The following is a 72,089-nucleotide window of genomic DNA, read 5'->3' on the forward strand; positions in this document are numbered from 1 at the left end:
GAGGATACAGAGATCCAAGACTAAAAGTCAGCTGCCACAGTGCCCGTAAATAAACATGCAGGGGTTATGAGCAATCGCCATACCAACGTCGGAGACTGCAGAGAACGAAGCCAAGCTGACACAAACCGTTTTCTTTGTTCTTTCTCAGTGAAAAGCCACCAGTGTACGTGTTTGCATGATCGAGTACCGAGTGTGTGCAGGCAAATGTTCGTCAAACCAGCGAAATAAAACAAAATGATCAACAAATCGATCATAATAAAGTAAATTTGTGAAAATATGTCTTCTTCTTCTCCTCCTCTTTCTTAAGTATGGCGTCCTACCTGGTGTGGAACGACTTGACGGTGTCGGTCCCCGCTGGTTCCAAGAGGAAACTGCTAAACCAGCTCAGTGGGTACGCTCAGATGGGTCGGATCTTGGCCGTCATGGGTCCTTCCGGCTCCGGAAAATCCACCTTCCTCGACTCATTGGCAGATTTCTCCGCTTCTCTCTGCCAACCTCCTCATTTCAGAACATTTTCTGGCAACAATATATCCATTTACTTGGCCTTGTTGTATTGCATTTTTATTTGAGTTATTAAACAGTCCGCCGGTGAAATCCGAATTCCACCTTCGAAGCTCTACGTACGAAACTCCTAGTGATACCGATACTGTTACCGAAAGATCAAGACAACAAGCATTGCCCATATATGGAAAATATAGCAACTTAATATAGTCACCAAATTCATTAAAAGCATCGAAAAAATTGCAAGAGGCTGCGATGATTACCCCTTTCCATAGCCAGATCTAGTAGTGTAGAAACGAAAGTGCAGCAAATAGTCACCAAATTCATTAAAAGCATCGAAAAAATTGCAAGAGGCTGCGATGATTACCCCTTTCCATAGCCAGATCTAGTAGTGTAGAAACGAAAGTGCAGCAAACTGTTTATTCTCATATGAATTGGGTCTCCCATGTATATGTATAGTTAAACTCACTTTATTTAAAGATTAGAAATAGAAATACATAAATAAAAGAAAAAAGATGCGGCTTATAGAAGTAAAATAGTGATGATATAATTATTTTTGTAACTAATAAATTCACTTGATATAAATTCTAATGGCATAATAAAATTCTTACAAAAAAAAGTGAATAGTATTTAAGTGTAACTCTTCATAGTTATATCATTCCATTTGGCTTGATATCAATCCTTTGACATTGAGGCACAAACATGCTCTACAACAATTTTATCTCTCATTTATATTGATGTTATTCTTTTTTCTTTCTTGAATTATAATATATAATTGAAATCATGTCATTAGAAGAAGAGAATAAAATTAGCTAACGAAAAAAATTAAGAAGATACAACTCTTAAATTTCCAGTAACTACATCAATATCACTTGGGAGTTTCCATATATGGTGCACTGAAAGTGGGATTCGGATTCCACTGGAGGAGGACCATAGAATAACTCTATCTTGTTCACCATGGTTTTAAAAGAAAAAGGAAACTCTTGATTTGATCAGTGAGACCACATTAATGATATCATGTGATGATAACGTAGCGTATTTTTGTTACACCCATGTAAGCTTGAGGGTTTTGGCAACAAAAAAGGCTTTTTGAGTATTAATTCAATAGTGGTCATAATTCAGGATTTTAATTAGTTGTATGCCCTTTCTAAGGGACATGTTCTGTTAATTTGTAAGATGTTCGTGATTTATGTTTTTTTTTTTTTTTGGTTGAAGGGTAATAATTATGTTGAGGACAGGCAAATGTATAGAAAATCCCGGCACCGAAACTTACACTTAAGAAGAGAAACAACCTGAGTGGAAGGATACCGGGACTTAAAAGGACCAACCGCAGCAAAAGAAAACAGAGCCGCACAACCAACAAAACAAGCACGGCAAACAGAAAGCCGGAACATAGCTAGGGCGACAGAAAGCTACACCAGGAAAACAAGCAAAAAACAACCCCTAGCAAGGAAGGAAGGTCGAGGAAAACTAACACGAAACGTGACGGAGCAGCGCCTGCAACCACCACGCCCAAAAATCAACTAGCCAGAAGGAGGTCCCCAGAAGAGAAAACAATGGGGTCGATATCCCAAGAATGTTGTAGCCTTCTATTTCTAATGGAATCCTCCACACCCCTGAAGGAAAGGGCCTTATCTTTCACGGCTCTAAGTAGTTGCTTCTTCATGGCAAAACAAAAATCGACTCTCCCCTGAATAGGATATCGTTCCTATTCTTCCAAATGATGTGGCAAACCGCATCGAAGGAGAAACGGCCAATACACTTATAAAAATCTTTCCCCAAGAGTAAGGAAATGGCCCAACTCAGGTTCTTCTCCCAACATCCATTACGCCAAGGAAGATTACATCTAGTCGCCCAAAAGAAAGCAAGCGTAGAAGTAATACGACATCCAAAAAAGAGATGATTAACTGAGTCAGGCACATCATTGCAAAAAGGGCAGGAAGCAGCGTCAATTTTACCATAAGATAAAAGGAGAGCTTGGGTAGGGAGTTTACGCCTAGTGATGAGCCAAAGGTTAAATTGATATCGAGGCACGATAGCATTGTTCCAGATGAAGGCATGCCAACTAACGCGGGGTTTCCTCCACCAAATAGCCTCTCATGTCGAAGCAACCGAGAACAAGCCCGACGACTCCCCTTTCCAATAAAAACGGTCATGGCACCGAGATAGGGAGGGAAGAGGTGACCCCCATGACTCAATCTTCGTCCTGATTGCATGGCCATCGTCGGAAAAAAGGTCAGCCACCGTAGCCATTCTGGAGAGCCCGGAACTATAAATGAGCACGTCTAAGAAAAATAAGTTTAAAGGCCCCCAAGGGTGCTAGTTGTCAAACCATAGTGACACAGATGAACCATCTCTTATCTTCCATGCAAAGCTTAGCCTGACTTCCTCCCTCATTTGCAAGATCTTCTTCCAAGCCCAAGAGCAAGAGGTCAACTGCTTTACCACCCATAAGTTTTTGTTCTTTAAGAACGTCGAATGAATCCATTTGCATCACATTGACTCCTTATTTATCTAAGAACAAATTCCAGATGTGTTTGAGCATAGCTACCTTGTTGTACTCACGGAGTCTACGAATACCTAGACCTTCTTCGGCTTTTGGGAGGCACACTTCATCCCAGGAAACCTTAGCTCCTCCTCTCCCCAACTTGGGACCTCTCCAAAGGAATTGTCTCAAAACACACGCTCAATCCGGTCAAGCACCGAGGCAGGCAATATAAACACACTAGCCTAATAGGCTTGAATGGCATGAAGAACTAACCTGATCAATTGGAGACACCTAGCAAAGGAGAGAAACCGGTGAGTCTAGGATTGCACCCTTGCCATAATGTGTCTCACAAGTTCAACACAATCGGCCTTACCCAGCCTATTCGTGATAATCGAAACTCCCAGGTACCGGATCGGCAAAATCCCTTCTTGAAAGCCAAGCTCCAGGAGTATTTGACTTTTAAGGGAGGGCGATCCACCCAAGAGGAAAACCTCACTTTTCCTCAAATTTAGAAGCAAGCCACTCCAGGATGAGAAAGTTTGAAGGCCTTCCTTGAGGAGCAAGACAGAAGGCAAGTGGCCTTCACAAAAGAGGAACACATCATCTGCAAAAAAGAGGTGCGAAAGGGAAGTAGGCTTACACCTCCAAAAGAATCTAAACCCCGATTGTTGTGAGCTTCTATAAAGAATACCCGAAAGCACCTCCATCACCAATGTGAATAAATAAGGAGACATGGGATCACCCTGCTATAGGCCATGTCCACTAGGAAAAAACCCATGAAGCTCCCCATTCAACACAATTGAGAACTAAGGCGTGCGAACACAAGTCATAGGAAAGCGAAACATAAGGAGTACACTCTCAAGGAACTGCCAATCCATGGTATCATAGGCCTTCATGAAATCCACTTTAATTGCACACTTAGGAGTATACGACTAAAGATGGAAACCGGAAAAGAGATCTTGGGCCAAAAAGATATTATCCCTAATACGCCGTCCTTTAACAAAAGCACTCTAAGGTAGGCTAATAAGGTCCTTCAACACTGCAACAATCCTATTCGCCAGCACCTTAGTAATAAATTTGTAAATAGTATTGCAACAAGCAATAAGTTTGTAGTCATCTACGGAAGATGCAATTGGAACCTTGGGCACCAATACCAAAACGGTGTTGTTTACCTCATTCAAAAGTCTTCCGGAGGCAAAGAAGTCCCCTATGGCTGTTGTAACCAGCTGCCCTACCAAGTCTCAGTTTTCCATGAAGAATTCTGCTGTGAAACCATCCGGGCCCGGAGCTTTACCCCGAGCTAGAGAAAATAATGTATCTCTAATCTCAAGGTCAGAGACAGGCCGGTCAAAGGAGGAGATTTGATCATCATTTAGTTGACAACGAATTACGCTCTGAATCTAGCTAACCTCAGGAATCTCTCCACCCACCCGAGGTGAGAGGAGGTCCTGGAAGTACTCCATAAAGTGTCGCTGGACAAGCTGTGGATCATTGATTTGGTTACCCGTTGAATCCATGACAGAAAGAATCTTGTTTCTCATCGGTCTCTTCTTGACATAATGGTGGAAGAACTTCGTATTACGGTCTCCCTCCTTAAAGAATCTGATTCTCACTTTCTATTTAAAGAATGACTCCTCTTGGGTGCGAAGCTCCAAGAAGGTACATCGTTGAAACTTCTCTAACACCGCAAGCTCATCATTGGCAGGATCTTGAAGTAGGCCATGCTGAGTCTAATTCAAAGCATTCCTCACCTCAGAAGTCCTAATAAAAATATTCCCAAAAGAATCCCTGTTTAAGCGCTTGAGACGACTTTTCAAGCTTTTCAACTTACAAACCAATCTAAACATAGGAACCCTAATAGTCGGAGCCTCCCAGACATCCTTTACAATTGTCCCAAAATCCGAGTGCTTCATCCAGAAATCAAAAAATTTGAAAGGCCTCATTTGGAGAACCGGGTTCTCCACTTTGACCACCATAGGAGAGTGGTACCAGGAGCAAGAAACGAAGCCTCCGAGAAGGAAAAGGAAAGCGTCCAAGCAGGGTTGACCAAAACCCTATCAATCTTCCTCGCCTTCTGAGAAGCCCCCGAAGAAGTAGACCAAGTGTAACGAAAGCCCACATACCCGAGGTCCTCTAGGTCCGCCTGATCCATACATTGACTAAACTCATCAAAGCATGGCAACCAAAGGTTCGAGCCTCCTGACCTATCAGAAGGGTCCTTGATAGCATTGAAGTCACCTATCACTAACCAAGGAACATTATGAACGGTAGAACTCTTACTCACAAGGTCCTCCCAAAGAGGTTTTCGAAAAGTGAAAGAGTGTTTAGCATAAACTATAGTAATGCAGCAAAAAGCTCCAAATTCTAAGGACGTAAGGTTCCCATGGATTGCCTAATCCGAAACCGACAACACATCAAAGGAAACAACAGAGGGATTCCACCCAATCCAGATCCTTCCCTGGTGCAAATAATCATAATTAGCCATCTAGGTCCAGCTCGGCATTAAATTCCCCAAAATAGAAGAAAACACATCTTGAGGAACTTTCGTCTCAATTATCCAAAGCAAAGCTAACCGATTGGATAAAATGAGGTTCCGAACCTCCGCTTGTCTTAGAGGGCCAATGAGGCCTCTAATATTCCAGCAGCATATATACATATTTACAAAGAGTAAGGAAAAGGAGGTTACCTCTTTTTGGAAGAGCTATGCCTGGTGGAAGGCGGAGCCGCACAAACCGTTGGAGGTGGGGGATCAGGAGCCAAGGCTAGCACCTTGTCCTACATATTCTCGGGTCTCCTACTATCGGGAGGAACCTTCGGAGGGGAACATAGTGATAGAAGATCATCATCAAAGGAGAAATCCAGGTTATCCACGCCTTCATGGTCCTCAACTAGGCTGGACAAACCAAGATCATTTGCCACCAAAGGCCTACCAACGTCATTCGAAGAGACAGGGGGTTCAACCGATTGCCTAAGGGAATTTCTAAGACCTTTAGTAGCTTTTCAGGTATATGTTGAGGCAAGAGGCAATCCCTCATCAACAGCTGCAACCTTGAACTTCAACTAATGCCCTTCATCATTAGAGTTGACCTGGATGGTCAAGTTTAGGTCTACCAGAGCAGGGGTCTTCTTTTTCTTGCCAATCACCAGCTTCCAAGGTTGTTCCTGAGTAGCAGCACCATCCGCAATAGAATCTGAGGGATGGCCAAGATCTGTAGAAACGTGGGCAGCTAGGTTTTGCCCCTTCACCCCCCGAGAAAAGGTGAGGTTGTCCCGACACTTATGTCCAAAGACTCCACACTTTGTGCACTCAACCAACCTCCATTCATAAACCACCGCAATATTTCGTGTGATCACATCCACATTAACATCAACCGAGGAGACTCTTGACTGATTTACATGGATCTCCACACAGACCCTAGCAAATGAAATCATTCTCATATTCTTCGTATGTTGGTCCACATAAAGAGGTTTACCAACATAGCTGGCAATGGCACTAATAGCCGGAGCCGACCACAAGTCAAGAGGGAGGTTCTTAAGTCTTATCCAAACCGGGACAGAGACTTGGTTGTTCTTCTTCAATTCCATGAGTGGCTTCCACTACTGTAAAACAAGGGGCACTCGAGCCACGGTGAGTGGTCCCTAGCTTCCTACGGAATGTAGGATCTGGGATATGAAAAAAGAAAAATCCTTGGTCGTCGGCCAGCATGTCAAGAAGCTTAGCCCCCCAAGTATTCTTCAGAGCTTGCTCAACAAGCTAAAATGGAAGTCGCTTTCCTACAAAATAACCCACCAAGTATTCACTCCATTTTGGATATGCATCTTGCAGCACTTCTCCGGGCAAGTTTACAACCGGTCTTTCCTCCACAAAAGAAGGAGGGATGAACGTAAGGTCATAGCCCTTAGCAACCAATTGCGCCACATTGGCCCACGAACGAGCTTGAGGAGGCCTAGATGAACTAGCCAGCTTATTCATGGGCCTCTTATCAGGGGCCCGCGCACGGCTTCGGCCCTAAACCTTCCTTCACAAGCTGGCTTGAGTTGTTTAATGAGCATAATATCAGTCCCAAGTAGAGCAGATCCCTCACCGGGCTGATGGGGCAATCCAATATTCCCAGCAGGTCGGGAAACTTCAACTCGAGGTGGAGGACTACGTCCCTTCCCACCAAAAGCATTAACGGTGGCCTTAGCCGAGGAGGAAGCCATCAAACAAGCTACCTCACTAGCAGCCCAACAACACCCGCTAAAATGCAAGCCAGCAAATCCATACCGGGCCAATCGAAGGGAGAGGGAGGTACTCACGAGCCTCCAACCACCACAAGGCCCTACGAACCGCCCTCCAATCCAACACGAGCAGAGCGAAGCAGATCTCGTGAGATTGGAGAAGCAGTGAATTGGGTCTGGAATAGGGCAGCTTCGAACTCCACTTCGAGGCCAAGACAGGGCAAAGTGATCGGTGGAAAAATGGAGGGTAGACCAACGAAGAACCCCTCCAAAAATTGGAGCAAACGGTCAGCTGTAGCACTTGGAGCAAGCACCGAACCATACAAGGTGAAAAGGACTAGTTTCGCCCCTTTTAGAGAGAAGGATGAACAGTATATCAATCACTAGTTACCTGTTGCTTCATGATTTATGTTAATATTCAAATTATTGAAAAACCTGCAACCAAGTCAAAGACAAATGCAACCACTAACCACTCTTCCCACATGGGAAGGGGGAGGTGGGGGATTCGAATCCCCACCTTTTCAGGAGGGTTGGGGTGAAGATGATTTTCGACTCTCACACCCTGCAATGATGTAAGGCAAAAGTCTGAGAATGAAAGTTAGAGTAGGAGTAGAGTAATACCAATAAAATAAAATAAAAAATCAAAGACAAACATGGGGCACATGTATGAAGCATCAGCTACTTTATTTACTATTTGAGTCGTATGTTCATGAAAGGAGTGCCACTTCATCAAATCGAGAGATTCTTGAAGGCCGAGACAAGCGAGGTGGCTGTAATGATGAATAAGAAGGTTGGGATTTTTTTCATGATCTAATTCTCTTAAAAATCACAGCTCCCCTAAAAAATCTCCAACTTTAGATTTGCATCCTAATTTTGCCTCGAACTTAAAAAATTTATAACTTTCACTTTAGTCTCAAATCAGTTTCACATCCCAAAATCGCCACTAGTTTTTTCTCTATGTCATCAATATTGGAAAGTTCTTGTCATTCCATATGAAAGTGAGGGTGTTTAAGAAGATGTGAGTTTTGATTGTAAACCTCTAACTAGCTCTGGTATTGAAAATTTCAAAGAAAATAATTACTTTTTTTGAACGCAGGAGCAAATTTGGAACTATAGTGAAATTTTATGATTTTTTTTTTCATAAAAAGAAGTTTGGGCCATAATAATTGGGGTTTTTCTAGAGAACTAACCTCGATCTTTTGTCATGTTCTTATTATGGCCCAATTTTTTTATTTCATAAGAAAACCACAAATCAATGTTACGCAAATCCAGTAGTTTTCATCCAATGATGTTGTCCAAGATTCAACCCGCCAATTCATGTGTACTTGGCAAAATCTTAATGAGGGTCAGATGTGGGTGCCAAATGAAATTGGTATTTTATTATGGGATGGAAAAATTTGGACTAAAATTAGGCCACAATTTGAAGTTAATGTCTTTTTATGAGATAAAATTTATGGATCACGGCTTTAATCCAAAGTCAATATTTTTCTATGAGAGAAATAATTGAGTCAACATTGAGATTCAAGGTAAAGTTGATGCATTTTGAAAAGAATCGCGCTTTATGAAAGCACCTTTACGGATTATGGCCCGGAGACTTTCCTGAATTTGGGGTCGACCCGTCCACTTCGTCCCGAGGCTTGACAAGACAACTTCAATTTAAAGGGATTATTTGGTTGCTTCTAGTTGATATGGGACAAGAATAGTGTAGGTAGAGAGAGGTAATTATGATTTACGCATTCCATATTTTAGGTGCATAATTACATTTACTACATAAGTACGTATACAATAAGAAATACATGTTTAAACCACTTAGTAGCCACTTTAGTTGACTACTTACTATGTTTTGCTTTTGAGCAGGTCGGATTTCTTCTGACGTCAAAGAAGAGGGAAATATTTCCCTAAGTGGAAGGAAGAAGGGGTTCTTAAACCACAATGATCTGGTAAGCATATCAAGTCCTTAGGCATAAAGTTATCTTTTGTTGTAAATTATTTGTTGGGGCAAATTTAATATGACAAAGTAAAATAGATTATGAGACGAGTATCTTGACTCTTGTGGAAGATAATTCTCTTTATTTTCAGGATTACTATCATTAAAAATTTCAAACTAGTATTCCATGACATATCTATCCCAAAAGAGTTTTTGTTTCCCACAAAATCCCAACTATTCATTCGATTAACTACAAGAAAACTTTAGTCCAGTAATTCTTAGATCATCATTGGAAAAGCAAGATTGCTTCCATCAGCTCAATCCTGGCAATAGTTTCCGTTTGGCACACTGATACTGTGACCAGTGACCTCTAAAATGGCGCATTACTAGGCCATTATTCTGTCAATTTTGTTTCATGAAGCATTCTTTTAGCCTTCAAAATATTAAATCATATTTTCAACTTCCTCTAATTCAATTTGGCGGTTTATGTGTATGACTGGACGGTATTCTTATAATCAAAATTTGGCCAAAAAAAGAGAGTCAAAGTTTGGCTGGTTTGGCCATGTTTCTCCTTTCTGAAATTTGAGCTTGCAAACTGACAAATAAATTTCTATCTGATGATTGATGTTTCAACCAGGGTCCCATGCTTGCATTTAGATGTGAGCATAATTCTAGGATTGAATTGGGAGTTAGAGAACTGGACCAATCACCAATTCGGTTCTAGGTTCCAATGCGCCCTAGTCCGGTTCCATTTTTTTAGGAACCGATGGTTCTCGAAGGAACTGGGAACTGAGAATCAAATTGATAACCAAGGAATGGAGAAAATCCTAAAGAGAGGCTTTTTACTTTTTCCTAATAAGAACTTAGATGTGCTTATAGAGGGGTCTATACTAATTTTTCTTGCAATCAATAACGATCAATGTGCGTGAGGTCGTTAGTAGTTTTAATAAGGGTTAGACCTAGGAATAGTTATAATTCTCTACTAATAGTCACTTATAAATTTCTAATAAAGGAATTAGACCAAGACTTAACATAAAAGGTTTTCAAATATTAGTAGCCGAATAAAGCTGCAATAATGTCAAATATCGCACTAATTTTCCAAGACCATTAGATCTATTCTAGTTTCATTTCCTAAAAAAAAACATATAACATTTGCGTCTTGTTGTAATTCATATCATTTTATGTTGTTCATAGACTAAATAAATTACCCTACATAGCATTATCTAGTGGGAATATGCAATGGCGAGTATCATACTATCACAAAATTTCACATGGCATTCAATATATTCAAGGTACTTTTGTTGTACCCATTAAAACAAAATTGGAATCCATGGACCTTTTGCTCTATAAGACCGTAAATATGGTGATTAGTTTGGTCATGATCTTCACTGGATATTGGCCAAAGCTTATGTTATCACATGTTAACATGTATGCCGATAATCTAGATTTTAATTTCTTGCTTGGTTTAATTATAACACCTTTTACTTATATTCTATTATTGATGTGTCTGTGTGAAATTGACATATATAACATGTCAATGGAGGTGGAAGAATGAGAGGCAATGACTTTCATTATATGTGAGGGATGTGGATGATTGATGACTAAAATTCAATAACTTAGGTTTCATGTTATGTGTTTTGAACTTTTTATTATTTATTTTATTTTATAAGTTCATCTTTTATAGATTATTTCAATTGACAAATGAAAAACTTTCATTTTGCTTTTGCATTCACTATCATTTTGCTTCACTAAAACTGCCCCCAAAAAAAAAAAAAAAGAAAAAGAACATGTTAGACCATAAAACCGACCTTAGAACCTATGACAAGACAGGTATAGGTTCCAGGGTATACATGATAAGTTTTATGTTTTAAAAAATGGGGAACATATTTTAATGGATAGGTTTCAGATTTCAAGTGGAATCGGAACTGCTCACCCCTACTTCAATCTTCTCATTTTGGGCATTTTTTCAGTCCTATGTGACCCAAGAAAATCTTTTCTTGGGTACTCTCACTATCAAAGAGACAATAGCTTACACAGCTCATCTGAGGCTTTCTTCCGAAATGACGAAAGCTGAGATCGACGAGGTGGTAGAAGCAAACATAAAAAAGATGGGACTTGGAGACTGCGCAGAGAACAAGATTGGTAACTGGCACTTGAGGGGCATAAGCAGTGGAGAAAAGAAAAGACTCGGCATCAGTCTTGAAATGGTGACAGACCCACTGATCTTGCTCCTTGATGAGCCTACCACAGGCTTAGACAGTGCCTCGGCTTTTTTCATGGCAAGAGCTTTAAGAAATATTGCAGATGAAGAAAGAATAGTTATTTGCTCAATCCACCAGGCTAGCAGTGAAGTTTTCGATCTTTTTGATGATTTACTCCTTTTGTTGAGTGGAGAAACTGTGTTTCTAGGAGAAGCCAAAATGGCCATTGAGGTAATAAAAAGTCAACACTTCATTCTTACTCAGACATTTCGGCTGTGCAGAAGCAAGATAATGTAATTCTAAGTCCTGGTGCAGTTCTTTGCAGATGCTGGATTTGCTTGTCAGAGGAGGAGAAATCCCGCTGATCACTTTCTGCGGTGCATTAGCTTGGACTTCAATTCTGTAACTGCTACTATTGCTTTCTCATAGAAATTATGTTGAGTTTTAAATCGAGCACTTCTATACTCTGCATCAGTTCTTGTGATATTTAAATTGACTTCCGAATATAATTATCAGGGCTTGCTATTTTATCTTGCAGCAAACTCCAGCGTCATCTGGTTTTTCAATGAACATGTAAACAGCAGAGATTAAAGCTACACATCCAAAGTTACAAATCCCAATTGTGTGGCATCCCAAAATTCAAGACAACCTCTAGATGTATTAAAAGCCCATGATTAGGTAATGAAATTTCCTATGGTTTATGCTTTACAAAGACCATGAGTTATTAAAATTAGTATTATAGGATAAATTAATCAAAGTATTCATAGCTATAGATTAAATGTTAAAATTATGGGAAAAAATGAAATCTATAAAAAGAAATTAAAGATGAATAATTGAAAGTGAAATTGTGGGTTCAATTAGGCTTGGGTCTTAGGCCCAAGAGTATGGAGCATGAAGCCCAACTCAGAATAAAAATCAAGATAATGTCTTGCCAAGTGGCAAAAAGGAGACTCCATGCATTGGCCATTGTGGGTGGCTTCTAATCATGACTAATGATGGGGTTTAGGGGAAATAAAAGGGAGAGAGTGGCTGGTTGAGGGGGCTGTCGCCCAAGCCAAGAGAGAGAGAGAGAGAGAGAGTTGCGAGAGAGAGAGAGACAGAGGAACCGAGAGAGAGGAGGAAGGAGCCGCTCGCCCGCTTGTCGCCCGTCCTTCGCCCGTCCATCACCGTCCGCGTGTCGTTGTTCGCTTGATTTTGGAGGCAAGTTGGGATCCATATTCTGCTCTTGCATGTGTGCCTTGCATGTATGTTTGAAATGGTGATGAATCTCGGACGTTTAGGGTGTTAGAAACCGAAGCTTGAGTGTGTTGTTCTTGAAGATGTATTCTGTTTTCGTGTATACCGCCTGACCCAGAATGTTGTAGAGGCTTGCATGCGGGTTTTGAATTGGATTTTGGCTTCGACTTCTCCACAAAAGTTGTAGAAAACATCTCAAAGTATAACATAATAAAATTTGAGACAAAATGGTTGAGTTTTAAGGGGTGAAACCCTTCCTCTACGAAAACGCTAGATCTGAAACTGTTTCATTGACCTCTTGGTGGTTTTGTGCGCTGCATGTCACTTTTTATTAAGAATTTCACTTTGACTTCTTCACGAAAGTTGTAGAGAACATCCTGGTGATTAACATACTCAATTTTAGGTAAAAATAACAAGTGTGGCCTAGTGAAACGATTTTCTTTTGAAGACGACAGATCTGGAAGTAACGAACTGGACTCCAGCGACTTCGTGAACTATAAGGTGACTATCCGTTGAGAATTTCACCTAGATCCCTTAATGAAAGTTGTAGTGGACCTTTTGAGGAAAAACATATCAAAAATTCAGAGGAAATGAAGGAATATAAGTAGGCAAAACCTCGATTTTTCGGAGACAGCTAAACTGGACTGTTCGGTACTAGGAACAGAGGCTTCAACCGTCCATTTTTAATAATATAGAACGAATATGGCATTAATGTCTTCATGAAAAATCTACTTTAGGGTCTTGACTACAATATACTCAAATTTAATAATTTTTGAAGGTCATTAGAGTATTTAATCTGAATTATTTTAAAAACCGAGTAATCTGTCGCGCTTGAGTCTAGTCAGTTTCAAAGCATGGGTCATATCATTTTGTATGAAGATTTTTCGGCAAAGTTTCCTTCACAAAGTATCTTTATTTATGTCTTCCCTGAAACATATTAAAATTCCATAAATTTTGAAGTTCATTTACCTATTTAACCAAAAATATTTCATAATCTGTGCAAGCTGTGTTGATAGAATAGAAATGCTGTGATGCGTGATCTATATCAAATTGTATGAGGATCTTTTGGTGCAGTGTCCTTTATGAAATATCTGACATTATTTCTTGACTAATACAAGTTTGAATTTTATAATTTTTAAAGACCATTTGGGTATTTAATGGAGATATTTTCAAAAACTGCGCAAGCTGGATTGTGTGAATTTCAATGCTGGAAATTGTGATTATTCTGTTTTGGATAAGCCCTATATTATATTGATTGAGGTGATTGAATCTTGCTGAGCATGTGATGATATTTGGCATTGCATATGGAATTGAACGCTGAATTTGACGTTGTTGCCATTACATCATGTGCCATGTTGATTGTGAGACATAAATTGGTAATTATGAATTATGATGAATGAGGAAATGGTTGGAGGCGGCCTATAATGCCCTGGGAGTGTCAGGATGCCTGGGATGGGGGGCGCCGGATGCCCGGATTGTATTGAGATATTCCGGAAGTTTTGAGATGCATGGTTTTTTTGTGCCCGGGGAATGCCTCGTGAACTGATGCCTTTCAAAACTGAATATCTTCTGCACATTGAATGCTAAAGACATGATGAAGATATGTGTGTGACAGATGTGGCTGACGATGATCACCTATGGCATGATGATATGTGTGTGACATGATGATGATCACCTATGGCATGATGATATATGTTGAATGATCACATGGTTTGATGGTAAGAATACTTAGAATTCCAACGTATTGTATGATGCAGTGGAAGCAGCTCGGGGACCAACATTTTAGATTAGAGAGAGTTAATGAACAATATGTGATTTTTGAAACGTGATAGTGATGTATGATGTGGAGCTACATCTATATTGAAGTAGCATTTTTTCCAGAACTGAGTCTTGCTTTCATGAAAATATGTAAATAAAACTTGAATATCTTCTAGGTTGAATGCTAAAGGATTATCAGGTCTGCCGGTTGAATAAGAATACTAATTCCAACAAGTGGAAGCAGCTCAGTTAATGAACAATATGTGATTTTTGAAACGAGTGGAGCTACATCTATATTGAAGTAGCATTTTCCAGAACTGATGCTTTCAAAACTGAATATCTTCTGTTGAATGCTAAAGGATTATCAGGTCTGCCGGTTGAATAAGAATACTAATTCCAACAAGTGGAAGCAGCTCAGGGTTTTGACTCATCGGTCCTTCATCAACATATATAGGGACATTGGATACTCCTGGTTGAGGATCATGCTCTACATTTTATCATCAATAAGTGCTGGAACTCTATATTTTGACATCGGATATGACAATGGGGCAATTATCAACAGAGGAAAGTTTGTTTCATTCCTCTTCGGCCTCATGGTATGTTTGTCTTGTGGTGGTGTCCCTTTCTTCAATGAAGAACTGAAGGTATAGCAAAGCATCAAGGCTAATCGATTTTCAGCTATTATATATCAGCAGTATCTTCATACTTGAGGTGATATTAGAATGATTTGTCGCTAGGACTAGAACTAAGTTTCCTCTGCAGGACAGAAAAGCTCCACCATGATAGGTGTGAAGTAGGGGTGAGCGCAGTTCCCAAGTAGAACCAAGAACCGAAGAACCGAACTGGAGGTTCTGGTCTGGTTCCCGGTTCTAGGGAGGCTGGTTCCTGTTCTCGGTTCCCTTTTTCTGCAAACCAGCGGTTCTCGTTTCCGGTTCCGGTTCTTCATGGAACCAGAAACAAGAACCAGAACCGGAACCAGTTAGGGTTCCTGCCCTAAACCTAAAAAGTAAAAGCCCTCCAATCTTCACGCTTCAATTGTTTTACCCTTCTCCTGTTCTCTGCCTCAACCCTAGTAGTCTCTCTTCCCTCCGCCGGATGCCGCTGGTCGCCGATTGTCTCTCTTCCCTCCGTTGGATGTCGCTCGCCCCCAGAAGCTCACCCTCGACGCCGCTACTCGCCTCGTCTCGCCGTTGGTGGGCAGTTGCCGCTCGTCCTCTGCTGGACACCGCTCGCCCCCAGACGCTCACCCTCGACGCTGCTCGCTTCGTCCCGCCGCTAGTTGCCGGTCACCGCTCATCCTCCGCTGGACGCTGCTCACCCCCAGAAGCTCGCCCACGGCGCCGCTCGCCTTGTCCCGCCACTTGCCGCTTGCCCCTAGACGCTTGCCCTCGACGACGCTTGCCTTGTCCCACTGCTGGTAGCTACTCGTCCCATCGCCAGACACCGCTCGCCCCTAGACGCTCGCCCTCGACGCCGCTGGTCGCCACTCGTCCCGTCTCGCCGCTGGATGGCACTTGTATACCCCTGCTGGATGGTGCTCGCCCCTCGGTGATGCCCTTGATGACGACGCCCCCTTGCTTCCCTCGATGCTGCTCACACCCCGCTCGCACCATCGCTGGACGATGCTTGCCCCTTTTGGACCCGCCCTTACAACTTGGGTAATCCATTCCTTCTTGTTCTCTTCTTTTATTGGAATGGGTTGTCAGTTGTTTCTATGCTTCTACTTCTACTAGTGCGAGTTTCTTTAAGAAATGAGTCACAACGGATAAGACTCAAGAGGCCACTTTAGCAGCCCATTTTGTTACACGATCGTGATAACTTATTTTTGTCAACTTAAGGTTGATTTTCTTTAATTTTGTGTTAACATAAAACATGGGAGATGCTAGTAGGGCCAGCCGACATATTTGAAGATTTGTTCCTAGAATTTTAAAGAGGACAGTAAGCGTTTGCAAAGAGAGTAGTTTCCCGAGGAGGATATGGTGAAAAGCTTAATATTGTAAGTCTGAAGCTTTCCCTGACATGCTCGGGTATTGTTTTTTCACCTTTTCTGAATGATAACTCTTAATATGACATTTTCATAGGTGTCTTTTCTTTCATCAACTATTGCCATGCTTTATATCAAGGCTCATGTCTAATGAATTTTTCTTCAATGTCTTGTTCTCATTGTCAAATAACGTTAATAATTGCTTCCTTCATCTATTGTTGTGGCACCCCGAACCCTTCGTAGGTCGCCACAAGCACCAACGTTACACCTTATTACATTTCTTCTTAGAAGAGGCGTCGTAATTAGTAGACACACATTTTTTTTTATTTCATAAAACGGTCCCAGCGCGACTCATTAGCGGAAGCAAAATAAAACATCACCATCTTTCCCTCTAGCAACCATGATACAAATACACACCACTAATCATCATGATTAAAAGACGAGCCACGACACTTTATTTACATATATTTTCAAGATGGGATTTCCTAGGTCGATACATCAAAAGGAAAAGCCAGGACTCAGCCATGTCCGGCCTAAAACCCCAAAAAGAACCCTCGACCCGCTACAACACACGTGCAACAATCCCCATCATCAGTGTCGGCTAAACTATCCCCAAAAAGATCCAGCTCCTACTCGTCACGCACGGGCCCTCACACCCAACCCGGTCCATCAGGCGGTGGCGGCGGCAACATCCCTCTCATCACACCGTCGCGACGAACGTGGACGGAGATGAACTCTTGGACAACCGGGCCCCCAGCCAGGCCTACGTCGTACATGACTAAACAACGCACTCGAATATATGTCAATCCAGGAACAGAAGGACAGCCGAACTCCTCGCACTCGACCTCTACATCGGATGGTAGACTGTAAAACACACCCCGCGTAACGGCAGGAAGCGGCATGCTGCTAATCTGAAATGTTGGTCCCCAAACGAGGTGAGTACAACCACTCAGCAGGTAAATGAATCCAATAACCACTCAATGCATCATACAAGTCATACATGCATTCCAGGCATTACTTACCTTGAAACCATGCGTATACTATCATGCATCATCATCACAGTCATAACACATACATGCATATCATCATGTCATACTCATATCATCGTCATCATGACATCATCATATCATATCATGTATCATCATCATCATCATTATCATCATCATATATGCATATCATCATCATACACATGTCATCATGCCATGGGTGATCGTCATCATATCACATCATACATCATCATCATCATCATTATCATGCCATAGGTGATCATCATCATATCACATCATACATCATCATCATCATCATCATCATCATCATCATATATGCATATCATCATCATACACATGTCATCATGCCATGGGTGATCGTCATCATATCATAACATATATGCATGTCATCATGCCATAGGTGATCGTATTATATCATATCATGCATGTCTCAATTTCCACTTTTAACTTTCAATTTGATCACCACATCACCCTTCCTCGGATCACCACTTTCATCTCATATTTTACACTCGCACCCCATCGCGAGAAAAACCTCCGGCATTCAGCCATTCAAGGCCACCGGGAATCCGGCCCCCCACATTCTGGGTATCTCGCATCCCAACTAGCATCACGAGGCATCCTCTCGGGCAAAGACCTCCGACGAGGCTTCCGGCATTTACACTCCCTGGCTGGGCATCCCGCACCCCTACTGGCACCGCGAGGCATCCCCCTGGGCACAAACCTCCAGGGCTTCCGACACCCCCCAACTTTTCGGGCATCCTGAAACTCCCAGGGCCATCCGGCAATGTATCTCTATACATCCCGGGCATTATCATCCGCCATAACAATCTCCTCATTTAACATTATCCATGTTCACCAATTTCGGTCTTAATTTAACATGGCATATGATGCGATGGCAAACAAGTCATATTCAGCATTGAATTCACACATGCATCTCAATGCATACATCAGACCACATTATACATGCAACATGGTACAATTATTCATAGAATAAAATTTATGGAATTTATGCCAATTAAAATAATCCATTTATCATGCCCTTTTTACATTTATTTAAATTCCAGCTTGTGCCATTTTCAAAAATATTAAATTTAATATCTATAAAATTCTCAAAAATCATAAAAATTAAGGCAAGTGATAATCACGACAATAGGATAATGATTTCATGCAAAATACATGGCCAAATAGAATTCCACACAAATCCATAATTCACCCCATAACAGCATATAATTTTCGGATGAAATCAGAATGCACAGTCTTCGAAGAAATTCGATTAAAACATTCATAAGACCTTCAAAAATTACAAAATTTTTCCAAGTTATGGAAAAGACATTAAAGTACATTTTCATGAAGACTTCCAAGTCAGATTATTTTTAGATTATTTTCTACAGTCACACGAAGCTTCTGGATCTAACACCGAATCGTCCAGTGCATGCTTCTCCGAAATACTGAGTTTTCACCTACCTATTCTTCTTCATTTCCTCTGAAATTTGGATATGTTTTACATCAAGATTTTCTCTACAAGTTTCATGTAGATATCTAACTCGAATAGCCAGAGTATAGTCGTCATTTAGGTCCATGAAGTCTCGGGTGTCCTGTACCACGTCTCCAGAATTATTGTCTTCAAGTTCTAGTCAATTTACTAGGTTATACTTGTTCATTTCACTTCAAATTTGAGTAGGTTGTATTTTAAGATGTCCCCTACAACTTTAATGAAGAAATTGAAGAGATATTCTTAGCACAAATCAACATGCAACCACAAATCCATCAAAAGCTCACTGAAATCGTTCCAGATCTGAGGTCTCCGTAGGATGAGAGTTTAACCCATTAAATCTCCATCATTTTCCACCAAATTTTAGTATGTTGTAGTTTAAGATATTAGATACAACTTTAATGAAGAGATAGAAGCCAAAACCGAACTCTAAACATGCATGCAAGCTCTCACAACATTCTGACTCGAGCGGATTCAAACGAAAACAGCAACCTTACTAAAAAGCAAGTCATCCAAGCTTCGGTTTTCCTCTCCTAATCACTCAAAATTCGACATACATGTAACACACACACATGCAAGAGCAGTAAGAGGACTCCAACTTGCCTCTAGACCAGACGGACGACGGCACACGGCGGTGATCACAGCGGCACACGGCAGACGGATGGCGACTCCTCCTCTCGGCTTCTCCTCCCTCTCATCTCTCGAAATCTCTCTCTCTCTCTCTTGGCCGAACAAGCAACCGGCCACTCTCTCTCCTTCCCTTCTCTTTTATCCCCCATTTCCTAATCATTAGTAATCATTGTTTGCCACTCCAATTGACCAATGCATGCCATCCCTCTCTAAGCCAATGCATGAAGATCTCTTGCCACTTGTCTTAATGGGCTTTTGGGCTTGGGCTGGCCACTCTTGGGCCTCCTCTTGGGCTGGTCAACAGCCCCCTTTCGTGGGCCTAATTGGGCCGACTAGCTTGGCCCATCAAGGCTTCGGCCAATGGGCCTAAGGCCCATCCTAATAAAAATTTAAATTTTCCTTTTTATAATTTCTTCTATAAATTTTAAATTTTAAATTCCACATGGCCAAAGTCTTGTGACATTTTATTTATAGAAATTTAATTTATAAAGTGTATGGCCAAGCATAAATTATTATCATTAATCTATCTAATTTAAAATCTCATAAACACAAGCACAAATCACCTAATCTTAAAAGAGACTAATGGCGAAAGCATTAAACCATAGGAAATTTCATTACCTAATTAGAGGCTTTAACACACCTTATAACTTGACTTTTAATTTTGGGATGCCACAATTGCCCAATAATGGAACAAGTCTTTGGGTCTTGCAATTGATTCTAACTTTGATGGCTTGCATTAATTTAAGATTTGTTTCAAGAGTCGCAGTGGAATTTAACAATCGTTCTCCTTTTCTCTTCATCTTTTCTAGTGGAGAATATCTTATCATGTATGATGTCTTCCTTTGAAGATTTGTCGCATTTTCAGATATAATTCTTGCATTTTTGCAGTTGTTAGAAAAGCAATTTCCTTCTTGCTTAATATGAGTAAAGAAAAGACTTCTCTCTTTCCATGATTTATGATCAATTTCCCCTTTACTTTTAGTTTTGTTTTATTATCTTATGATGTATGTATTTCATGAAAGGGCATTTCTTTCCAATGAATGGAGACACAAGTTCACGACAGCCAAAAACAAGGGCAATTATGAAATGGTTGAGAGAGATTCGTTTCACAGCATTTGCTTCCTTGCATGGGTACTAAATTTAGCTTTTCTATTTTTGTGCTAGATCATGTCATGCTGGTAGGGCCTTTGATGACAACGCATGATTATATACTTGTTTATTGATGCATGATTTACACTTTTTTATCACCCCCTCTGCTTCCCATGTGTAATGTGATTAAAATTTTAAATATGAAGAATCATTTGAACAATGAATGTAACAATGTGCATCCTCTTATAATTTCTCAGGGTGCCCTAGTTGCAAATTATCCATGGGATGGAGCGGAGGACAAGAGGTGATCATCTGACATTCCAATTCATATGGTGAATTCGTGGGCCACTTATCTTGATAATTTGCTTGATTTCCCAGCCTGCGTGCAGAGCCTTTTGTCACTTTGATCTGTGTTGTCCTGCATGTTATTTGCTAGATGTACTAGGCATTACTTTTTCATTGATCAGTTGTTCTTTCTCTATGTTCGTGAATTAAATCTCCAGCTAATATGTAGATCAAAGGTCTGCTTTGATCTCCAGTTTGCAATGTGTCCCAAACCTTTTATGTATTACTCCTATGTTAAGTTAATTCATCCTTTCATAGTGATGAAAAAGTTGAAATCATTTAGTTTTAGAGGGACAGCAAAATATAGAAAGGTGCGGCACATTAATCAAAGTTTACACGTGATCTTTTATTGGCCTACTTGATTTGTTGTTTATAACTTTTCATAAATTACTGCAGTAATTATACTTTTGCTTTCATATCCTATATTCTTAATGACTATTGGCAATCCTAAATTGCAGGAGACATTAGTTTGTCAGCCCTAATGATGAAGCCTTTCGGTTCATGGCAAGTATATATAGTCGCTCTCACCGTAACATGTCATTGAGTAAAGAATTTGAAGGAGGAATTACGAATGGAGCAGCCTGGTATGACGGTTTTGAGGTAAATCCATTGTAGCTCATAATATAGGAAGTGCTGATCTTTTTGGTATTTTAATCTAATACCTTTGTGAAGTGAACCACTGGACTTTGCAAAAGAAAAATAATTCACATTCTATAATATTAAACGCTTATGAGTATTATAGATTGTGTTCACGTTGTATTCTCTTTGATGAATGACAATTTTGTTTAATATTGCTGCATTCATTTCCATTTACCAGAAAAAAGAAGAAAAGGAACTTGTTGAAACCTGGAACCAACCCTGAAACCTGTGACAGGGTAGGTTCAAGGTTATTGGTTATGACGGGTAGGTTCCAGGTTCCAAGCGGAATCTGTGAGGAACCGGGAACCGCTCACCCCTAGTGTGAAGTTGCATGTCGAAGCCTAAGACGCTGTAAATAACACAAATCTAACTAAAGAACTTTTAGTTGATGGCCTACTCCAACTCATAGTCACAGAGGAATGTGAGTACTGCATAATCAATTGGAGAGATTAAAGCTAAATCAACTAAGTTTTTTCGAGGGATGCTTAAGATTATTCATATGGGATCGATCTCATCATCAAAGCGAGAATATACATTAATTACATAAAAAAGGAGAAATCTTGGCGGCGTATGACATCCTTTTCTTGTCTATCTCAGGTATTTTATGCCGAGAGACTCAATGGGCATTATGGCGAGACCCTGTTTGTGCTTGTGAATTTCCTTTCTTCGCTCCCTTTCTCGGTGGTGAATTCTCTGGTTTCAGGAACAACGATATTCTACATGGTGAAGCTTCATTCAGGATTCTCTCACTATGGTTATTTCTGCATTAACTTCTTCTGCACCACCATTATTGAGAGTTGCATGATGGTTGTGAACTCATTTGTCCCCAACGCCTTGATGGCTGTAGTAACTGGAATTAGTGTCAATGTAAGCAAATTTTCTCTCTTAAACTTCCCTTCCTGTAATCCTTATAAATTATGTTGTTGTTCATAGCTAATTTTTGTGAATTCAGGTTCTAATGATGATGGCATCACAGATCTTTAGACTTCTCGCTGATCTTCCCAAGTTATTTTGGCAGTACCCCATGTCCTACATCAGTTTTGCCAAATGGGCAGTTGAGGTAGTTAGAATATAGTGATTCGCTATTTTTCCGAAATCAAGCTTGAAAATTTATCAGCATATTTATGCATACAGCCATGGCATGGAAGATATTTATCTTCAGTCTCAATAATATCGTCTGACTAGTAAAACTCCACCAGGAGCATGCGCTATTGCTTGCATTGCATATTTAAACTCATTGAAGTTAAAATTCTCATCTTCTGCCTGAGGTACATTTATGAGAAGGAAATCTCAAAACAACAAGATGCCTTCTATTTTGATGTGAAGAAATGGATTGAATGGTCGACAGTTCCGCCACTCCCTTCTTCCTTTCTGGATTGTTGACCCTCTCTTCCATATGCTAGAGGTTATGTTAACCAATGAAATAATGTGATACTATGAAAATTCTGTTATTAGTCACTTTCATAGATTGATCAGAACACCACCAGGCTTCACCACATATTTCGCTCTGTCTCTTTAGTCAAACTGGAGCTTCAGATAAACAGGGTTTCTCAGAAACAGTTCTGCGACTAGCCATGGCAGTCAACAATACAAGCATATGATTTGGATCAGTGACGTTGAGTTCTCCCAAATATCTCATGAATTACAAGTCACTCATACAAATCATTCACATGCCTTGCAGGGTCAATACAAGAATGTCATGACCGGTCTTGAGTTTGATTCAGCAGAGCCAGGAGAACCAAAACTAAACAGCGAGATGATCCTCAAAACAACTTTTGGCATATCACTAGATCATTCCAAGTGGTGGGATGTAGCTGTGCTTCTGTTTCAATTGTTTGTTTACAAAGTACTACTCTTCTTAGTGCTTAGGTACAAGAAGAGAATAGCGCCCCAGTTACGGTTGTCGTCACAAGTGTTATTCAAGAAGTGTGTCTTGACAGATGATTCTGGTGCCAAATAGCAGCTAGCATCCATGATGTTTCCGGAACATACTTACTTTATCAGCAACTAATGCACCATGGTTATGTAAATGATGCATTTGTTCCTAGTTGTCGCAAGTTCTAAATGCAATTCACCTTTTTCACTTCAATGTTATGACAAATTCAATATTGGTATACGTAATGTGACAAGATTTAGACCTAATTCTCGGCCTGAGGTCCACCCGTTCCTCTTTGTAATTAATGTAGATTATAAACCTCTTACAAAGCACAAAATTTGGACATACGGCACTAAAACAAAATTTGGACAGACGGCCCATTTAGTGCCTCTCTCTCTCTCTTTCTCTCTCTCTCTCTCTCTGTCTCTCTGCAATTACAAGCTACTGCAAGATTCGATGTAATGGATAATAAAGTACATTGATTACAAGCAAAACATATGTTACGCAATGAGTTACAACTGATATTGAAAATAAAGATTAAGCAATTCAAGGGTTGTACAAGAGTCAAATATAGCTTGCACTCATTTACAAAAAGATAAAAAAAAAAAAATTGGGGTAAAGTGTACAGTGTCTTTGAACAGCCTCTCTGTCCCCTTATGGCGCACCAAACATTTGGACACCGAGCTTATCATACCCATGACCTCCAAATCTAATCCATGGCTGTGAAGCAGACCCAGGTGGAATTCAGATCTTTCTTTTCCCCCAAAACCGAAAGGGCCAAATATGCAGAAGCCAAGAAAGTGTACTTGTCCTCGAATGCCCAACTTTTGAGGTGCCCAGGATCAACAAAATCATCATAACTTTAAGATGCCTTGCAAGAAAAACCGGTATCCTCAAACTTCCTACTTATTTCTTCTGTTTTTTCCACGCAGCATTATTGCCATTGCGTGCTCTGGATGCTTTATGATTTCTCATTGAGGTTTCCATGCTCATACTACCTTTTAGTTCCATCTTTCTCTTTTCCCCGCTTTTCAGTTTGTGAAAGGTCCTCTTCCTTTTCTTTCCAGATTCGTTGGATTGTTTCTTAGAAAATTTCCCTGCAGCCAAATCACCATCCTTTTTAGAACCTTCTAATCTGCCATCAGCAGTAAGAGAAGTTTCATATTCTCCTGGCGAACCATCTTTGTTCTTCAATCTCCTTTTGTATCCTCGTCCCCTGACATCTTTCTGATTTGCAGAAGCTTCCTTGTTCTCTATCCCGCCTTCATTTGAGGTTTTGTTTCGCCAATTCTAAAAGGTCAAACATGTGATCATTTTACAAAACAATATTACGACCTCCAGAAATCATGCGCTACTGGATAATATTTCTGTAGGATACACATCCAAGCATTGTTGAATTCATGCTCATATCTTAAAGTGAAAAGGGAAAGCCATTACCTCCATAACTGTCTTAAGAAAACCCCTGTACTTTTTCTGGGGTAACAAGCTGAACAGCAGCAAAACCACACTTCCTAGTCATTATCTCGAGAATGACTGTGACCTGCATATACAGTGATAATGGACATTCATTACAAGATAGCAAAAAAGAGGCCCTCCGAAGGATGTGTGCATGGAATTATCACAAAACAACTCAGCAAACTCCCAGTAAATTTCACATGCCTTTGATCTAAAGTGATGCCTGGAGACAGATGACCATGAAATAACACCATCAACAATGTCGGAAAGTAAACTCTGAAGGTCTTCATTTTGTAAGCAAGACACTACTACTTTCACAAAACCTAGAACAGCCTGCAAAATGTGTACGAAGTAACTCTTAAGCCATGCCAATTGGGGCAAGAATCTACTTTGTTAATGGTATAAGATCAGAAGGAATAAGATCAGGAATCGATAGACAGATATCTGTATCCTTGTAAACTAGTACGGACAATGCAGAAACGGCTCCACTTGTAATTTGCGGTTTGTACCAGAAAGATAGCCCACTATCTGAAATCACTTTATTTAGAATCAAAACACTATTGCTTGAAAAAAATTACAATCCTGAGAATTGCAATTTTCCAGTAATAAATCACTGTTAAGAACTACAAGCAGAAAGGAAAATCGCAGATTAGGTTAGACAATTTCTACATAAGTATGTTCTCCCGATCATCTGACAGGAAGTCTTGTAAGCAAATAAAATTCCCCGATGTTTGCAAGACACTTAAGTGTTCATCTGTGCAGTGCGTATAAAACTTCTTTGGGCAACCATTTACACAAGGAACCCAAGCTTTAATAATAACACGTGAGAAAGGGACTCCACTACCCCTTGATAAGCCAATTTGGCTTCTTAAAATTTCTCAATTTTTTCGTCAGATGAAACAAATGCAAATTTCAATTGAATAGGCTTAGGGGCCAACAAGGCATTCACAAGATCCAGACCACATGATTTTAAATTTTGCCACTTGTATTTCGGTTCTTCATTTTTCTACTGGTTAGAGGGCATTAATCATCTTCTCCTCTGGCTGCAACTGCGAAGCCTAATCCCTTGGCAGAAGCAGCTAGACACGAATAAATGAAGGAATATGTTGTGACTCGACCATACTGCAGCCACGAAATTAGCTTTATTCTTTTAGAATAGAAATATGTTTTGAGGCCTGTGAATCAATTCATAGCCATACAAGGCTTACCATTTTCATATACAATGCACATACTTATTCATGAAGATTTTAACCAATACCAGGAAGCAGTATACATAAGACCATGAGGACTTCAGTCCACTGTTTCCCAATTTTGCAGGAACTACATGGCCAAAGAAGAGGAATTTAAATAAACTACATTCTCCTTCAACTTTTCCCCCATCTATGGATGTTACGTGAGGCAGAGCAGAAACCAATTATTTACAACACGAAAGCCCCTCCAGGTGACGACTTACATAGGATCTACCATTGTAAGATACATACATCAGACAAGATAGAAGGATCTACTTCAATCTCTTCCATTATTTTACTTTCAACTGCCTATGGTCTCATGTACCCATTCTTCTAATGTTCTATTTTTGTTTTCCTTGCACGTTCCTGATGTTCTAGAATGTATGTAGGAAGAAACATGTCTTAAAATATAAGCAGTAAAGCAGTAATTTCCACCAAAGCTACACAAATATGTCCCATAATGAGGAATACCGTACCATGTTAATCAGTTTCTGATAAGGTGCAACTGAACTAACAGGCGAAATGCTTCTCAATAAGCTTCCTTCCTAGATTCCTCCTTAGCCTGCAAATTTCATGTCACAACAGTGATTAGTGCCAAAAGTAGATCATCACCTCCGCAATGTAAAGGAGGTTCTTACATCCTTTAAGACAAGTATAATCTCATTGAGAATGAAAAAAGTTTTTGAATCTTCTTTCTCCTCCTCCCCCTCCTTCTCCTCCACAGAGTTAATCTGCATGAAGAATCAACTTGGCATGTCAAACAAAACAGCATATGACATCAACAATAGAGGTGCTTATATTACTTAAATTTGAACTACAATTGCAAATACACCATAACCAAAAGCTTAAGAATCCGTTTGCAAGAAGTACATATATGATTCCTTCCATGTTGAGACATGACCCAAAAGAAAAAAAGAAGTTTTTGGCCTTAAAAGCGGAAAAGCCATTCATGACATTCGATATTATTTTAACGAATTAAGGGAAGATGGGTGAATGGTGATAATAGGATCAGGTTATTAGAAATTTATAAAATTGTGAGATTGGCAATAACTGATCTGTTAGGTTTCCAGGGTGAAAGAGAAACATTAAGCAAAATACCACTTATTTAATCAGTTTTAATTTTTTTAATTTCCACAAAGTTCAATAAAAAATAAAAGGGTGATGAAATACTCCATAATACAAGAAGCTGCTAGCCATCCATACATTTAGGAGTTTGGAAAAGTGAAAAAAAGTTTTAGAGTCTTCATATTCACAAATACAGGCACATTATACAGACGTTACAGCTGCTGTGAGGGTGAAATTCGAATCTGCTGTAGGAAGGGAAAGGCCTGCTTTTAGATCATGTCTTCATGTCAAATTTCCAAAGGCAAACTTCAACTGAAGGAGATTCATGAAACATTTTAAGAAATTCCTTCGAGATGGAGGGAATTGCCCAAGGTAGGAGACCATGCGAATATATTGTGGGGCCAGAACAAAAAATGGAATAGTATTTAATTTAAGGATTGTGATATAGCTGCTCACCTGCAGCATACAATTTAGGCAACAGAAATAGAACAAAAGTCAAACTCAAAGAACTGCTAAAATAACTGTTTAGCACATCAAGAATATAAAACCACGAAACACAAGGAGAAATTTATTATGAACAAGAAATGCAATTTCTTCTTCAATAAATGTTGTATACTTTGCTTTTCAGTGGGACTAATCTTGAGCTGTTTTCACAACACAGGATTAAGACATTTCTTAAAGGCTCATTGCACTTTTATTCCAAGACAACCAGCCCAGGACATAGCTCTTATTCAGTTTACAAAAAGAACAAGAAATGGCTTCTATTTATGTCAAAACGTGATATACACTAAAAATGAAGGACATAAAATTCTGCACTTCTTTCACAAGAATAGTAGACACCAAACATACAAAAGAAAACAAGTACTGCATTGCCACAAGAAACATTCTAACCTTTAATGCATGAACCATCAGAACATGGAAAGAGGCAAAGCAGCTTCTCAGAGTTGCAATATCAGACGGAGTCCTTAGGCCAATTAGTAAATCAATCAACTGCAAATATTGAGATGAACAAAACCATGGATGCACCAGCATAATAGAGATGACAGAAAAACATTCACTTCCAGTAAGAATATATCTTGAATGGAGATACCACACAAACATACCTCCAAAATTTTGCTCAAAGCATCATAGGCTTCAGCATGGAATTTGTCATTGCTTTCCTTGTGGAAGAAAATTCATGAATGATTTTGGGCTATAGAAATCACTAAAATCATCCATTAAATCAAGAAAACAAAGCTACTATTCTTAAAGTCGATGCACACCTGAAAAGTGTGTTTAACAAAGCTAAACACCAAATCAATGAGATCCTTCTGTTCTCCTTCAATAAGAAACGAGGATATCTCCAGTAACAAGCACCTGGGTGAAACTGCATTCTCTTAGTATCATAACAGGAGTGGATTCATCGCTCTGTATGAAGGGGTGTGAGGGTGTGCTCTTTCTTTTCTTTATACATTTTTTTTTCCAGTTTTTCTTTTTTTTTTTGGGGGGGGGGAGCCTTGCATAGAACATGACAGCTGACACAATGTCATCAAGAAGAGGAAACAGCAGTGCCCAATTTCCTCAAAATTCTGCAAGCAGAATATAGAATCCATGCATACGGACGCAACCTAGTAATCTCTGTGATTACTGTTGAATTGTTGATCCAATTTCTAGAAACTTCATGAAAGATTTGAGCTAGAAAAGTCAAGAAAAATCCTTAAGAAAATCTAGCTTAGGTGGCAAAAGAAAAGTGTAGAAGGTAGAAGGCTCTAGAAGAACTATAATCTAGAATTTCCTAGATAAAGTCTACATGGACAACATTCTATAGAAATCTAGAATGTTGTACTAAGGCGGTGATTCACGCCTATAAATAGGAGTTAGTGGATGCTTGTGTTGTAGTAGAAAAACCAAAAAATCAGAAAAGACTCCTTCCTTTGTAATACAAACCTTCATAATAAAAGTTCTGTTTTTACCCATACTCCCTTGCATTGTAGTCCATTTTTATTCACACATAACACTTGCGCGCACACACACGCTTCTGCAAAAACACCAACAGTGGTATCAGAGCCACGTCTTTGATTGGTATTGGGCGTTTGTCCTACCTACCCATTCCTAAAACTACCCTTCCAAATAACCACTAACTAAACCATGGCCAACTCTACCCCATCCTTATTTCCCATTCCCATTTTTGATGGGAACAACTATGACTTTTGGAGCTTAAAAATGACTACATTCTCGATGGCCCAAGACTTATGGGACATTGTGGAAAAAGGTTGCAAGGCTCCGCCAGAAGGTGCAAGTGTTTCGAAGGATCAACTACAAAAGGATGCAAGGGCGCTATACTTTATCCAGCAAGCACTCTTGCAAACCATATTTCCGAGAATAATTGGAGCAAGGACTGCAAAAGGGGCTTGGGATATACTACGAGAAGAATTTCAATGATCGGAAAAGGTACGCACTATTCGCCTTCAAACTATAAGAAGAGATTTTGAGAATTCTAAAATGAAAAATTATGAGACCGTACAAGAATATTATGGAAAATTAAAGGAACTCATTAATCAAATGAGAGCCTATGGAGATGGGATAACTGATCAAAGGGTTGTTGAGAAAATATTGGTGTCACTTACAAAAAAATACAACTCTATAGTTACAACTATAGAAGGAACTAAAGACTTGACGCCCAATCAATAAGTGAATTAATGGGCTCCCTAGAAGCATATGAGAAAAGACTAATGGCATAAGATGAAGATTCAGTTGAAATTGCCTTTCAGTCTAAAGTAAATATATGGTCTCATCAATCTAAAAATGGTGGAAGGAGCTCATGGAAAAACAAAAGAGGAGGAGAAATTATAAAAAAAGGAAAATTATCCACCTTGTGGTATTTGCAAGAAAACAAATCATTTGGAGAAGGATTGTTGATTTAAAAATAAAAAACAATGCTGCTTTTGTAAAATATATAGCCACGTAGAAAAAGATTGTCGCTCGAAAACAAATAATCGAGCAAACTATGTAGAAAAAAAAAAGTGAAGAGAATACATTCTATGCAGGCCAAGCGGCAAATGATAATAAAAATGAAACATGGTACATCGATAGTGGGTGTAGCAATCACATGACAGGGACGAAACTATATTCACCGATATTGATAAGTCAGTGAAATCCCAAGTAAAATTGGGCAATGGTGCATTAGTAGATGTCAAAGGAAAAAACGAATAAAGGCCCAAAATATATACATAATGTATATCTAGTCCCTTGTCTTGCACAAAATCTATTAAGTGTGGGCCAAATGATACAAAGTGGGTATTCTCTATATTTTAATAGAGATACCTGCATTATCTATGATAAATATAAAAATATCATTGCCTCTATTAAGATGAAAAATAACAATTTTCCTATTCAATGGAAATATGTCAAAGATATAACCATGAAAGCTCAACTTGATGATTCATGGCTATGGCATCGAAGATTTGGCCACTTCAATTTTGTTGGGCTAAAAATTCTCCATCAGAAAAATATGATGAGAAATTTTCCAGCCATTACAGAAATTTCAGATGTTTGTGAAGGCTGTCTTCTTGGAAAACTATAGAGACAGTCCTTCCCATCTAGAGTTGCATGGAAAGCTAAGGAGCCATTGGAACTTGTCCACACGAACGTGTGCGGTCCAATGAGGACACTTACACCCAGTCAAAATAAATATTTTATCCTATTCATTGACAATTATACAAGAATGACGTGGGTATACTTTCTTCGAGAAAGATCTGAGGTTTTCTCTATCTTCAAAAAATTCAAGAACCACATTGAGAATCAAAGTGGCCAAAGAATCAAAGTCCTAAGAAGTGATAGAGGCACAGAATACAACTCAAAGGAGTTTAATAAATTTTGTGAAGATGAAGGAGTCCATAATCAACTAATTGTTGGCTACGCCCCAGAACAAAATGGAGTAGCTGAAAGAAAAAATAGAATTGTCATGGAGATGGCAAGGTCTATACTAAAGGAGAAAGGCCTTCCCAACACTTTTTGGGTAGAATTAGTTTATACTGCAGTATACCTATTAAACAGGTGTCCAACTAAAGCTGTTCAAAATAAAACACTAGTTGAAGCAAGGAATGGACGAAAGCCTTCAGCAAAGCATCTCAAAGTGTTTGCATGCATTTGCTATGTCCACATCCCTGCTCAGAAAAGGAGTAAGCTAGATGAAAAGACAGAAAAAGAAATATTCCTTGGCTATAGTGATCACTCAAAAGGCTATTGGATTTACAACCTAAGAACTAAGAAGCTTATGATTAGTCGAGACGTCGAGTTCAACGAAAATGCTGCCTGGAATTGGGAGGACAAGAAGATCAAGAAGAAGTATATCACCTTGCCAGACATACCACCTGCTCAAGAGGAGTCAACGTCACAAGAAGAATGAGAAGCACTGGATTCCACCACTCATGACATAACTCCACCAAGCTCTCCAAGAGTGATGCAAGAAGAATCTACTCCAGAGTCTCCAGTACTAAGGGTAAAAGCTCTTAGAAGAATTTACAACACATGCAACTTTGCTATTTTGGAACCAGAAAACTACGAACAAGCATCCAAAGAAGAAGTTTGGATAAAAGCCATGGAGGAAGAGATCAAGATGATCAAGAAAAATGAAACTTGGGAGCTTGTCGATCGACCCAAAGACAAAGAGATCATTGGCATCAAGTGGGTCTACAAGACGAAGCTCAATGTGGATGGATCAATCCAGAAGCATAAAGCAAGGCTTGTGGCGAAAGGATACTTGCAACAACCGGGTATCGACTATATTGAAACTTTTGCTCCCGTCGCTCACCTTGATACTATTCGAGCACTCATAGCTCTAGCAGCACAAAAAGAATGGAAGATCCATCAACTAGATGTGAAGTCGGCATTCCTAAATGGATATCTTCAAGGAGAAATTTATGTAGCTCAACCAGAAGGCTTTACTGTCAAAGGCAATGAAGAAAAAGTCTTAAAGCTTAAGAAGGCCCTATACGGGTTAAAACAAGCACCACTTGCGTGGTATAGTAGAATCGATGAATACTTCATCAAGCAAGGATTTATGAGGAGTATAAGTGAGCCGACACTCAACATCAAGACCTAAGGTAAGTCCGACACTCTCATTGTCTCTCTATATATAGATGATCTCATATATACAGGAAATAATGAGACAATGATTCAAGAATTTAAAGAAGAAATGATGAAGACATTTGAAATGACGGACTTGGGCTTGATGAACTATTTCCTCGGTATTGAAGTCAATCAAGATGAATGAATTTTCATCTCGCAAAAGAAATATACCGAAAACCTCCTAAAGAAATTCAAGATGAACTATTGCAAAACAGTTTTAACCCCGCTCATGACAAATGAAAAACTATTGAAGGAAGATGGAGCAGAAAAAGCCGATGCCTCCCTCTATAGAAGTTTGATGGCAGTCTGCTATATATCACTGCTATACGACCGGATATTATGTATGCGACAAGTCTACTATCACGATTCATGCAAAGTCCAAGTCAAATTCACTTCGGAGCTGCCAAGAGAATTCTTAGATATTTACGAGGAACTATAGATTACGGCATTCGGTATCGCCTAAGTGCTAATGCCAAGCTCATTGGCTACACTGATAGCGACTGGGCTGGTTCAGCTGATGATAGGAGAAGTACCACCGGTTATGCATTCACATTAGGTTCTGGAATATTTTCATGGATATCTAAAAAACAAGACTCAGTGGCACAATCCACTGCATAAGCAGAATATGTTGCGGCTGCTACAACTACTAGTCATGCAATATGGCTTCGAAGAATTCTAGAAGACATTGGAGAAGCATAGATGGAAGCAACTCCGATACTTTGCGACAATAAGTCTGCAATCGCTATATCAAAAAATCTAGTAATCCATGGAAGAACCAAACATATAGACATCAAATATCACTTCATACGAGAGGCACAAAATAACAAAGAGATCGAGCTAAAATATTGCAAAACCGAGGAACAAGTAGTGGACATCTTCACTAAAGCATTATCGCTAGCCAAGTTCGAGACATTGCGGGAAATGCTTGGGGTAACACAAAATTGGATCAAGGAGGAGTGTTGAATTGTTGATCCAATTTCTAGAAACTTCATGAAAGATTTGAGCTAGAAAAGTCAAGAAAAATCCTTAAGAAAATCTAGCTTAGGTGGCAAAAGGAAAGTGTAGAAGGTAGAAGGCTCTAGAAGAACTATAATCTAGAATTTCCTAGATAAAGTATATATGGACAACATTCTATAGAAATCTAGAATGTTGTACTAAGGCGGTGACTCACGCCTATAAATAGGAGTTAGTGGATGCTTGTGTTGTAGTAGAAAAACCAAAAAATCAGAAAAGACTCCTTCCTTTGTAATACAAACCTTCATAATAAAAGTTCTGTTTTTACCCATACTCCCTTGCATTGTAGTCCATTTTTATTCACACATAACACTTGCACACACACACGATCCCGCAAAAACACCAACAATTACTAACAGTAGAAAAAAGTTCTGGATGCTCACAAATAGAGTTGGTCTGTTGATAATCAGACATCTGTTACAATGAATTTTCAAATATGACCTAAAGGACTCCCCCTTTATCAAGTGTATAATCAGCAGTCAAGTGTACATGCGTATAAGAACATATATGAATCTTTCATTTTAATCATCAATATAGCTTGCTAACAATTCTATCCACAAGCATTCTCTCTCCATTACCTTTTAGCATTTACATTGATGGCGTGCTCATTTCCTGGTTCTTTGTCTGTTGATACATCCATTTCATCTCTTACCCTCTCAAGCTCATCTTTCCTATATAGAATGCCAAATCTTTTGAGAAATGATACTGTGACATCCAGATTTTCAAGCTCTGACTTCGATGTGATAAATCGGGCATTTCATCGACGCGACTACAGTGTTTTTCTCTGAGTTGGCCACTCACGAGATAACTAGACTAGCTGGGTAAGCTATTAGGGACTTTAAGGCAGATAGATTGAGAATTCGACCAGAAATCGACTTCTTGACCATGCTCATCTTTAGGGATCATTGCGGCACAGTATAAAATCGATTTGAGATCAAAGATAGGTCGATCGGCGAGATGTGTGACCGATCGTGGGTGACTCCACTAAATTGGAAAATTCTCGTCGATCGGTACTAGTTTGATTTTACTGTCGTTTTGGTACCCTATATCCGTATTTGAATCCTCGAGATTTTCACTATAATCAAGAGTCGCCAATGAGTCGAGTGGGTTCATAGTGGCTCGAAGAAAATCGACCACGGGTCATTTGCCTTAAAAAGTTCTGAAAATTACCCAAGTAGTCTAGGTCATGCTAAAAACGCGCCGGAGTGAAATTAACCGCCAATCTGAGTCCGATTTCAGAAATTGAAGATTCTTTCATGTCACAATAAATTTTAGGAATGTCGACTCACCTTTTGAAGAATTTTCAGCGAGTTCGGGATTTTTACGGAAAATTGTTGTGGACGATGCGGAGAACGAGCGAAAATTCGGATTGGTCAATTTGAAGAGACTTTTAGCATCTAGTGTAAGTGAATCGGTGAATGGAAGTTGTTTGGGCTTTTTCTGATTTCAAATTGGACCTCAACCGAATTTATTTGTTCAGAAAATCGGATTCCGAGAAAAATGAAATAAAAATCAGTTTTGAAGGAAATTCGTGAGATGGAGAAATCGATTCATCGTGGTCTTTATTGAGACTTCAAATTGTGCAATTGGTAAAGAATTGGACCCAGGATGACCAATCGACGAAGTTGGTTGAAGTTGAGCAAAGGGTGTTTATGCTTTGTTTAATTTCCTCTCCATTCTCCTTGGATCCACGCACTCATGCACGTACCCCTCTTCGGCCGACAACACCCATGCACATCTTCACTTTGAAAATTGCTTTGGTCTTCATTTCTTTAAATGTTGACCAATGGGACCCCCCTTCCTTCCTATCCATTTGCGGTCACATCTCCCCCTCTCTTTTATTATTTCTCCATGCTTCGCACGTTCCTCATTACTTCAGCCGACAATCTCTCTCTCTCTCTCTCGCACGAAACCCCCCTGCAGTCTTCAATTTCTTCTTTTCCTTTGACCGGTCTTCTCTTTTATCTTTTCTTCACTTGCTTCCCACGCCAGGGCAGCTGAACCCTACTCCCTCACGTCTTCTGCTTTCTTTAATTTGCTTGGACGGAAGCAAACCCGCAGAAGCAGCCCCACGATTCCTCTTCTTCTCTGCCATGCCGCACTCACGCATGCCTCATCCCCACCGAGAATTTTCTTCCCTGTAGCTCACCCACGTATTTCATTCGGTCAGCAAATCAGCAACTTCTTCTCATGGTTAACTCCAGCAGGGACGAAAAGGATTCCTCCGAGAGACCTCACGTCCCGCAAACCCCGCAGCTGCAACTCAGCCCGGTTCCTGGTCGTTCCATCACTGCGGCCACCGAATCCAGTCAAACCGTGTCCATTCAGCCACTGATTTCATCCCTTCAGAACCGATTCAGCAAGGTCAGAAGCTCGGGAGCAGAATACCCAACTCGAACAGCGAGCTTGTAGGCCGATTTCGGCCCCGGTTTGGCCCCGCTAGGCAGTCCTGCTTTGAGGTTTATCGGCACTCGTCGCGTGCTCGTCAATTTGATCCAAGCAGATCTTTAATCAAGTGAGTTTTACTCACTAATGCCTTCTTAGTGTGCTAATTATACTTAAAGGTTGATTAGTGTTAATTAAGTGTAATTAGGTGGTTAGATTAGAATTGATTAGTGATTTTTAGTTAATTGCTTTGCATATTAGTTGTGTGATTAGTGTAATTAGATAGAGAATTGCCTATAGTATTTATTGGAAGCTTCTTGGGATTTTTCCGTCCCTTATCAGGTGTTAATTAAGTAAATCATGCCTAGGTGGAATTTTTAGGAATTAAATATTAATTTTCGAAATTAATTATTTGATTATTTATTTCGAAAATTCAACAGGATGGCCAAAGTGACAGGATTTTATGCTGATGATCGTGGCGCAGTCCGTTTATTTAATTGAGTTTCATATTGTGCTAAATTGGAATTATTATGTTTATTTATTAATTTTCGAAATTAATTATTTAATTATTTATTTCCGAAAATTCAACTGGGATGGCCAGTGACCGGAATTTCGTGCTGATTGTCGTGGAGCAGTCCGTTTATTTATTTGAGCTTTAATTCGTGTCGAATTGATTTAATGGTGCATTTTAAGTTATGTTATTAAATAATGCAATTTTGGCCTTGTGATTGAGAATTGGTCGGGTATCGGTTGTCAGTATCGAAAGTGAGTTGGTAAATCACCCGGAGAATGCATGTGTCCCGGTGAATTGGAATGTCACTGGGAAAGACACGTGACTCGGTGATTAGATATGTCATCTTGGCGAAAAGGTAGCCTTAGAGAATGCACGTGGCTCGGAGACTCAGTATGTCTTCCTAGAGAGTGCACGTGGCTCGGTGACAGAGTATGGCATCGTAGAAAGGGGTCGGGTGGGACCATAAAGCCACTAAATCTTGGAATGGTCGGGTGGGACCGTAAAGCCACTAGATCATGAGAGGGTCGGGTGGGACCATAAAGCCACTAAATCTTGAAAAGGTCGGGTGGGACCCTAAAGCCACTAGATCTTGAGAGGGTCGGGTGGGACCGTAAAGCCATTAGATCTTGAGAGGGTCGGGTGGGACCGTAAAGCCACTAGATCTTGAAAGGGTCGGGTGGGACCGTAAAGCCACTAGATCTTGAGAGGGTCGGGTGGGCCCGTAAAGCCACTAAATCCAAGGAATTGCTTGGTGTGGGATGAATGACCTAGAAATGGTCCGGCTGGTATGAAATCGACTAAGTCGATTAGATCAATGCTTCGATCTATAATATGATTGCTTGGGTGCCTATATGATCTGTGCTAATATGTAGGTGGAATTTGAGGCCAAGGTAAGTCCTCTGACTCATGTTGTGCATAGGCAGCCCTAAGGTGTATTAGTTTACTAATCGGGTCTTAGGGGATAGAACTTGCTGAGACGTTGTCTCAGTGGTTATTGAATAACCATTTCAGGACCTGGATGAGGAGCCTAAGGAGCATGATTCTGGTGAGGAGATCTCTGTTGAGGAACCCGAAGAGGAGTACGTGGAGGAGGACCCCGAGGATAACCCCGAGTACGACCCAGATGAGGAATGAGATCCCGTCCTGTCTTGTCAGACCTTGTGTGCATGTGAATAGATGTTAGACCAGAGTTGCATATATATAGTATTGTAGAATACTATGAGATGCATGTAAAAAGGTGTGGTTGTAAATTTTCAATATGAAAAATATATGGCCTGCTTTTCTATCCCATTGCTTTATTGTCTGGGGAATTATAACTGCTTCCGCATGTGCATATAAAAATGAAAGGGTCAGCGATACATAGTCCTGGGATATCGCACATTGTAATCGACCAAAAGTAAGGGATGTGTGTGTGCCTGAGGATCGGGGCGTGACAGATACAAAAATTTCTCTAGTTGCAGAAGAATCCGTAATAGAAGCTAAGCAACCAATAGCATCCTGAGAATTCAAAACTGAGCATGATAATCTAACTAAAATTATGTATGTCAATTACTAAGCAATGGGAAAAGTAAAAGGTAATCCGTGAGCATTGACTGAATATATATCTCAGAGTTAAAGTTCTTTAAGACGGCTACTCAATACAGCTTCCTTTGGCTAATTCAATGCAATCCACTCTCTTTTGAAAAATTCATTCGCAAAATTAGTGAACGCTTTATAGTGCCCAGAAATTTGATCCAATTCACAAAGCAGCCACAAAGTTCTACAACTCACATGCATGACGATCCCTTCCACAATGGCTAACCTAATCTATCTAATCGAATCTAGTACTTCAAAGTATTCTGGTGTTCCATGGTGAGTTCATGGAGGGTAGACACTTGGTACACTACATTGATGCCACTTCACTTCTCATAGCTTTAATTCATTTTAACTTTTCCTTTGAGGTTTTCTAGTAACAAGTACACGATCCGTTGTTTCAATGCCAACCCAACCTCAAATAACTTTTGAAATTTTTGAAATTTTTTCCTTTTTTATTGTCCATTTCTAAAGAATAATTTGTTGTCAGTAAGAATATAATAAAAAACCATAAAAATTCTAGCTTATGCATGGCTATCATGCTTCTAACATATGTTTCTACCACACAAAAGCAATACCATTATTTACCTTCACCATTTTACATTAAAATATAAAATTACAACCAACAAATATAGAAAAATAACTAATCAAGTAAAATAATATTATCTAATCCAAAGTTTAATGATATGAACTTATTTTTGTGCATGTTGAACATAAATTTCAACTTGCTTATAATATTTTTACAATTTAAAAAAAAAAAAAACCAGAGGATATGAAAAAGTTCGAGTTGAATCTTGAATTGATAGTCAAAATTATATTTTCTCAAATCAGTTCAACTCTAGCTTCCTAAAGTGACAGGACCACATGTCCTATAGAATCACCCTAATTTATCATGCCAAAAAAGTGGCATTAAGCTCTTTATACCAACCAAACTTACTTTCAACAGCCATGTAACGTTGCATTATTTAAAACCTACTCAGCCTATTCTCCATCTAATGCTTTTCTCCATATACATAATTTTTCATCTGAAGATTCGATATTGTCAAAGGTGTGAGAAAAGGAAAGACAATCATGCCGAGTAGAATATGCCAAGTAAGTTGCATAATTTTAGGATCCCTGCATCTTGAATTCACACTTCATTCTAGGGAGTCAAAAGTATATAACTATTCCAACAGTGAAGGTTTTTCTATTAATTTTCTGATTTTTCAAAAGCTGCTGTTGTCTGGTGGGGCACACTAGGGAACTATTCTCTCATGCAAAGCAGGGATGGAACAATACTTTCCCCATAGGGCAGGGAACGGGAACAATATTTCTGGCCCGCTCCTCCCAATGGCAACCACTAGCGCGTGCAATTCAAAAAGTGCCTTGAATGATGCAATCAGAAGTATTAATTGTACTTAAGGAAAATTTACAAGGCAAAAGGGCTGGAGGGAGGTCTAAAAACACGACAGAAACTTCTAGCTAGAATCCCAAAAAATTTTAACCTTCCATAGGATATCAAATAGCACATAATGACCTAATATATATCCATGTAGCCAACCGCATCTATGTGAACTGTCTCCACAATACTTTCTGCAGCACTTATAAGAATGATGCGGCCTCACTAGGAAGGAAATTAGGCAGGTCTGAATCTGACCAACCCAACAATCAAATTTAGCATGTCAACTATCTCATACTAACCAAAAACCTTCAAATTCCTCTCTACTTCTTCCAGCATTAACATTGACAGAAAGAGCTCCTACTAGTTATACTATTTTCAATCTGGACAGGACTGAGGAGGGAGATGGAGTTTGGATTATTCTAGAGTATTAGTATCCTGTTATTATCTTATAGTGCACATGAGTCCTATTAGCATCTTTGAGATGAGGCATATGCCTAAAAAATTGGAGAAGAAGTTCAGACAACCAAAGTAAGTGGAAAATTATGAATATGAAAGGGGAGAGGAGAAAACAACTGTGCAATAACTACTAAGAAATTTAGTATAGAGCCAAAAATGACTTTAGTGATTGAGGGAGAACCTTCAAGTATGACCTTGTCGTAGGAATGGAATCGACAAATAAGTCCAATAAAAGTTGGAGCAACTCAGTAGAGCTTGAACTTAAAGCCTTGATATTTCTGCTTGCAGTTTTCTTAGAGTAAATCGGTAGAGTTCGTAATTCTAATCCGGATGCTTGCACAGTACAGGTGTCTAAATCTTTAACTACTCTAGAGCCAAGTACACTTGTATTCTGATTCACAAGGATCTGCAGAATTAGAACTGTGACATCTCGATTTTTCAAATCTGATTTCAATTGAATAAATCGGGCCTTTCGTCGACGCGTCTATAGTGCTATTCTCTGAGCCGATCACTCAAGAGATAACTAGACTATCTGGGAAAATTATTAAGGGATTTTAACGTAAAATGCTTGAGAATTCGATCAGAAATCGACTGCTCGACCGTGCTAATTTGCAAGGGTCATTACGGCACACTTAAAAATCGATCAGAGATCAGAGATAGGTCAATTCGACTGAGATAGGTGATCAAAATGTGGGTGATTCCACCTGATTGCAAAATTTTCATCGATCGGTACTAAATTGATTTTTTATTGTTGTGGGTACCATGTGTTCGTATTTGAAACCTAGAGATTTTCACAACAATCGAGAATCGCCAATGTGTCAAAGATGTACATTGTGACTCGAGATAAATCAATCACGGGTCAATTGCACCAAAAATTTCTAAAAGTTACCTGGTAAACAAGGTCACACTAAAAGTGCGCCAGACTGAAATACACCGTGAATTTGAATCCGATTTCAGAGATTGAAAGTTCTGTGGTGTCATGAGCTATTTTAGGAACGTCGACTCATTCTCCGAAGATTTTTCAGAGATTCTGGGATTTTTGGGAAAAGTCAATACGGACGCTGCGGAAAATCAGCGGAAATTCAGATGGGCTAAATTGATGGAAATTGGGACTTCTAAGCTGAGCCTTTGAGTGTTGAGGATTTACAGAAAATTGCTTGGGATTTTTCTTCAGCGAAATCAAACCTCGATTTGGATAATCGGAGAGGAAATTGAAGCCAAATTAATGAAATTCGGAAATTCGGAATTTCGGAAGGAACCCTAATTTTGGCTTCAATTTGGATTTAATTGTGGCTTTATCTTGGTAGGAAGAATTAGAAGGGGACAAGGCATTTAATGGAAGGGCTAAGCATGTGGACTTTTGGGGCTTTATCCTTATCTACCCGTGCCTTCCAACGGGGACGACTTCTCCTCCGCGACTTCAGCTTTCAATTTTTCTCCTTCGGTCTTGTTTTCATTTCCCTTGGACGAGCTGTTGTTTTCCTCTCAGTTTGTGCCTTGAGGACCGCCCACGATCTCTCTCTCCATCTGCCTTTCGCTCCACCGAAACCCCACGCCCACGTAACTCTCCATCGTTGCCACCTCTCTTTTCATTTTCAAGTGGCCACCGAAGACCAGCAAATTCCAACGCCCACGCGTCCGAGTCTCCACCTTCTTCAGTCAACAGTTGAAGCCGGTGTTGACCTAAACCTCCACCGAATCATCTCTCTCTCTTCGTCCAACGATCCACCAAGCAAAGCAGCTGCCGTCCAAGCTTCCGCGCGTCCCCAGCAGTCTCTTTCGGGTCAACCAGCAGCGGTGGAGCTCCTTTCGTTGATCGCCGCACGCATCCGCACGCCCCTGCTCCACTTTCATCCGTTCCCCTTCAACGCCAGCGAAGAAGACCGCGTGCAAGCTACCGCGCGTCACCCGCAACTCGGACGAAATTGCTTCTTCGCCCGCGTCTCCTTCGTGCGAGACTCTTCCAGCGAAGACCAGCAAAGCCCGGAGCCCATCTAGCCGTGGATTTCAGCCCATCTAGCCGTGGATTTCAGCCCATCTTCATGCAATTTCAGCCCAGCGAAGAAGTCAGGTCAGCCCATGTGAATGTCATCTTCAGCCCAGTGATTTTCAGCCCATCTCCAACAGATTTTGAAGCCCAAGCTCAGGCCCAAGTTCAGTTGGTTTTAGCCCATTTGAAGTTCAACCCATTTTGGGCCCGCGAAGAAGGCCCAAGCCCCCGACCAGCAACCCTGCAGAAGCCCAAGACCGAAACTCAGCCTTGCTGAGTTGTGTTGGGCCTGTTCTAGCCTCGGCCCAAGTTTGTTGACGCCGCCGAAAATTCGGATTTCGGCCGCCGTCGCGCTGTCGTCGCGGTGAGCCGGTTTCTGCAATTAACCGATGAGTTTATACTCTAAACTCTGCTTAGTAGGTTAATGACATTTAAGGGATGTTTAGATTTATTTTATTAGGAATTAGATGGTTAGTTAGATTAAATTAGAAATGTAATTATTTAATCGAGCATGTTAGGTGATTAGCATGGTTTAGCTAAGGCCTAAATAAATTGTACTATTTATCTAGAAGGGTTCGGGAATTTCTCCGAGTCCATATTGGTTATTAATTTAATGATTTTGGCCTAGGTTAGTATTTGTAGAATTTAAATTGATTTATTTAATTAATTTCAGTAATTATTTAATTATTAATTATTTTTTCGGAAATTAGGCTAGGATTGCCGGTGATCGGAATTTCATGCTGATTGCAATGGTGTGGTTAAATTCTGCAATTGAGTGTTAAATTATGCAAATTGAGTGTTGATTTGGATTTTTGGTATTTAATTCCAAAATTGTGAATTCCCAATGTTTATTTAGAAAATCCAGGTGTCGGGTTTTGACATCGAAAATAGTTTTTAATACTATTTGAAATAGTGAGATTTCAAAAATGAAGAGTATGAATTTTTAAGGTCAAATTGACCGTGTACCCACACACAAGTAATTTCATGTGAATTTCTAATACGAAGAAAAATGCCAGGCTCACTATTTTAATTGAAGCATTTGAGTACAATGCACGGTGCCTGGGCCATATTTGAGTGATTGTGTGTTGGTTAAGAGAAATCGTCCCAGGCTGTTGAGCTGGACGTTATCCTTAATTGGGATACCCCTTGGACAATGGGAAGCCGGTCGCAGTAGATTATGGACCCTATGTTCTTTCGGGAAAGCCGTTTGATAAAGAGACGTGCCGTACTCAATGGGGTGAGACGATGCCTAGCAATGCCAGAAGACCGCCGAACAGAGAGTAGGCCGTGCTATATGCCAAGATCAAAGTTAAGAACGCATGATTAATTGAGTGTGGCATTTCAGTTATTGGAGCTTATTTATTGCTCATGCTCTCATGTTGTCTATGAGATAAATTGTACTAACCTACAGGGTGGATCTGAGACGAGGTAAGTCTCCTTGATTGTGTGATTGTATGATTATGATACTTCTGGGCGTATTTCCCTCCTAATTGGGGTTTAGAGCCTAGACTCGCTGAGATGATATCTCACCCCATTGTGGGACAACATTTTCAGGGTTGTCGAGTGGAAGACCTGGAGCTGAGAGGAGGTGATCGAAAGCGTAGGTCAGTTAGGACCGCTTCTTTTTGAAAGGCCAGTCTTTTGTAGTCTTTTGGCCATAGACTTTTGTACATGACTCGGTATGAATATAAAAACATGTTTGTTTATGAATTCGTATCCTGCTTTTCTATCCCGAGATGATTACTGTCAGGGGATTTTTTTTTCGCTTCTGCATGTGCAATAAAATGGAAAGGGTCGGCGACTCGTCTTGGGAAGTCGCAAATTATTATCAACCAGATAGAGATGGGCATGTACTCAGGGTTCGGGGCGTGACAAGAACAGTACTATCAGGAGATGTGAAAATGGTATAACAACCTCTTCCCAGCTAAAGAACGAGTGTGAGCCAATTGTCATCAATGTGGCAAGAAAGATCACCTTTAAAGCAAGAGCCACACTTTCATGCATGGAAGAATCTTTTTTAAGAAAATCAGTCAATGATACTGCCAAACGTCTAAATTGTTTGTCTGTGTCACTTGAACCCTAGCAAAAGGCCGGTAACAGTTTCCAAAGATCATGAGCATGACCCAGCAGCTCCTTACCAAGTACTGATTTCTTAACTGGAGAAAAGATAAACAGAAGCACAATCAAATCCCCGATGTCGCTAAAATGTTAGTGATGAAACTGAACAAAACTCAAATCAAGTAATGCTGATTAAGGACTCCACTACATACATGAACAATTGGCATTCAACCAAAGCTCACACTAAAAAATATGCATCAAGGAAGGAAAAGTTAATGTCACAGAGGTAGATGAAGAATAAAATTGCATAAACAACAATATTTTGCTCCCCAAACCTATCCCTCCTATCAAATATCTACAGAATGCAAAAAAACATACCTTGAGATGAACAATTGCGATAAGAAAATATTTATATGCACAATACAATGGGTATCATGAGCCAAGTAAGGAGAGGTCAACGCTTTGGGATGGTACCTATCAAACGGGATCAACATATATAATAATAAAAAAAAAATTCATGAAGTTGACAGTTCTGTTATAATGTTTCAAACAAGCTTTCAGCACAGCTTACAAGCAGGTTGAATCACCCAGCTTGATAAGTCTATGGAGACTCTTATTGAAGACTAAAGCTCCTTGTAGCATAGCTTGTGAACATGCAAAAATGATCTCACGTGACGATGATCTATCGCGAGAAGTTTATGATGGACAAAAATGTTTTTGGTATTGAGTTTTGATTAAACGCATGGAATTTTGTGCTCTTATTCCTTATAAATGTGTCTCCTGTCAAAGAACATTTAGCGGTGCCTTTGCAAAAAGCAGGACTTTTACCCTGCTTAAACTGATTTGAACCTGAATACAGATTTAAAGATGGAGATTCTAGGTTGCTTTTAATCAACAACTCATAACTTATGCACAACCAGTGGTGAATCTGTACCAAACAGCCAAGGATCTCCACACTTATTATGACGTCAAATATGACATCTGAAAAATGAAAATCATGGAAACAAAAGTCATGTAGAATGATGACATACCTCCAGAACTAGCACGCTTGAAAGATTTTGCAAGGGGCACAATATAATCCATGTAATACTCAAGCGATGAACCAACCACATAATCTCTTAGAATGGGCACCAACCAAACATTACTAGAACTAAAATTGTCGGGACGCAGTGAAATAGGCACAACGGAAAGCATCTTTTCTGGGCCCATAGCAATTACAGCAGAACCAATACATCTCTGAAGCTGTGAATCACAGTAAATTAAACAATGATGAGTTACCATTCAAACAATCTTCAAACTACACAAGTATTACTTTTATAAAGCTAGACAGTCAATTTGTTTCATCAGATAATGGCAAACTATGCTCAAAGCTCTGTTAACTTGTCATCTACCCAATTTAGTAAAAGAAACTTTTGTTAATCCTTATATGTAAGTAAAAAAAATAACCTGCTGTTAACGCTCCAATCAACAATTCAATCTAACTCTAACAAAATTCATGATGACAAGCCGATTTGGAGTTTGCTATGAACCCCATCTTCTTCTTTGCACACTTCAACAGGATAAACATATGAAGCAAAGATGACTTGAAAAATAAAATTTTGGAGAGCAAGATCAAGTAATAGCCTTTACATCATTCTCTTGAAAATCAATTTCGAGATCAAGACAAATCAATTCCCTTTAAATCATTCTCTTTTTCCTTTATACATGAAATTAAATCAACAACAAGGCAGCAAGGGGGTGCAAACCCAAGTACCAAAAGAGATCAAGAACCAAAAAAAAAGCTCAATTCATCGATAATGACAATAAATGCATCTACATTGACATGCATTATTTCAAGTCGCATTTCCACTTCCATAAGAACATTGACAAAAAACAAGGACAAAACATATTGCCTTCTTCCATGAGTAACCAGCCTTGCTATGAATGAAAACATCATCACATAATTGAGTGCTTTTGTTGCTTCAAAGAGCAATACAGTGACTTTATTCAAGACCTTTATCAATCATAACATACTCATAATTTCAGCAGCAATTTTAATGACAGAAGGAACACCACTGCACTGATATGCCATGTAGAGAGCTGAACCAGAGGCGAATTGGGCCATTACACTCTTAACTACAGATGATAATAGACATTTTCAGATGCTCTTTACCAGAATATGTCAAGAATACCGTATGGCAAACTTGCAAACTTGCAAGAACTTAAAAAGAAGCTAAAGATGATCCTACAGAAACAACAGCTTTCACACCAATGACATTTCTCATGCCAATAAATTTCTAAAGCATACATATACGTACATGGCCTGTGATAGATGGGTCCCTTTCAGCTGAGGTCATTAAGTGAACAAGTTTGAGCAGGATACTCCTCATATAGATGTAAGAAGCTTTTCCTACATAACATTCAGAGATGAGAGGAGAGGACTGTGTAAATCAGTTTGTGGTCATATTAACAAAGATAATCAAATGAGAAAAAATAGTCTTTATACACTTTAAGAATAGTGCATGTGAAATAAATCCTGAACAATCTCACACGTCATTCTATCTAGCAGAGGAAAAGCACTGTCACCCGCAACCAATGTGGCATTAATTTAAAAAAAAAAAATGTCATTCCATAATTCAAATGAACTTCCAAGAGACAACAATCTTCTTTTTCAAGGAATAGGAAAATGAAGGAGGTATGTAGACCTAGCTAGTCCAAAAGAACAGACTGATGAAAGAAATGGGCAAAATCCACCGTAAAACCAGTACTCATGATTCAGGACATTCTAATCTAAACTTTTAAATAATTTGTAACATACCTGTACAGGAAAACTCTCCAAAAAAATTGCAGCTTAATCACTGAAGTCAAGTTCAAACTGACACCTTATGAAGATCAAAGAGCAACACATAGGACTTCAGAACTTTTACAGTGAAAAATCATCAATTGCTGATCATATCCTGTTTGAATTCCAACATGCAAGACAAAGTCCTTTTGAGAAGTTGAAACTGTAAACCTCATGCAAAGGTCAAAACTCAATTCAAGTAGAAGTCCAGTTCTGCGTAATTTATTGCAAGGTATGGAACTAATACATATTTCTTTGCTAAAGTTTGAGATTTCTTTTCTGTTAATGCTAAATAAATATGAAGTCCTAATGAAAAAGGAAGAATGCCTTCCAGCTTATTTAGTTGTTAAAAAACAAACCCAAAATACAGCCAGAGCAGAGCTCGTACCTCTACAATGTTGAACATTACCAGCAAGCCCACAACAAATAGAATTGAAAGCAAGAACTGCAGAAAGTAGTTGCCAAGAAGTCAAGATGGAGAAACATGGAGAATTAAAATGGGTTCAAACGCAAGTATAAGCCATTTCTTTCATAATTGAATTCAGAAATTGACATATAGTAGTAGTTGATCAATGTCTGGTAGAACTTAATCATGCCAATCATACAAATCACAAGAAACAAAGAACATTACATATATTGAGCTTGAGTTATTTCATGACAAAGCAAAGGGTTAATACATGTATTTGCAGTTGACGAATGGCAATAAATGAAGGTCTTCAATAGCTTACGAGAAATCAAGATGTAGGCATACCAAGTTTGAGGTACAAAAGAGAGATTACAGAAAGTGCATGCTGATTTGGAGTTCCACCATGGGCACTGAGGGCACTTTCCAAAGCAATACATATTCTCCTTATTGCAATTGTTTCCAGACTCTCCTCACTTACATCATCACTTGGTTGGCTCTCCATGTGGAAAGTCTCTTCATTTACTTGTTCATTAATCAAGTCCTTCAAAATACTCGAGGCCTGTGATGCAGCATCAGCCTCACCAGCAAGAAGTCCTAAATTAGTATAACCAAGTGCATCAGAAAGCAAACAACAGGATTAACGATGTCATAAGATCAAGTGAACCATCCACAATCTCATTTCCAGTAACTAAAAATTAACAAAAGATAAAAGTAGAGTCCTTGAAAGTAAGCTTCCAAGTACATCGAGCTAGGCTCCCGAGTGATAGGGGTCATTTGTTTATCAGTCAAGGGATAATCCCATACTTCCACTATCTCAAAAATGATGTCTTAGACTCTTTGATCTTTGATATACTGCAGTTGCACAAAATTTCTTGTAAAAGGGATGATACCCATTTGAGCCACTATTTTTTCTATCATAACTCCTCCGTTCCACCAAGACAGAAAAGATTGTAGTAATGATTTAAAAAATAACAGGAGCAAAATAATGAAGAATGTTGACAGCAGAGAAAACGAAACGTAAAATAAAAAAATAATATGCGACAAAGGTTTGACTATATTTAGGAAAGTTCATCAATGAACAAGGTGCCATAGATTAAACTAAAGGGAGAACATCTTTTGATTAACATAAAGATCACATTTTTTTTGGTAATATACAGATGGTTTGACTTTGCTGCATTGTCTGTTCAACCATCGAACTTCAATTTGCGTCATGGCCATCAACTACTGCCCTTTACAATTCTTCCAAGTGTGTAGTCATAATTCCAAAACATCAATGACATTTGAATAACTTTGTAGAGTATAGTGACAAGCAAGATACACATTTAAAATTGATGCACCTCCTTCCACGCACCACTTTACACCACAAAAGGTAAAGCTTCAATCAACAAAGTCAATCAATGATAAAGATTGATACTGCCAATGTTGGAGATTAAGGGCTTGTTTAATTACCATCCTATTTTTATATTTTTCTGTTCTTTTGCTCCCCGGAGCAGAAACAGAATAGAAATTCATTTGGTAACATCAGCTAATTTTTCTATTAGGAATAGAAAAGTGGCCAGGGAATAGATTTGGAAAAAAATATTTCTGAACATAAATTGTTCCTAGGAATCGAAAGGTTACTAAAGGCACCCGTAGAAGTTAACACAAAATGTGACAAGGAAATTCTCACCAACAAAGGAATCTGATACAGGACAGTAATTTTTATGGAAAAAAAAAGTCTATTAAATTGAGAAATCTGCTCAAAATAACGAAAGGAATAGTAATTCAAGAAATGATTAGAGCAGGAGCCCTACTTATTAAAATCAGCAAAAACAGAATCAAGAGAAGATTAAGATATTTGAATTGTCCCCTACTCCATTCTTTTCAAAACTCACCATGTAAGGCAAAGAGTAGGAGCATTTTGGGCTGATTTGAAATGTAGTGTGAAATTTTAGATGGAGAGAAATTGTTATTCTCATTCATATCTTCTGGTGCTTTACAATGCTGTATTTATAGGCTAATACACAGATAAATCCTAACAAACAAAAAATAAAGGAAAGAAATTTAAAAAAGGAGAAAAACTAAAATCCCATGATGTGTGGGATTTGATCAGAATCAAATCAAAATAAAAACCTCCTAAAAAATCCTATGTATTTATAGCCATATAATGTCTATTTACAGCTCAACACTCCCCCTCAAGCTGGTGAATAGATATCTTCCATTCCCAGCTTGGAAATTAGCTCATGAAAACTTCCATCATTAAGCCCTTTGGTAAAGACATCCACCACTTGCTGTCCTGAAGGAACATAAGACAAACAAATCAACCCTTCTTCAAGTTTCTCCTTGATGAAGTGCCTATCAATCTCAATATGTTTCATCCTGTTGTGCTGCACAGGATTATGAGCAATATTAATCGTAGACTTATTGTCACAAAATAACTTCATAGGACTCTGCCACTCAATCTTCAAGTCATCAAGAATGATCTTGATCCATAATAACTCACATATTCCTTGAGCCGCTGCCCTAAACTCAGATTCTGCACTTGATCTTGCCACCACATTCTGTTTTTTACTCCTCCAAGTTACCAAATTACCTCCAAGGTACAATAACCAGTTGTAGACCTCCTGTCAACCATTGAGCCTGCATAATCCGCATCGTATAAGCCTCGAGCTTGAGATTTGGGCTCCTCTTGAAAAGTATTCCCTTTCCTGAACTACCTTTTAAGTAGTGTAGGACTCGATGAATAGCCTGTTGATGTGATTCCTTTGGATTATGCATGAATTGACTAATCAAGCTGACGGCATAGGAGATATCTGGTTGAGTATGAGTAAGATAAATTAACTTTCCCACCAACCGCTGATACATTTCTCGATCCACTGCTGCCTCCTCTTTTGCTTCTGTTAGCCTCTAGTTCGGCTCAATTGGAGTAGCTACTGGTTTACAACCAAGCTTCCTAGTTTCTTCCAAAAGATTTGTCACATACTTTCGTTGTGAAATATGGACCCTTTGCTTGGAGTACGAAACCTCAATTCCCAGAAAATACCGTAGCTTCCCTAACTCCTTTATTTCAAATTCCTTAATCAAGCATTGTTTCAACTACTGTTTCTCCCTTTCATCATTGCCTGTGACTATTATGTCATCAACATACACCAACAATGCTGTAACTCCCCCCATGTCCGAGTGTTTTGTGAACATTGTATGATCTCCCTGGCTTTGTTTATACCCGGATGCCTTCATGACTCTAGCAAACCGTCCAAACCAGGCTCTAGGTGATTGCTTGAGCCCGTATAATGCTTTCTTAAGTCTACAAACCTTTTTTGTTGTTTCCTTTCCTTCAAAACTAGGTGGGATGCTCATGTAGATTTCCTCTTCCAAATCTCTGTGTAAAAACGCATTCTTTACATCATATTGTTGAAGTTCCCAATGAAAATGAGTAGCTAAAGACAATAAAATTCTTACAGGCCACTGGTGCAAATGTCTCTTGGTAATCCACTCCATATGTTTGAGTGCAACCCTTCGCAACCAATCTTGCTTTTTACCTCTCCAGAGAGCCATCTGCCTTGTACTTTACAGTGAATACCCACTTGCAACCAACTAGATTTTTCCCCCTTGGCCTGTCAACAATTTCCCATGTTTTATTTTTTTAAGTGCTTCCATCTCTTCTTTCATGGCATTCCTCCATTCCTCTTTTGACAGCGCTTCAGACAAGGTGTTAGGAACAGCAATTGTGTTTAAACTCACAATAAAGTTTCTGTATGATGATGATAACCTATTAAGGGACACATAATTTGATAGTGGATATACCGGTTTCTTGGTACACTCTCTAGTCCCTTTTCTAACAGCAATGGGTAAATTAAGATCACTCTCAGGTGTATTACTAAACTATTCATCCAAAGGAGATTCAGAACTTACTATGTTTTTATTGATAGTACCCGGAGTGGTATTTTGGACTTACTCTTGTGTTGGAACGGCTATCCTCCTTGAATATACCTGAGAAAATCTCTTAGAATCATGAATATGAGTTGGACTAGTGGGAATACGAATAGAGACAGGTTGGTGTGTGGGACTAGTTGACGAGTTTTGGTTGATAGGGACATTAGACAATAAATTTAAGTTATCAATGACACCAAGGTCCTTATTTTCCATGACTGAAAAATCCCCTTGAATATAAGATTGTGAGAAATAGGGTTTATTTTCAACAAAAGTGACATCTGCAAAGAGATAGAATTTTTTAGAAGGAGGATGGTAACATTTATAGCCTTTTTGTGTTTGTAACCAAGAAACACACATTTGATTGCACGAGGATCTAACTTTCCTCGTTGATGATGATGAATGTGGACATAGGAATTGCAAGCAAAGACTTGAGGTGTAAGACCATTAGATGTACGAAGGTGAGGATAGAATTGAGAAAAAACTTCCATAGGGGTCTTGTGGTCTAATGCACGTGAGGGTAGTCTATTGATCATGTGTATAGCTGTAAAAACAGCTTCTCCTTAATATGCTTTAGGAACTTGTCCGTGAAACAATAAGGCACGAGTTGTGTTAAGGAGATGGTCATTTTTCCTTTTAGCAACCCCGTTTTGTTGTGGTGTATTCACACAAGATGACTCATGAATAATGCCTTCCTTTTGAAAATAAGGGGACAACACTTGATTAAAGTATTATCTACCATTATCCAACTGAAAGACCTTGATCTTGACCCCAAATTGAGTTTGAATCATGGAATGAAACGAAGGAATAATGCTACTCACATCAGATTTATGTTTGAGTAAGAAAGTTCACGTGATCCTAGAGCAATCATCAATTAGAGTGACAAACCAATCCAGAGATGTTTGGAATCGTGGAAGGTCCCCAAATGTCACTGTGGATTAAGTCAACAGGATTAGAGCTACGGTGATTGCTAATAGGAAATGGTACACGATTATGCTTGGCTAATTCACAAACATCATAATGGAAGTCTTTAATATTCGGATCTTTAAACAAGGATGGAAACATAATGCTCAAGACTTGAAAGGATGGATGACCAAAACGAAAATGATGAAGCCAAATGGTTTCTTTATTTGAAGTACTAAGATATGACATAGATAGATTATTCATGATTCTTCTTGTAGTGAGAGGTGTCTCAAGGTAGTACAGCCCATTTTGTTCCTTAGCAAGTCCAATCCTCCTCTCCGAGTCCCGATCCTGAAAAACACAGTAAGATGGGTAAAAAATAACTTGACAATGAAGATCTTTTGTGAGTTTCTGTATTGAGATGAGACTGGCAGATAGTTTAGGGACATGAAGAACATCTTTAAGGACAAGATCAGGTGTGATAGGAACATTTCCAACCTCTACAACAGTAGCAAGAGACCCATTTGCCACAGTAATCTTCTTATTGCTAGGACAAGGTGTATAAGTGCTGAAATGGGATGAGGTGTGAGTCATGTGGTCGGTAGACCCTGAATCAATAACCCAAGAATTACCTAAGAGTGCTAGTGAGCATGCACCAAAAGGTTTATTAAGAGACCCTAACAAACCTCTTAATTTCTCAATTTCTTCACTGTTGAAGGTTGCTTTCTCCTGAACTTCTTCTTGACCAGCTTTCTCAGTTAGGTGGACCCGAGGTCTTGGTTGTGTTGCTCGATTCACCCACTCTCGGCCTGAAGTAGTTGGTCTGCCATTCAATTTCCAGCATTGTTCTTTTGTATGTCTGGGCTTCTTGCAATAGGCACACCACAAACTGTCCCAATTGTCTTTCCTTGACAAGTCACCCTTTTCATCAACCTTTCTAGTTGTAAAGGCTGACCCTTCTACAGCTTGCGGTTCTAGCATGACAGAACCTTTCTAGTTGTAAAGGCTGACCCTTCTATAGCTTGCAGTTCTAGCATGACGGATCAATGGCTTTCTTCCGCCCGAATCAAGGAAATCGTTTCCTCCAATGATGGCACTTCCTCCTTGCCAAGTATTTGAATTCTGACTTGGTCAAATTCATAATTAAGCCCGGCTAAGAAATCGTAGACCCAATCCTTTTCAATAAAACTCTATAGAATGGCCGCATCATCTGGACACCGCATCTGAAATACTCGATAATGATCAAGTTCTTGCCATAAGTTCTACAAAGAATTAGCATACTCGGTAACGGTCTTACCTCCTTGCTTTGTCCCACTAGTTTTCACCTTAATTTCATACACCTGGGCTGCATCACAAGCCTTTGAGTACATCCGTCAAATGGAATCCCAGATCTCCTTTGCGGTTGGTAGAAACATACAAGTGTCGCTTATGGCTGGTTCCATGGAATTCCATAACCATGGCATGATCATGGAATCAGCCTCATCCCACGCATCAAAATCAGGATCTCCTTTCTTGGGTCATGTCCCAAGTAAATGGCTGAGTTTTCCTTTCCCCTTCAGATACGTCTTGACAAATTGTGACCACTTGAGGTAGTTCTTCTCATTCAATCTATAGGTTGGCCTGATATTCTGAAGATCACCTGTCATGTGTTTTGAGGTGACCTCCTCAGATTGGTTCATGGTAGGATCTGTGGCTTTGGATGTGGCCATTTTGGAGAGTGAATGTTAAGAAGAGAACAAGGGCAATAGTGCAGCAATGAAGGCTGCAATCGAAATCCAGAAATAGATTTCTGGAGAATAATAGACAGCAACGAAGGCTGAAAAAGAACGCAGCAATGAAGACTACAATTTTAAATTCATGAATCTAGCCTAGAGCTCTGATACCATGTGAAATTTTAGATGGAGAGAAATTGTTATTCTCATTCATATCTTTTGGTGCTTTACAATGCTGTATTTATAGGCTAATACACAGATAAATCCTAACAAACAAAAAATAAAGGAAAGAAATTTAAAAAAGGAGAAAAACTAAAATCCCATGATGTGTGGGATTTGATCAGAATCAAATCAGAATAAAAACCTCCTAAAAAATCCTATGTATTTACAGCCATATAATGTCTATTTACAGCTCAACATGTAGTAAGTATGGGGAAACATGACATGATTGTAGAACCAAGACCGCAAAATTAGCTAAGAAACTACCAAAACAAAGCAGTCGAAGCACCTCCTGCCCCAAGAAAGTTAAGAAGCATACCTGCTAGAGACTCCCAAACCATAGGAAGCTTCTTAATCCACAAGCTTGATCCTCCAGTGTGAAATTTATTCAGAGCAACTCTTAACAAGTTTGCAGCAGTCATGACAGTGTCCACCGAGTTCCCTTTTGAAGAAACATAAGAAGCAAGAGAAGTGATGACATTTTCTATCTCTTGAACAGTATCTCCCACTCCTAGAGTTTCCAATAATGCCTCGATGATTTTAAGAATCAGTGTTGTAAGCGCTGAGAACCCGAGACTCATAAGCTTGTCTAATTCCGAAAGAATCTGAATGCTTACTTTGGCAGACAGATACGGACAAACAGATACCAGCACATTAAGCATATGTAAGAATCCTATATTCTCGGATTTCAACAGTTTATCATCTGTAGATCCATCCTCAGGACTTGCAGTCCTTGACCAATCTGCTGAAGAAATGCAACTTTCAAAAGAAGACAGTACCAGCTTGCTTGCTTTTCTAACAACACTAGAGGACTTAAAGCATTTAGAAACCTTTTCAAGACATTCTGGTGCACATCGCCGAACCTGAGAAAACAACAAAACATATCTTCAATTGCTAATCTTTTCTTACGATATGCAAAAGAATAGGAACACATTTTCCACCTTTCAAAGCCCAATTACGATCAACAAGGCCATAAGAGGAAGAATACTGACCTAAAAAAAAAGGTGACAATTACATGTTGCAAAGTCTAACGAGAAAAAAAAATCCCAAAGAGCTTAAAAGAGCAGAAGTGGATACATCAATGCGTGATTTGGGACAATATACCTTAGGAGGCTTGGCCAGGGAGAACTTCAAAAGCGTCTTCAACCCAAATTTCACCGAATCCCAATCCTCCAAGTCGCAAAACCCAAGCAAAACCCCCAAACACTTCACCGCGGACCTCACGCTGGACACGACCAGGTTCTCGTCCTCCCTCGCCAACACCTCCGCCAACACCTCCGCCACCTCCCTCGCCCTCGCGGGCGCGATCCCCTGTGGCGGCACCGCGGGCAGGACGATCACGAGGAACGACGTGAGCGCCGCAACCTCCGTGGAGTCCAGGGCCTGCAACGAGGACGTGGTCTCGACGGCGGGCATGGCGACGCCGAAGTAAGAGGGAGGCGTGAGGGGGAGGGACTTGGCATCGAGGATGGCGCGCATGGTGGCGGCGGTAGAGAGGAGGTGCCGGTGCTTGGGGCGGGGGGGGAGGATTGGGCGTGGCGGTCCATGAGCTGTTGGCAGACGTTGGCGCTGTCTCGCAGTGGTTCGTCGGCGTGGTCGTGCTCCATCTGTTGATCCTGTGGAAGCAACGATGTCCCGGCTGTGGAATGTTTCGGGGTAAGAAATTCGCCTTTGATGCTTAATCCATGTTTTTTCATATTTTTACGATAACTAAAACTCAGGGGGTCGTTATTTTCTTCGCATTTGATCTATATTGCTTCGCAAAAGAACATTTTTTGATAACATTGATTAGGTTTGCCTTGTCCCTGGTTCCTATCACGTAACTCAACTTTCAAGAAAATACAAAGGGTTAATCTCACAAAAAATCTCAAATTATGCACACCGTAACCCAAATACTACGAATCTTTTTTGTATCATGAAAGATCTTAAATTCATTTTTTATGACATATATATCGTAGCTTTTTCTTATGTCATAAAAAACCTCGAACTTATATTAATGTAACAAATATATAATAGATGGAACTGAAATAGAAAACATATATATACATGTTACACATGTAAAAATTTGAATTTTTCGTGATACAAAAAAATTGAGGTATTTGTGTTGCTATGGACAAATTTAGGGTTTTTGGTGACATAAAAAAAAAGTTGAAGATATTTATATCACAATAAATGTAATTTGGGGGCAAATCAAATTTATGGAGCAAAAGTCGTACTTCTGATCTTTTCCTTTCAATCATTATTATTTTCTTGTTTTATAATTAAAAGGTGTTAAGATTTCAACGGGAAGTTTTCCGTTTTCAATTTCATCTTAGATATGAAAAACAAACTAGTAAAATGAACATATGAAGAAGGGTTATTATTGTGATAAGAAATGACCTCACAGGATTCTTTTTGGAGGAAACACAGCATCGCTTTTTAATAGGAGTATACACGGGAACCGCACTGAATCAGCTAGTTTTGGTTATTCTCAATTCCAAATTTTTGGAAAATGAATAATCAGACCAATTCCTAATTCTATATGGGAATTAAACTGTTCGGACGATATGTCCTTTTTTTTTTTAACTACCCTCTTCTTTTAAAGAGTAAAGAAAAGGAAATTGCCAAAATCCTAAACCGAACCAGTCTAACCTAGGAATTAATCTAGTTTCCAGTTCTAAAGTGAAATCGGCCCAACTCGGGAATCAATCACCTTTCCTTTTTAATGATATGCAAGAAAGGATAGAAAAGGATAGGAAACTTTATATCCTATCGCAAAGTTGATTACAGTAAGTAGCCAAGAGAGAGGAAGAAAGGGTGGAAAAATAGAGAGAAGAGGAAGAAACGAATCCTAAAAGCCAACAAGGGGTGCTTCATTTATGTGTTACATAAACCGTATACCTATTGCAATATATTTACATTGAATATAAATTATACATTACCATGATGCCCTTATGTATGTAAAAAGAAATAAAACCTAGAAAATAAAACCAACACCACTCAAGTAATGTAACACTCCCCTTAAACTAAAGCATATAGGTCACTCATACCCAACTTGGAACAACCAGTAACAAAGATAGGACAAAACAACACTTTAATAAACATATCAACCAATTAATCTCTAGAGGCAATATAAAGAGTAGTAACCAACTTCTGCTTCAATAAATGACGGTCAATTTCTATATACGTAGTTTGCTCACAAAAAACAAGATTCCCAACAATATAAATAGCTGCCTAATTATCACACATCATATCATAAGTTGATTAATAGAAGGGATTTCAACCACAACAATTTAGTCACAATATGTGCCATAACACAATATTAGGCCTCCACACTAGACTTAGGAATAGTTGTCTATTTCTTGCTTCTCCGAGTAATCAAATTACCACCAAGAAAAGTGCAATACCTAGTCATGGACCGATGATCAAATGCTAACTCAGCCCAATCAGCATCAGAATAGCCAACTAGAGTGAAAGAATCATTAGGTTTATAAATCAGCCCCTTATTAGGAGAGCCTTTAAAGTACCAGAGATGCGATAAACAGCATCCCAACGAGCCTTCTTTGGTAACTCCTTTAATTGACTCACCACACCAATAACAAAGGAAATATCTAAATGTGTAACATTGAAATAAATTAACTAATTAGCTTGAATATCATGAATATCCTTGATGCTTATCATTAGTATCATCTCCGATATGATTTCTAATTGACACGCAATCACTCATTCTTTTTCAGAATTTTCTCTTATTTAAACGAAATTTAGTTTGCGTGAAATGCTATGCAATGACACGCCAAAATGCCTAACTAAAATCACATGTAACATGCAACGTATCATGCGAACTATATGTCATGACATGATCTAATGACAATGTAATTATCCTAATATGTCATGCACTCAAATGATCCTAAACATGCAATGACTAGATGACGAAATGACCTAGTTCTAAGTTACACACGCATGATATTTTTTTTATTTCTTCTTTTCCTTTTTTTATAGAATTCGAAATTAAAATTGATTAATAATTGAACATGCAATTAATGAAAAGAAAATCTAACATCCTCAATTAATTTTTTTGGTGTTTTTATTTAAAAAATTCGGAATAAATAAAATGCCTAGTCTAAATATGCAAATTATCCTAAAACAAGCAATATTCTAACATAAACCTAATCTAACTCAAATATATTTTTTTTGGGGTTTTTCTTTTATGGAAATAAAATCAATTCAAACAATACGACGGCAAATCAGGCAAGATATGATTGATATCCACCAAATAAATTGATGAATTGTATATTGCGCATGAGATAGGATTGGCCAATTTTAACAAAATCTCGAGCATGAGATCGGATTGGCGATTTTTCCGTGCGATTGCGAGTCATATTTTGGACATAAAATTGGACTGTCAACCGTATGCACGTTGTGAAATTAGGATGTTTTCTCAATTTATAAGGCTACTTGAGATTATGGATATGATAGCATATCGGGAATTTCAATTATGTGCATCGATGAATATTTCAAATAAGAAAACGGAATTTTCAGAAATCAAAATAGATAAGATTTTTACCTAATTTGAATATTGGCTTTCAAATTCCGATCATCAAATGGCTACTCGCGACGCAATGTGGTGGTGCGCTCACAGGATGGCTACTCGCCAGGGGGCTTTGCGTGCGGCTCCTTGATGATTGCTCGATTCAACGATATGCGCGTAAACCTCAAGAAGCAATTTGCAAAACGATAACTTTTGTTGTTGTAGCAATAGCAAGGCTTACCCGAGAGACCTAGAGAACCACAATGGGGAGATGCTCCAAATTTCAAGAAAATAAGCGTGCGAAATCCTCCCTCCTTTCAATGTATACGTCCTCCTTTATTGAAAGAACGTGTGCCCTTCTCTTGCCCATATTTTAGTGACTCGGATGCTTGCTGAATTTTGACCGAGCTCAATCACCTCGCTGGAATTCGTTGGCAGCGCGAGTATTGGTGCAAATCGTCTGGGCGCGACGAAACAAACCCGAGGATCGGGCTGATTGGGATGGGTGACATAAGCAGTGGCTACTGGCGTTGCGGTAGCAACGAGGTCGTGGCCAGGAAACAACCAGCTCGGTTCACAGATGCGGGGCAGCAGCGATGGCGGCGTTCGGGCAATAGTCGGAACAGCAACTACGAGGGGCGGAGCTGCAGTGACGTCATCGATGAAGGGGCTGCAGTGGCGTCATCAAGCGGTCGAGTAATAACTCAACAGGGTGGCAGCTCGTTGACAATGTATCGCAGACGATGAAAGCACCGCGGCAGAAGTGTTGGCATGGGTCTTGGCCAAGAAGACTCGCGCTCTTTCCTCTCTCACGTCTCTCTCTCTCGTATCAAGAATGCCCCTTTTTTTTTTGTCCCGTAACGAGTCTATTTATAGTGAAAAGGTGTAAACCATCGAGGAAAGAAAGCATATTTTGTTTCTTCTGTGCATGCTTTGAAATATATTCTATTTCCTTTCTTCTTCCTCATTGACCGAATGCCTTCTTTGCAGGGATATATCTTTTTGCAAATCCATGTGCCCGTAGTGTAGAACGTGCCCAACATTCCCTTCTCATGCTGATCTTCCGAATTTCCATATGCTCGTATCTTTCCACATAGGGCCATGCATGATGAATATTCTCTGTAGATTTTATTTCTTTAACCCAAATACCAGCCCACAAATTAATTGAGTATTGCCAAAAATTCAAGATTGTAATAGACTTTTCCTAGATTCCGAATCCTGCAAAGATGAGCTCGCAATATCTCCTTCCTATGCTTGTCCTCACTGAATATACGAAAGATTCACCAAATATTGGAAGAATAATATAAATCTTTTCCAAAATATATCAAATTTCCAACTCGTAAAATTGTAGCTCATCCACCACCGATTATATGCAAAAGTAATAAAAAAATAAATAAATGCAACTAAAATTATATGCTATGCAATTTTAATTCTATTTTTTTAGGAGTTAAAAATTAATCCCTAATTTTCTACGCAATAAATGGATGACTGGATTGCCAAAATTTAGTTGTCAACAGCAAACTACGCCATGACATTGCTTCCTTAAAGATGACCTTGTAATTACTGTTGTTTTGGTTGAAAACCTTTTAATTGCACCTTTTTTTTTTATTACTATTGGCACGGTGATTTTTGAACTCGACAAGGATTGCCCAATCAATCATGCAACGAGGGGACAATTTCTACGATGAGAAACGTGCATGCATGCATTGACTATGGAAGTCTCCGGAGACAATTATACGTTCCTGCCGACACTGAGAATCCGATCTCCATGATTGGCAATTTGTTTTTGCATGGGAAAATTGTCCAAAAAATTCTAAATTTATTACACTTTTACCAATTTAGTCCTAGATCTTTTAATTTGTAAATTAAGTTCTAAACATTTTTACTTCTTACCAATTCAGTTGTAAACCTTTTCACTTTTTGTCAATTAAACCATCTGGCCAATTTTGACCGGAAATTACTAACATGAATAGCTGATGCTGACGTGGTACTTTTTTAATAGTATTTTGAATATTTTATGTTTTTTTTTTTTTTTGCGACCTCACTTGTGGCTAGCAAGAGTTGGCCGACAACTCTTGTCTGCCCTGGATCCAAAAACCCAAAAATAAAGCAAAAATTTTAAATAAAAAAAATAAAAAGACAGAAAGAAAAAAAATTATCTAGAATGGAGTAGTAAAGCTTTTGTCCAACTCTTCATGTGAGAGCAAGAGTGAGAGCAAGTCAGAGACAGAGAGTGATGTCTGAAAGTGAGAGATAGAGAGAGAGACAACCTCATGTCTTCCTCCAATGTAGGGATATTCCATTTAGAATGAAGTAGTAAAGCTTTTGTCCAACTCTTCTTACCTAATTTTTTTTCTTCTAGTGAAAATAGTCTTTTATGTTGCTCTAAGTTTGCTATGACCACGTCTCAGATTTAGATTATTATATAGTTTATTGAAGGCAGAGTCCAAATTCCACGATTCTTAGAAACTTCAGCAGCTCATGAAGTTGTCCAAAAAATAATTAGATTCACTTTTTTTATGACAAATCTTTTTTCCCCTCTTTCTTTTGACTTCAATTGTAACAAATTACTATTCTTTTAAAAAATAGTCAAGGGCTACGGCCACCAAGACCCGGTTATGTGGAGGCCAATGAAATACCCTGCAAGTCCTACAAATTGGTTAAGTCCAATTCTCCGCCCCTGACTTGATATAGTTTGCGCACCATTGGTGGTATCATATATGTTGAACATAAATAACGGAAAAAGTTATCCTATTAAAGTTGTTAAAAAATATATATACATATCATATATGTCGAGTTTGGGATCTAATGTCAATGGACAGAATAATAATATCTTAAGACTTTTCAGGACAATAATTGAATTGTACAGCTGTGGAAACTGAAATATTTGGCGCCATGGTCTATCCCGTTCATTAATGGGTGCTTGTACATTAGCATATCTAAGTCTCTATCGATGTTGACAGGTGTTTCACCAAGTCAACTATACAACGCTCTTTTTAGATAAAATTACCAAAGCAAGTTCTAAATCGATTGTATTTGTATCAATTAAGTTGTAAATTTTTCAATTATACCAATTCAATCCTAAACTTTTTGACAATTGCCAAAATAATCCATCCGGCCCTTGCCTCTAGTCGGCCATTGGTTACTGGCGGAGGAAGAAGGAAAAAGAAAATGAAAGAAAAGAAAATTAAAAATTAAAAATTAAAAAAATATGTGGATGTTTTTAAATTGCAAAAATTATTTACGTGAGCGCCAACTATGCCACGTAGGATGGCTAGTGGGCACGACTGATATTCATATCAACAATTTCCTATCAAAATTAGCCAGTGAATTTAATTGGAAAAATTTGAAAATATTTAGGACTCAATTGATATAGTTGAAAAGTTTATGATTAAATTGACACTGGTGCTATAGATTTATGATTTTTTTAAAAATAAATTTTCCATCTCTCTTGAGCTGCTCATAGACTTGTCCACATACATATATATATACACATACACACACGATTGTCTTTGTGTTGGCTTCTACAGAAGTCCAATAATTTTTAAACTCAAATATTCAAAAAATTATAAGAAGATTATATGAGAACTATTGTGGCAAATGAAAGGTTTCAAGTGCTTGTATTTTTTTTTTTAAAGTCCAATTATGTGCGTAAATATTGAAAGAAATTTTTAACTGTTTAAATAGTCATCGTCGAAAGAGGCTGAAATTTTCCAATTACAGGACGAGTCATGGAATCATAGTGAGGAGGGGTTTTGTATTTTGACTTTGCTTTGGCCTAACATGACCTCTTTTATCTCCATTCCATGTTATAAACATGGACACCAACCGCAGAAAAATCAAGGCACGTAAAAGAAAAGTTGACTTACACCAAATAATAATGGTTCGACAGACCACGTCATGCACAAGACCTAAGCAAAACATAATCTTCTATGCATGTCTAATCAGATTAATGTCGAGTTGTTGAGGGTTGCTTTAATACCATCAATCAACACAGTTATATTCAACACGCAAGTTTCAGAGCTTTGAAAATTCCAGGTTAACTTTAAGTAATGGATTCTAAGCACGGAATCTCGTCACTTACCTTGAAATCTTCCTTGACTACAAGAAACCATGTAGATTGGAACAATTTTTCATTGTATGTTTCAATAGTCTTGAAATTTCGAAAGCTATTATTTTTTTAACGATTTTCAATCGTCATCAATTTGTAACCATTTTTATCTGCCATTACTTTATTATAGTTGTATACTTCTAACGGGGTTGGAGTAAATCTCTTAATTAGACAAATAAGAAAATAGTCGAATCTCAATCACCTCTCCTTTCAAGCTTCTAATTAAAGATAAGAGATTTCTCAAGCCCTAATTAGTCAACTGGACTATTAGAGATATATTTGAAATATTCTATGATTCTATATATTATTATGTGGTTCTATATATTTCCTTTGATTGGTCTTGATTTGTTACTTTAGATAGTTATTATATAAAGCCTATAAATAAGCTTGTGTATTCTTTATTTGATGTTCTACAAAATATTACATCTTTCATTCATTATGATTCTCAACTTGGATGAAAAAAAAATCAACTCCTCAAAAGTAGAACCTTGTCAGTTTACTTGCCTAGCTGCCTGAAACGTTATTAGTAGACTACACTATGACGTTGCTTCCCTAAAGGTGATTCGATTTTTGACCTTTTAATTACTGTTTTTTTGGTCAAAAACCTTTTAATTGCACCTTTTTATTACTGTTGGCACGGTGATTTTTTAACTCGACAAGGACTGCCTAGTTAACCATGCAACGAGGGGACAATTTCTACGATGAAAACACGCACGCATGCATTGACTATGGGAGTCTCCAGAGACAATTATTCATTCCTGCCGACACTAAGGACCCGACCTCCATGATTTGGCAATTTGCTTTTGCATTCATAATCTAGAATGTGGAACTTATGCTAAAGAGCCTCTTTGAATTTTCGATGTCCCTCTTTTCTTTTTGTGATAGAAAACTTTCCACGCGGATGTTTTATTGTGTTCAAAAGAATATCAATCTTTCAGATCTACATCATGTTTCCATGAAAGTCTTTACACATTGCACTGCGAACGTATCAATACATGCATTAATGCAGCTGAGAGTCGATTCGGACACCAATGAGAGTAAGTGCGGGCTGGGTTGTAGATCTCCATTTAACTGGCGAATGCGTCAAATGCGGGAAAATTATCATATTAGGTAGATAGAATATGATTTTCGGCATATAAATAATATGAGTCAAAATGTATACTATGACCCATCTTAAATTTTGAGACCCATGTTCTCCCTTAAGTCTAATCATGGAAACCCATGACCCAAACGTATTTAAATTCTCTATTCCTTTGTTTTCCAATTCGATTTACATGTTAATGATATTGAGATTTTCTAACTTTACTTTGATCTTAAATGCACATGCCATCACCTAATGAGAGGAGCACAGATTAAAAGACAATGTGAATAGATGAGATCTGCCACTTATTTTGAAAAAAAAAATCATTTTTATGCTTTGTCAATTTCTTGACATTTACTCCTTTCCAATCTCTAAACCTTCCAATGTCCTATTAAAAAGTCTAAATCATTCAATGCTTTTCCATAGCAATATTGATTGTTATTATTCATTTGAAAGCCTACCCCTTTCTTGAGTCATGGAAAAATTACCTCTATAGCTTGCCACCCATTTTATCTTAAATTAAAATTTAAGTTCATTTTTTTCATAGTGACACGCACTTACTAAACTGATGATAGTTATAAAATTGACAATAAAAACCTTTCCAAAATATCACTATTTAAATAAATTTTCACTATCGATTACATCTATAGTCATAAATCAAACCTAAACCTAAGTGATTTAAGACATATAGTCAGATGGAAAAATGAATCATCTTACCTTATAGTGATGGCCCGCTCATTGATCACGGTCCGATTTGCATTCTCTGACCCAACCAAGTTGTAAAAGCTAACCAACGGTCAATGTCAACTCGGTATCGACTTCACTTAGTTCCCAAAATTCAGTCCCTTGCATTGCATAAAACGAACCATCTTTACTAAAAAAAATTTGCAGAGTTGAGAGAGAGAGAGAGAGAGAGAGAGAGAGAGAGAGAAGGAATGGCATGACATTGAACTGTCAGATTCTATTTATTAATTCGATAATAAAGTGTCCACCGAGATACAAGTACTTGTCGGATTCCACTTAAAGCATCCCTTCTTTTTTGTTCTTTTTTGATTAGTTACTTAGGGCACGTTTGGTAACGCTTCTTTTCCTGTCACGCCCCGATCCTCGAGTGCGCGCCCATCCCTCACTGGTTGATTAAATAGTGACATCCCGGGATGCACCACCAAAACTGTTCATTTTAATACGCATGCGGACAGATATAAAATCCCTAGACAATAAAATAATGAGATAGGAGAGTATGACTAAAAATCTCGAACTTGAAAAACCAACACTCTTATATACATATATAACAACTAAGTCATATGTATACATACAGTACACTAACAGGTTAGGTTCTACTCAAGCTAGTTCAGTACACAAGTCTTGCAAACAGGGGTGAGGTTTCAATCTTCTCCTGGATCTTCCTCTAGGTCCTCCTCTAGGCCCTCCTTGATAATCTCACCTTCTTCCATGCTCTAGCTGGAGCCCATTGCTGAGTACACTGGAGAGTCAGAATCGCCCTTGAGCTTGGGATCCTTCGCATCAACCACCGATCCACCCTTGGGGATCTGTTGTCCCCTTTTCGAACACTACCTCTAAAACAGAGGTACATTAGATTCCGGTACAGGGCCCACCCTTCGTCCATCATTGTAATGGCGATACCACGACCGGTATTTGTGGGGCACCTTTTGGGGTTTACCTACATCAACCCAGACGGTGGATTTTACCAACACATATTCCAAGCCTTCAAGGTGATGGTATATCAAAATGTGATAACCTATCTCAGTGATTTCCTCCGATATACCAAAATACTCGGGAGGAGCTAGAGGTGCTACCATCTATGGACCTGAAATGTTGTCTCACAATGAGATTAGACTACATCTAAGTAAGTTCTACCCTCCTAAGACTCGATTAGGAAGAAAATACACCATGATGGTTGCCTAAGCACAAACATAGGTCGAAGGACTTACCTTTGCCTCTATTCCTTCCTGTAAGTCGGTATATCTCAAATATACACAAACAACATCAATTCACCCAATCAGATTGAACTATTGATCAATTGACTTAGTTGATTACATGTCATCACGACCTTCCCCTGGTCGGTATATTCAATACTATCTATAAGGTCCTATCAATTCAAGACCGCTTACCCAAAGCTGAAAATAGATAGTATAGTGTGCCCAAAGTTGATAATATAGTATACTATATATACGCTCACCCAAAGCTGATAAGTTAAGGCCCCTAGGTCAACATAGTATACTATATATGCTCGCTCAAAGCGGATAATATATGCTCACCCAAAGCTAATAATATGTGCTCGCCCAAAGCTGATAATACGGTATACTATATATATGCTCACTCAAAGCTGATAAATTAGGGCCCCCTGGCCAATATAGTATACCACCCAACTATATAATCAATTCATCATTTTTATCATACCCGATAAAAATAGCCATATATGAGTACACGGTTGGCCTTAGCCAAAATACAATATTTTATCCCTTGAAAATCCCACCCTTTATATGGTCCACCAAAATATTTTTGGCATTGTAAACCGACGCTCGGTTATTTTCCAAACAATTACTAAGATTAAATTAATTTAGGAATAAAGTCCTGAAATCCCATTTAGGCAAAATTAGCACAAATTAAAGCTCAAATAAATAAATAGATTACACCACAATGACCAGCATAAAATTCTAGTCACCGACTATCCTGGTCTAATTTCTGGAAAATAATTACAAAAAATATTAAATAAATGCCAATAAAACAACTTAGGGCCGAAAAAGCCTAATTGGAAGCCGAGACAGATTCGGAAATTTACCGAACCACTCTAGTTAAATACTAGAGCTTGTCTATGCCAAAATTGCACTAACTATCCACCTAACATGCATCGGTAACTAATAAAAATTGACTAATCTAATCTAACCATCCACTTAAGCTATGCTTAACTTAATCTAATAAACCCTTAAGCGTCATTAACTTACTAAGTGAGGATTAATGACTTAAACTCACTTGTTCGGCGATCCGATCGGTGCAAATCAACAAGGACACAATGGGGGACGACTTTCTCCAAAGCGGGCCTAACTTTCGAGACCTGGAACGACCCCAAAACGAACCAACAAGCTGCTGGAAACCCACACTTCCAGCTTCTGTTTTGGGTTCAAACAGAGAGAAACAAGGCTGGTTAGGGTGAAGCAAGATCGACGAAGACAGTTAGGATACTTGGTGGCCAACGGCAAGGACTCACGGTGGTTGAACGGAGGCGAGATGGCTTCGGCTGAGGTCCACAAGGCATGGGATAGCAGCTAGGACGCGAGACAAGGCTGCTAAGGTGTTGGGGTCACGCAAATGGGCGCAGAGCAGCGACAGCATGCGCTCGAGGCGGGAGACGGCTAACAGCGATGGTGAACGGTCTGGTGGCGAGGGCTAGCTTCGACGGCTCTTTTGTTGGCTACTGAAAGTTCGAATGGTGCAATGAAGAAGGAAGGAAAGGTGTTCGGCCAAGGCGAGGGAGAGAGAGGGAGAGATAAGGAGACAAGGGGCCTACCAAGCCTTCCATCCTCACCCAATGGTCCCCTTGACCACAGCTGCCTTCCTAGGCTAAGAATCAGCCACCAAGGCTTCATTGCAACCCTTGAAATGGTCCAAAAACCATAGGCAAGGGGGAGCTACGAATTTCCCAAGAATTAGCTTCAATTGGACAATAATTGTCTCTCTAGTCAATTCAATTCGGCTCGCATAAATCCCGTTGTCGAGTCCTCTATCAAATTGATATTTTTCCTCACCAATACAACTCACTTACTTTCCAATTTTGCGATAAAAAATGATCCCTGACTTTTTTTGGACAAAACGGCCCTACCTCGACTTTTTCTCAAAAAGTCAAGGTTTGAAAAAAAAAAAAAAAAAAAAAACTCTTCAGGCGAGTCGACGTTCCTAAGATGACTCGTCACATGACAGAATTTTCAATTTTTGAAATCGGACTCAAATTCGCAGTTAATTTCATTCAGGCGCGTTTTTAGCATGAGCTAGGCTACCGGGTAACTTTGATAAATTTTTAGTATAAATAACCTATGGTCGATTTTCTTCGAGCTACAATGAACCCACTTGACACATTGGTGACTCTCGGTTGTCATGAAAATATTGAGGATTCAAATACGGACACAAGGTACCAAAACGATAGAAAAATCAATCTAGTGCTAGCCGACGAGAATTTTCCAAATTAGTGGAGTCACCCACGTTTTGCCACACATCTCTATCAAATCGACCTATTTATGATCCTTAATCAATTTTTAACTATACCGTAATGACCTCTAAAGATGAACGTGGTCGAATAGCCGATTCCTGGTCAAATTCTCAAGTCTATTGCATTAAAATTCCTTAATGGCTTTCCCAAATAATCTAGTTATCTCGAGAGTGATTAGCTCTGAGAACAGCCCTATAGACGTGTCGATGAAATGCCCGATTAATTTAATTGAAGGCGGAAGTGAAAATTTGAAATGTCACAACTCTTCATCCTCGAAATTTAAACCATTACAATACTTAAGCAAAAAGGTGGGGGTACAAACGTCTCATCAACTCTTCAGTCTCCCATGTCACTCCTTTAGTGCCTTGTGAAAGAGCTAGTAAGAACACCTAAAGAGGGGTGAATAGGTATTAAAAGAAATTTTCGCAAGACTTAATGAAAGTAAATCGCCTTTAGAAGATAATAGACTGAAGATGTAATCAACTATAAGCAGATATAAAAAGCTATGAGTTAAAATAAGGAGTTCAAGGAAAGAGAATAGAAACACAAAGTTTATAGTGGTTCGGCTTAGATCAAGCCTACGTCCACTCTGCCGCACTAATAGTCCACTGGCTGGATTTCACTATGAATCAAAAGAAATTTTACAGTCTCACATTCTTAACTTCATAGTGTAGAACCTCTACTACACTCTTTCAAAGTCTCACAAGTGTTTCCTCTCTCTTTTGAGTAAAAGTTAAGCTTAACAATTGAAATAGCAAAGAACCGGGAAGCTTCAGACTTCGAAAATTTTCTTTTACGCACACACTCTAACAACTTGAGAGTCTTCCTTATATACTCCTTCATGCCTCTACAACTGTTGGCACTTTCCAAAGGAGTTCTTCAAATCTACCCGTTGGACAGAATCAATCAATGAGATCTCGAGTAGTTTTAGGAATGTGATAAAAACCCATCAATCCTGCTTGCCTATACAATTAGGATCTTGGTTTCCATAAGTAGAACCTTCCAAGTACACTTCACCTTTCAAAAGATCTGATTTTCCAAATTGATTTCAATAAGAATAATTGATTATAAGATGCTATATTCGGCCATAAGATCTTCCACAAACCATACGAACAGAATCCTTGAAGATGAACGAACATCTAGATAAGTCTTCATTCTTCGATCTAGAATCTGTCAGTGGTTAGACTTTGAAATTAAAGTCTAGCGGTCTTTAGACTTTGTGAGTAGCGTCTGGAGTTCTTCAAACTATAACACTTAAGTCTGCAAGTTTTCATACTAGACTTTTTGGAAAGGTTTTGTTAGCTACAATAAGGAGTTTTCTCTAACAATCTCCCATTTTCTGATGGTGACAAAACTTTCTTGTAGATTTGCAAATTTTTAACCTGCAAAACAACACTTAAGCAAAACGTGATGTCTTATAAAGATAAATCAATTAGGGCCCGGATAGTATTGATTTTGCAACCACATAAAACATGTTAATACTGCATGATAAATAACTATCCATCCATAATTGAAATCACAGACTTAGTTTTTTTTTTTTTTTTGGTAAAGAAATCACAGACTTAGTTGCTACAAGCGTAAAAATTCAAACCCAAATAACAGTTAGATGTCTAAAGTATAATAGTCCAAAGTCATCAAAATCAAACCAAAATTAAACCAAGCAAAAAGTCATCAAGAGATCAAATCAAATCAAATATGCACAAACTCTCTCCCCCTTTTTGTCATCAACAAAAAGTGGAGAAAAAATATAAAAAGAGTTGGGTAAAAATCAGGGCTGTTTGGGGATGCGAACGATCTGGAAATCTGCCATAGACTTGACAGTCTCCTCCAGCTTCCTCAGGTCCTCCTTCGGTTGTTAATATCCTCACCCTTTGCACTTGATCGTGCAAAGAGACGGAAGTGGCTTGATGAGTGGACTGCATGTTCTGAAATTCACACTTCAACCCATAAAGCTGAGCTTGGCTCCCCACAAGAAGCTCGAACAGTCTCTTAAAGTCTGTTGTATTATCTGTTTGAGTACTCGCTTTAGCACGATCAGTGTGAGGAGTGTTAACTGATGATGGAACCTCAGCTGGAACATCTAGACTTGGAGATGATGCCTCATTACCAGCTTTAGGAAATTGAGAGGCATCCACATCCTCTGGATTGGCAGGAGAACGACTAACATCATCACTAGTAAAAGCAAGTTGAGAAGTACCTCTTTTGTCAGCAACTCCCCCTATTTCTGTGCCTTCAGGTAAAGAAAAGTATTATTCTTCTTGTTCTTGCTCTTCTTCAACACTAGGGTGATGTTGTTCTCCTTTTGCTCCTGCAAGTGTGGGTTCAAGAGAATCATCTTGACCCTCTTCATCTTCTTGTTCTCTTGTTCTCTCTTCTTCCTCTATTCTCTTCTCTTCTCTTTCTTCATCTCTCTTCTCTATCTCTTCTCTTTCTCTGTTCTTTATGTCCTCTGGCTCTTGAAAGCTAACAAAACTCTGTAAACTCTTTAAGGCAAAGGCGAAGAGAGTAATGTCATCCTCATCTTCTTCGTCCTACAAGATGAGAGCTCTCATTTTCTTAATTGGTGCACTCGTGAGCTCTTTGCCTTTTCTTTGTCCTGCTGCAGAATCTTGTCTTGCCTTTACAGGGGACTTCTCCTTAATGCTCTCCAAAACCTTGTTCAACTCTTCAGACACATCTTAGAAACCATCTTCAGTCCCACTACCATTAGAGCAATGGTTCGAACACACATAATTTTAGGAGGGTGAATGTTGAGATGTTTGAATAATCGAGTGACAAGAGCAGAATAAGGGAGTTGTTCATTGTCCTTTACCACTGTCCTATACATGCACATAAGAATAGTGTGAGGCAGAGAGAACTTGAATCCAATGTTGATCGCATACAACAGCTTCGCTTTAGAGTTTGAGACATCAGTTTTTGAAGTGGATTTGGGTCTGAGACAGTTGATCACAATCTTGTGAAGCAAAATATTAGAGGCATTCATTCTAGAGTAGGAAATCGGGAGAAGTACACTATCAATGCCATAACTTGTGTACGGCGCTCACTTTGGTGCCAAAAGTTTCAGTCGGATCATTTAAGTGCCAAAAATTTTGAAAAACGCTCATTTCAGTGCCAACGCTAATCTCGTTGGCCAGAAATCCGACGTGGCAATTTTTTATTAATATTTGAAGCCGACGTGGATCATCGAAGAATACAATCAACATACAAACAACAAAACGACGCCGTTTAGCGTCTTTTCCCCCAAATAAGAAACCCTAAATCCCCAAATTCGAGTAGAATCGGAAATTGAAAACCCTAAATCCCAAATTCAACCCCAATTCGACCAATTCGAGTGCATACTTCGATTTTCTCCCAAAGTTATCAGCTCGCTCTTGTAAATGGAGGGCAGAAGCTTCAGCAGTGGCTCACATTCCTATAAAATAAAATAAAAAAAGTGAATTAGATGATGAGTGTTACTATTATTATGGGTTACCGAGTCCGAGAAGAACATCTGGGACTTGGTTGAATCCCAGGGGAAGATTCCATGGGTGTGGCAAATATAGAGAAGGCTCGAAGTGCATATATTTCAAATGGGTTGACAGAAAATTCTCTGATTGAGCGACAAAAGTGATCTTGGAGTTACTTAAAGGTTGAAATCAACCTCCACCTGTGTTAATGGACAAGTTGAAGGATGTCAACTCAATGCAAGCTCAAATGAAGGGTTTAATATCTCTGGTCGACCATTTGAAGAGGGAGATTTCAAGGCTGAAAATTAAAAGAAACTTTTATCGAGCGTTGATTGTGCTTTTATTCTCTTGGGTAGTTTATTCAAATGTGAAGTGAGTAATGAGAAGAAGTTTGCATGTCTACCATAGTCAAAGACGTGGAATATGCACTTGTATTGGATTATTTATAAGTAAAATGTGTTTTTTGTTTGTTGCAATTTTTGTATGAAATAGAAGGTTTTGTTGTAATCTATGGTAGAAATGCAAGGTTGGAGTTGGAATGCATTAGTTGTGAGCACTTAAAAGTTTTATTGTTTAGTTGTATATTGTTAATGTTTGTTTTGATTAGCTTTTACTTCAGATATAATGGTTTGCTTGCTGCATTTCTTTTATTTGGTAATGATTTGTTGGTTTGCTAGTTTGCCGCAACCGTAAACCATGGCGAAATGAAAGGTTGGAGTTAGAATGAATTAGTTCTAAGCAGTTAGAAGTTTTATTGTTTAGTTGTGTATTGTCGATGTTTGTTTTAGTTAGTTTTTGCTTTAAATAGAATGGTTGCTGTATTTTTATCGTTGTAATGGTTTGTTGGTTTGCTACAACTACAAACCATGGCGAAATTAAGGAATAGTGGCAAATTCACATTTGACCATTTCAGTGCCAAAAGTTTTAAATAGTGATCGCTTGAGTGCCAAGTTTTTATAAAAGTAATCATTTAAGTGTCAGTCATGATTATAAAGTGATCACTTCTATTGCACAAGTTGTAAATAGTGATCGCTTGAGTGCCAAATTTCAAACTTGCACCAGTCGTGGTGCATCTTACATCTTGTTGCACCGGCACATCTTGTTCTTGCACCAGTTGGGTTGCTAGT

At 39.0% G+C, this 72,089-nt stretch overlaps 4 protein-coding genes and 1 long non-coding RNA gene across 5 annotated transcripts; 2 read left to right on the top strand and 3 right to left on the bottom strand.

Moving 5' to 3' along the window:
• The first annotated feature begins 308 nt into the window (after positions 1-308).
• On the top strand, positions 309-23,478 carry LOC104427509 (ABC transporter G family member 15). Its single transcript, XM_039305194.1, has 8 exons — positions 309-466; positions 9,063-9,150; positions 11,108-11,569; positions 11,654-11,761; positions 14,692-14,976; positions 22,116-22,385; positions 22,471-22,578; positions 23,200-23,478. The coding sequence occupies exons 1-8, from the start codon at positions 309-311 to the stop codon at positions 23,476-23,478; spliced, it is 1,758 nt and encodes a 585-aa protein (XP_039161128.1).
• A 418-nt stretch (positions 23,479-23,896) lies between these two features.
• Positions 23,897-24,955, bottom strand: LOC104427587. The gene is made up of 2 exons (XM_039305765.1): positions 24,832-24,955; positions 23,897-24,684 (listed from the first exon to the last, which is right to left on the bottom strand). Exons 1-2 carry the CDS (start codon positions 24,835-24,837, stop codon positions 24,301-24,303), a joined length of 390 nt encoding a protein of 129 aa, XP_039161699.1. The 5' UTR covers positions 24,838-24,955; the 3' UTR covers positions 23,897-24,300.
• A 1,652-nt stretch (positions 24,956-26,607) lies between these two features.
• Positions 26,608-28,583, bottom strand: LOC104427478. The gene is made up of 3 exons (XM_039305195.1): positions 28,035-28,583; positions 26,717-26,809; positions 26,608-26,640 (listed from the first exon to the last, which is right to left on the bottom strand). Exons 1-3 carry the CDS (start codon positions 28,242-28,244, stop codon positions 26,608-26,610), a joined length of 336 nt encoding a protein of 111 aa, XP_039161129.1. The 5' UTR covers positions 28,245-28,583.
• Positions 28,584-35,161: 6,578 nt separating this feature from the next.
• Positions 35,162-37,453, top strand: LOC120289512. The gene is made up of 2 exons (XR_005547536.1): positions 35,162-35,781; positions 37,177-37,453. It is a non-coding gene; the product is annotated as an uncharacterized LOC120289512 (long non-coding RNA).
• Positions 37,454-37,600: 147 nt separating this feature from the next.
• On the bottom strand, positions 37,601-54,254 carry LOC104427490 (RRP12-like protein). Its single transcript, XM_039305196.1, has 9 exons — positions 53,912-54,254; positions 52,109-52,269; positions 51,898-52,012; positions 47,195-47,443; positions 45,920-46,011; positions 44,654-44,864; positions 43,539-43,720; positions 39,756-39,980; positions 37,601-37,662 (listed from the first exon to the last, which is right to left on the bottom strand). The coding sequence occupies exons 1-7, from the start codon at positions 54,252-54,254 to the stop codon at positions 43,644-43,646; spliced, it is 1,248 nt and encodes a 415-aa protein (XP_039161130.1). The 3' UTR covers positions 37,601-37,662; positions 39,756-39,980; positions 43,539-43,643.
• Positions 54,255-72,089: the final 17,835 nt, after the last annotated feature.

The sequence above is a fragment of the Eucalyptus grandis genome, chromosome 11 (assembly GCF_016545825.1).
Source record: "Eucalyptus grandis isolate ANBG69807.140 chromosome 11, ASM1654582v1, whole genome shotgun sequence".
Lineage (NCBI taxonomy): Eukaryota > Viridiplantae > Streptophyta > Magnoliopsida > Myrtales > Myrtaceae > Eucalyptus > Eucalyptus grandis.

What these genes read in the sequence shown, in the direction of transcription:
- LOC104427490 (XM_039305196.1), bottom strand. Translation starts at nt 54,254, where the DNA reads ATGCTTAATGTGCTGGTATCTGTTTGTCCGTATCTGTCTGCCAAAGTA. An exon ending in TCTATCTATGTCATATCTTA is followed by an intron (nt 47,444 to 51,897) that starts GTACTTCAAATA and finishes ATACTAATTTAG; the next exon opens with GACTTCTTGCTGGTGAGGCT. An exon ending in CAAGCGTGCTAGTTCTGGAG is followed by an intron (nt 43,721 to 44,653) that starts GTATGTCATCAT and finishes TCTTTTCTCCAG; the next exon opens with TTAAGAAATCAGTACTTGGT.
- LOC104427478 (XM_039305195.1), bottom strand. Translation starts at nt 28,244, where the DNA reads ATGTTTGTGTGGTATCTCCATTCAAGATATATTCTTACTGGAAGTGAA. An exon ending in TGATGGTTCATGCATTAAAG is followed by an intron (nt 26,810 to 28,034) that starts GTTAGAATGTTT and finishes TTCTTCATGCAG; the next exon opens with ATTAACTCTGTGGAGGAGAA. An exon ending in TTATACTTGTCTTAAAGGAT is followed by an intron (nt 26,641 to 26,716) that starts GTAAGAACCTCC and finishes TGAAATTTGCAG; the next exon opens with GCTAAGGAGGAATCTAGGAA.
- LOC104427509 (XM_039305194.1), top strand. Translation starts at nt 309, where the DNA reads ATGGCGTCCTACCTGGTGTGGAACGACTTGACGGTGTCGGTCCCCGCT. An exon ending in TCCACCTTCCTCGACTCATT is followed by an intron (nt 467 to 9,062) that starts GGCAGATTTCTC and finishes GTTTTGCTTTTG; the next exon opens with AGCAGGTCGGATTTCTTCTG. An exon ending in TAACTGGAATTAGTGTCAAT is followed by an intron (nt 22,386 to 22,470) that starts GTAAGCAAATTT and finishes TTGTGAATTCAG; the next exon opens with GTTCTAATGATGATGGCATC.